The 72,089-nt window shown below is 40.9% G+C and overlaps 1 protein-coding gene and 1 non-coding gene across 2 annotated transcripts; one reads left to right on the forward strand and one right to left on the reverse strand.

Moving 5' to 3' along the window:
• Positions 1-10,447: 10,447 nt before the first annotated feature.
• On the reverse strand, positions 10,448-53,425 carry LOC145402248 (uncharacterized). Its single transcript, XM_080274374.1, has 10 exons — positions 53,357-53,425; positions 49,954-50,073; positions 44,541-44,861; positions 41,290-41,472; positions 37,518-37,806; positions 36,136-36,236; positions 29,155-29,289; positions 18,967-19,122; positions 16,706-16,840; positions 10,448-10,654 (listed from the first exon to the last, which is right to left on the reverse strand). The coding sequence occupies exons 1-10, from the start codon at positions 53,414-53,416 to the stop codon at positions 10,448-10,450; spliced, it is 1,707 nt and encodes a 568-aa protein (XP_080130500.1). The 5' UTR covers positions 53,417-53,425.
• Positions 35,376-35,494, forward strand: LOC145403288 (5S ribosomal RNA). The gene has a single exon (XR_013897968.1). It is a non-coding gene; the product is annotated as a 5S ribosomal RNA (ribosomal RNA).
• Positions 53,426-72,089: the final 18,664 nt, after the last annotated feature.

Raw genomic sequence — 72,089 nt, forward strand, 5'->3', positions numbered from 1 at the left:
ACTCTAGGATTATTTCACACAAAATACAACTTTCCCCAAAACTAAAAAAAAGCATCAGATAACAGAGACAATCACACCAATGATATGACTGATCTAGTATGGCACTGCTTGACATTTGCAAAACTTCACATTACAGTAAAGTATTACCACTGTATATTAACCCATCACATCCGGGGGTTGTTTTCACCAGCCAAACCACCAGCAGATGTTTTTCTTAAAAATCACCATTATTTAAATCATAATTCTCAGCTAAACCTATAATATAAAATTATAGTATAATATACTATTATAATATGATCCAATAATCATAATAATAATACAATAACAATAATACTACAAAACACTAGATCATGTATACAGTATACTGTATACGTGCCACTCGGATGTCCCCAGGTCGTCATGTATACTGTAGTTGTATACATGCCACCCGGATGGGAGGGGTTAATGCAGATTACTGAAAGTATACATTACCACATACAACATTCTTTTATTGTGGGTTATAAGAATCATGCTTATACAGATATTACTGTATAGCCATCCATCCATCATCTAATCCTGTGTTGCCTCATGAGAAGCGTACGAGCCTGGGGCTTGGCAAGTTGGTCCTGACATCTAACCAGCCTCGCTCTTCTTTGAGTGGCATTAGGTAAGCAATAAACACCAACCACCCCTAGGATTACTGGTAAACCTGCACCAGCTCAGTCCAACTGAAGTGCCTTAATGGCCCACTAAACCACCAGGTGCTATAGTCTGGTTATACGTTTGCCATCCAGTGTAGTAAATGGCTTCCTGGTGTACAGGAAACCATTTGGCTTGTCACTCAGTGAAGAGTCAACCATAGACAGAAGGAAGTGAAAGAATGAAAGAAAGGAAGAAAGAAATGGAAGGAAGGAAGGAAGAATGAAAGAGATGAAAAGGCACGCACCCTAGAGCAGCATTACATTGAGTGAGTGTAGTGCTGTTCTTGAGTGACTGTCATTTTCTTTCATCCTTCCTTCTCTCCTTTCTTCCTCTTCTGTCTTTCTTTCCTTCATTCTTTCCTCTTATTGTACTAGCAATTCATATAAATATCATCTGGCATGACATGTCATATTCATCTTCAGTATTATTCAAAATCATGTGCTGCTTTGATTGTTAGTCTGGCTAGAAATTATGACCAACTCACCATACCTGTGGCAGAATTATTTACTGAAAGCATGTAAAAAACCTATATATATTTATAATAAAATACCCTCATGCACACACTGTATAATTTTTTCTCTGGGACATGAAAAGGTTACTCATTTCTTTTGATTATACTCATACAGCACTTGTACAAGGGTGAAAGAAACAAATGGGGAATACTCTAAATATTACTGCAGCATGCAGGTATGTGTGTGCTCTTGCAGAAAAAAATGGCATGCCAATATATAAATAAATACATAAATAAACTGAATAAATGCAAGAGTATACAGAGGCTGGGGGAGTGGACTTTCTGACCACCACTTGGTGGTAGTCAGAATCAGTGTACAAACGAAATGGAGAAATAGAAAGGGAGGACAGGAGGAAGTAGCTCATACAAGGAGGGTAGAAATGTTACAAGGGGATGGAAAAACCGCAGAATACAAGAGGGAAGTGGAGGAGCGATTAGGTAAATATGGATTGGAGCAGATGGGGGTCATGGACAATGTGTGCAAGATATTCATTGAAGAAATCTGTGCAGCATGTGGGGTGATGAAGACAAAAGGGGGTGCAGGGGACAGCATGGTGGAATGAAGAGGTGAGACTGGCTGTGGCACAAAAGAAGAAAGCATATAGTGATTGGATGAAGACAAGGGTGTGGAAGAAGTTCAGAGACGGAAGAAAGAGTTGTATGTAGACAGGAACAGAGAGGTGAAAGATTAGTGAGAGAGAGTAAGAAGATAGTGGATAAAGAATTTGGAAGGAATTTGAGTGTAAAGTGGAGAGAATGTAAGAAAATGTTCTAGAAAGAGGTAAAGAGAGTTAGACAGGGTGCCAAAGAAGTTAGTTGGGGAGTGAAAGATAAAAATGGTAGATTACTCGTGCAGAATGGAGAAAAAGTGAGTAAATGGAGAGAACACTTTAACGAATAGTTGACCATAGAAAATGAAAGTAATGTGAGTACAAGTGGCTGGGAGATGAGGGATGTGAGAAGAGAGGAAGAAATCAGTAGGATGGAAGTTATGGAAGCGATGAAGAAAATTCAAATGGGGAAAGCCCCAGGAATTGATGGAGTGTGTGGTGAAATGCTGATGCATGGGGGAGAGATAGTAGTAGAGGGATGTGGAAGATGTGCAGATTGGCCAGGGAGGATGGCAAAGTCCCAGAGGATTCGAAGTCAAGTATAGTTATTCCCCTGTACAAAGGAAATGGGGAAAAGAAGTATGTGGTAATCATAGGGGCATTTGTCTTCTTAGTGTAATAGGAAAAGTATATGGTAGGTTGCTTATTGACAGAGTTAGGGAAATAACAGAGGAATTAGTTGGAGAAGATCAGGAAGATTTTAGGAGGGGAAGAGGTTGTGTATATCAGATATTCATTCTTAGATCTTTAGTGGAGAAGTTTCTAGACAAGGGAAAGAAGTTGTATGCAGCCTTCATGGATTTGGAGAAAGCATATGACAGGGTGGATAGACAAGGACTGTGGAAAGTATTAAGAATATATGGAGTAGATGGGAAGTTGCTGAATGCCGTGAAGAGAATGTATGAGGGTGCTATGGCTGCAGTGTGTGTGAATAGTGAACTGAGTGAATTAATCTATTTGAAGGTTGGACTGAAACAGGGATGTCATGTCCCCATGGTTGTTCAATCTGTATATGGATGGGGTTATAAGAGAGATACAAGGTAGGGCAGTGGATGTTGTAGCGGCCCTAATGAGAGAGGGCAGTGTTTGGAAACTCCCTGTACTGTTGTTTGCAGATGAAACTGTGCTGTCAAATGAAGACGAAGGGGATGTGCAATGCTTGGTGGATACGTTTGGGAGAGTATGTAAGAAACGGAATCTAAAGGTAAATGTATGGAGGAGTAAAGTTATTGTTTACGAGAGAAGTGAAGACAGTGAATGTACAGTGAGCTTGGATGATGAAGAAATGGAAAATGTGAGTACGTTTAAGTACTTCAGTTGAGTGATAAGTAAAGATGGAAGTTTAGAGGGTGAAGTGCTTGAAAGGGTACAACATGAAAGAAAGGTTACTGGTTCCTTGAAAGCAGTGATAAGAAACAGGGAAGTGAGCATGGAAAAGTAAGTTACTACATGACAGTATTGTGATACCAATTCTAATGTACGGAAGTGAAGCTTGGATCTTGTTGGAGGGACAAATTCAAGAGTGAGAGCAGTGGAAATGAGTTATTTGAGAGGAGCATATGGAGTCGCATGGAGACATACTGACAAATGAGGAAGTGAAAGATCGTTGTGATGTGGATGTGATAGGAAGTGTTAGGAGAAACACACTGAGGTGGTCTGGCCATATGGAGAGGATGGAGAGTGACAGACTGATGAGGGGAGTGTATGTGAGTAAGGTGGAGGGGGAAGAGGGAGGGGGAGGCCAAAGATGAGATGGATGGATGGAGTGGAGAGGTATATGAGAGAAGGGGTGTGAGCTGGGAGCAGGGCAGTAAAATGGCGAGGGACAGGGCAACATGGAGGTGATTTGTTTGTGGCCATCCCTTATGGGAGTAAGGTATCTGGCAATAGATAGATTGATAAATAAATAAATAATTCATCGTCATTATCATTATCTGGACCTCCTTTCCCACCCTAGGGTAGGGTGAGGAGTATTAACATCCAGACAGCCCAAATTTCCCCAATCCAATGGGACATGCTTCCATTCACTCAACATTCAAGCTCCCTGAATCCTGGCTCTATTGGATACGCCAAAAACATTCACTACATTCTGCAGCTTCACAAAAATGTATCTGATAGAGTCAATCTGGACACTGTCACGTTAAAAAGGGGTGCAAAATCTCTGATCATGAGCTACTCCTCACACTATTCATCCAGCCATCTCGATCTCTTGTCAGTCCCCTACCCTCATCGACTTCCAAGCCTCTCTTCCTCACACACTCATCCACCATATCTCTCCACCTCCTCCTTGGCCTACCTCGCCTCCTCCCTTCTTCAAATTCGCTCAGCTATACCTTTGTCACCACTTTATTCTTGTCCATTCTCTCCACATGACCATACCATCTCGGTAAAATGGTGTCCACAGACTTCCTCACTCTACATCTTTAACGAATCTCATTATTTTGTATCCTATCCACTCTGTACTCCATATACTTTCCTCAGTAGCCCCATCTCAACTGCTCTTACTCTTGACTTTTCATTTTCATGCCACAACATAGTCTCGCATCCATACAGTATGTATATATACAATATTTATATATATATATATATATATATATATATATATATATATATATATATATGTATATATACAGTATATATATAAATATTTACATTACAGTTCTGGTAAGTTTATGTACAAGTACTATTAAATAACGTAAAAGCAAGAAATAAAGTCTTATAACCAGTTTACCTGATAGGTGTCGGAATATTGCCTCTTTTATTTGTTCGTTTAAGATTTGCTGCACTGATTTTCCACGGTACTGTATTTTTAAGTTAAATTTTTACTGTTTTGGTATGTAAGTTAAAGCACTTAAATAAAGTTAAAGCATTAAATACAGCCTTGCAACCAGTTAACCTGATTTATATGATTACCCATGATCGGCGAGCTCCGAGACAATTCTCTGTCACGTTAATTCGTCGTCAGACGATTCCCGGTCAAAACATGGACGATTTCCCGTCAGGACAATTCGCACCCTGAACGATTCCCCGTCATTCTATCAATGTACATATTTTGTCTTTGAATTATATTTTAGCATCACCCACAGCTGTCTTCATTAATGACGGTGAATTGTCTTGTTATTGCTGTGATGGCGAATTGACTTGCGACGAATTGTACCGAAACCAATCGGCATCAGAATGTTGCCTTGTGTTTACGTATTTGTGTGTGCAAGTTTTGCTGTGCAGTATTGTGTTTGTAGGTGGGGGCGCTCACCATCCACTCACTCAATGTAGTGCTGCTCTCGGGTGTCTGTCCTGTCCTCTCCTTCATCCTTCTTTCCTTCCATCTTCTACCTTTCTTTCCTTCATTCTTTCCTCGTCCTTCTGCCTATGGGTGACTTTACACTCCTTCTTCTGTCTTTCATTCCTTCATTCTTTCCTCTTCCTTCTGCCTGTGGGTGACTCTACACTGAGTGACAAGCCAAATGGTTTCCTGTACACCAGGAAACTATTTACTATGCTGGGTGGTAACCATATAACCAAATTTTGGCGCCTGGTGGTTTAGTGGGTAATTATTGTGCTCCAATCGGATTGAGCTGGTGAAGGTTTATATCCAAGGGGTGCTTGGGGTTTATTGCTCACGTAATGCCACTCGGGGATGAGTTAGGTTGTTCGCTCTCATCGTAAAAGTCAGGACCCACTGCGTAGCCCTGGGCTCCTACGCTCCTCATGGGGCAACAAAGGATTGGATGATGGATGGATGGATGAACTTTAAATAAACCTTCTATCCACTTAAAGTGCTTCATATTGATTACCAATGGCAGATAACAGCAAAACACCACATTTAGGTGGTCTAGGGAGCAAAATAAGGAGTAGTTAAAACTTACACGGTTTCGCGCCGAACGCACCACGGTTGGAACAAAACCCTCACGTTAGGGGCGAGCTTGCTGTATATATATGTATATATATATATATATATATATATATATATATATATATATATTTTACTGTAAATGTGTACACACACACACACAAACAATTTTACATACCAGGCTGGATACAGGAAATGTGAAATGAGGTGGGAAGTGTAAACGTTGGCAGTAGGGTTGCGAGAGGCATACCGAAAAAGACCTGGGCCAAGATGACACTGTGTGATCTCAGGGATAAGGGACTGAATAGGAAGGCTGCCAGAGACTGAACAGCATGGACAGCCGCCAACAGGTGACCAAGGCCAACTTAAATGAAATGAAATGAATACATGTGTTCCAAGAAGAAGTGCAACATAAGGATGTGAAATAAGCTCCAAAAGGGTGAAATTTTGGGCCAAGTTAGTGTAAAATGGGTATAGTTTTCATTTATTGCACTAGATTGTGACACTGTCTTCATTTATTTTCAAACATGTGCTTGAAATCCCACCTCGGGGGGGAGGAGGGGCACCGAATATAACAGATTTTTTACTTTATCAGATCAGGTTTCCACCCAATTAGTCCGTTCTTGGGAAGTTTTACTTTGTATACTTGTAGTTAAAGGGTTAATGTAAAAATTGATAAATTATGTTGGGCATCAAAAGCTCAGAACTTGCACTACAGTATACTGTATATACTTTGACCAAAATTGAACCCCTTCACTATGGTTTCTCTTTCACTTCATTCTTGCTACTTCTGAATGACTTTATTTAACTTTGTTGAAACTGTTCATGGTGAAGGGGTTACTGATCTCCATTAAACTCCTCAACTATGAAAAGTCTCTCCAGAGCTTAAAAAAAGAAAGAAAGAAAAAAAAAAAACTGGCATTAGCAAGATATTAAAAAGACATTTTCAAGGTTAAAAGGTTAATATGGTTGTGTCTTTTCTATGTACATTTTCAGTCTATGATTTTAAGACTGCCTTATTTTATACCACAGTACAAGAATTTGTATGTACTATACACATTATTACAGTACAGTACTGTATACATTATTACCCTACTACCACAAAATACCAGATATATCAAAATATGTATGATACCAGTACGCTAAGTTTGCAAGCTCTATATTACTCCATCTTCATCTCACTATACGAGTATAATGGTAACAACTAATCATATACTGTACTGTATTACCTCCCTCAAGATACAGGACTCCAAGGCTAGGCTATCATGGCCCAGAACATTAACCCCTTCTTTACCGGAAATGTGTTTTGATGTACCCCCGTACATCACTTATAAACACCCATGAGACACTGGAACCACAACTGTGGTACGCTGGTACACCCTCTAATGAATGGCAGCATATGGGCCTCAGGATAGCCCGGTAAGGATGTTTCTGAGGACCTCGTGATAGCAATAGCTCTGTGTTTTGACAACAAAGACTGTGACGTAGTTCTGATGAATTCTGACATCGTAAGATACGTCATGACTGAGTTGTGATGGCACCAATGGCTTGCTCACTCATCTGTCATGTAAACTCTTTTAGACCAATCATTATTTTGTTTATAATTTCTACTACAGATATCATACTATATTTTCCGCTAGCATACGGCAAAATTTACACCCCTTGGCCTGCCTGAGAGAGTCAGTTACCACGCACTTGACCACGAGAGAGGATGTACAGGATATTTTTCTCTCTTGGCGTTACTGGTGGATTCAGATAATGATGAGTTTATTCCTGATGATGCTTATTTGGATGTATCAGATGATAATGGAACAATGTCTGATGTGTCAGCAGATGACAGTGATGATGACTATGAACCTGAAAATGATAGCGAAGTTGATGTGAGGAGGAGGAGGAAATTAGCGAGCTTAGTGATGCCACACTCTTGGCAACAAGTGGGTCAATGTCGCCATCACCGTCACATGTGTCCACACACTTCATGCTTTCGTCTGATCCATTTGGAAATGCTAGACCTAATGTTCTGCCTACTGTGGAAGAGGATTTTGTGGATGTGCATCTAGGAATTGTTGCACATCATGCATCACATTCAATGACTGCACTTGACTGCTTCCAGCTGTTTATGAGTAAAGATGTAATGAACTTGCTATGTGTGTGCACAAATACTCGTGCAGCACATTTTTTCAGGGGCAATCCCACAAAGAATCCAAATAACTTTATGGGGAAAAAATGGACAGATGTGACAGCTGATGACCTGTATGTTTTTTGCCTTACAACTAACCATGGGATTGAACAAATTACATCGCTTGTCTCATTACTGAAGCTCATCTGTGTTGTGCCAAGATCCACCTGTTTTTACCGCAGCTGTGATGAGCCGCAACAGGTTTTTTCAGATCCTCAGATTTCTTAGGTTTTCACATCCTGACGATGCTGTTCCCAGAAAGCCCATGTCAAGGATTGGAATTTTCTTCCAGATGCTGCATGAGAAATGTATGGGATATTTTTCTGCTGGGGAAAATTTTGCAGCGGATGAGCCTCTCATTCTGTATAAAGGACGTCTGCATTTCCGCCAGTATATCAAAACCAAGAGGAAGTGTTTTGGCCTGAAACTGTTTGCACTCTGCCCAAGTTCTCCAAATGCCCGAGGTTATACGTGGAATTTTTGCCTCTACACAACTGGCCGCTGTGATGAAATGTTGCAGGATTCTGAGCTTGCAGTTCTCAGCAAGTCTGAAGGTGTCCCTGTTTATCTGATGAAGTCTCTGCTCAATAAAGGGAGAACGTAGTACTAGATAACTGGTACAGTTCTCTTCATCTTGCTGAATTTTTCTTGAGTAAGAAGACACTAACCACTGGGACAATTCGTCCAAACAGAGGGGTACCAAAGTACATCTCATCCCAGCGACTTCAAAAGCCTCAAGCTGCATTTGGGAGAAAGGAGGATATTCTTGTCATCAAGTACTGTGACTGTAATGTTGTGCATGTTATCACAACTAAGTATGAGGCTGGTTATGTGGAGCACACACGTCATCTGAGAGGTGGAAAAGTAGAGATGGTCAAGAAGTCCCTACCTATTCAGAAGTACAGTGAGAAGATGGGAGCTGTAGATTTTGTGGATCAAGTACCTGAACCCTACGATCCCATGAGAAAACCCTTCACGTGGTTAAAAAAAACTAGGATTACACATGGTAACTAGAATGGTACTGAATGATTGCATTGTATACCAAAACCTACATGCATGTACTACGAGCACTGAGTACCATGACTTCCTGAAAAGTGTTATTCATGAAATTTTGTATGAATACAGTCTGGGTTATGTTGCTTTGCTCACTGCAAATGAAGTGGTTAGTGTCTTCTTACTCAAGAAAAATTCAGCAAGATGAAGAGAACTGTACCAGTTATCTAGTACTACGTGCTCCCTTTACTGAGCAGAGACTTCATCAGATAAACTGCCTCCTAAGAAAAAACAAAAAAGAACAAGATACACCCCACCTACAGGTGCACAATCTAGCACCTCTGATGCTGCACTGCCACAGCTAACTCATGCCCATACCTGCTACTGCAACACATCGTCAGCCACAATGAAGATGCAGGGTATGTACTGCTGAAGGCCGAACAAAGTGGTCTAGGAAATACTGCCCTGCCTGCAATGAACAGCCTGGCTCAAGTTCTCCAGAACATTTCCAGGACTGGCACAGCCAGTAGCCAACATGCAATCCTTCCTACCTTCTTTCTCTTCATTCTCTCGTCTTTCACTTGCCTTTTTTTTTTTTACTTTCACAGTTTACTTTTCACTTCTTTTATTTTGTTTGCTATTATGGTTTTGCTTTTTGTTTATTTTGTTATACTTTACATCCTCTTCCTTCTCCATGTTCTCTTTTTTTATTGCTATCTTTCGCATATGGCCTGCCTTCTCCTTTTTGTGTCTGCCTCGGAGCGCACCACAAAACATCACTACTTTATTGACATCATCAGACCACTATTTATCGTCCAAAATCAACTCAACTTACAAGTTAAATAAATAAGCCATCCATCTGTGCATGACATTTTTTTCAAGCCAATTTGTACTGTAGTTACCGGGGTAACAGTACTTTAGCATAAGGTATGTAAACTTGTATAATGAGTTATTTTATAATCATTTTTTTACAATAGCAATATCATGTTGGGTTTATGAGATCATTAGTATACAAACAAATAACAAAGGGTAAATAGTTTGGGCGTGGCAATAAAACATACACTACACCTCACACTACGCAAGGGGGTGCCGTCAGGTCGGTATGGGGGATAAAAGTAGTGTTTACACTGGGGGGAGAGGTCGGTAAAGAAGGGGTTAAGAACAGATCAACCTATGCCCTGACAGCATGGAACAGCCTCTTACTGTTCAAATTTTCCAGACAATGGTTTCCAAACCATGGGTCCCTACACCTCAAAAGGGAAAATACAGGATATCATTTTATAATGACGTGAAGCATTATGCAACATGCAACTACCTAGGAACTTTATAATAAAACTGTAGCTACAAGTAATCCTCATTTCAAGTAAGAGATATGATTTAAAATACTGCAACTTTTTCCATACAACTAATACCGTAAATCTGGGAAAAAACGGCAAATCAGCTTCAAAGATTGGCTGTTAACAATAAAACTTCAATGGGCAATACTACCAAACTTACAATGAACTTTAATAGTAAATGGAATGACAAAAAAATTACTTAAAATGAGGACTAACTGTGTTACATATACTGTGTATATGTTTGTACAAAAATGTATTAATTTACTTGCCTACTGCACCACACTGTCAGGTATCAATGTTTGCATGCCCAGAGTGTATCTTCACCAAGTGCCTGGTTAGGTCTCGTTTTTCACTGTACTTCTTAGGACAGAGTCGGCAGGCATAGCGTTTGATCTGCCAGTGACGGATCATGTGGTCCTTCAGTTTGTCTCTCCGGACAAAGGACTTTTTGCAGATGTTGCAGCTGTGAAGGCGCTCCTCAGTGTTGTGGATCTGTGTAGGGGAGGAATGTACTTTATATCATTACCATCATCACTGTCAACATTAGTACCATCATCATCATCATCATCATCACCATCAATGTTTTACTTTCTATAAGCACGGTCCAGAAAATATATATATATATATATATATATATATATATTTTATATATAGATAGATAGATAGATAGATGTAATCTCTCCAATATCCGATGCAATACAGCCAAAGGCATGTCCAGGAAGTGGGACCACCCGGATACTGGGACCCTGCCTCCTGGACTGGTCCTTATGGGCTCTAACCCAGCCTAACTCAGAAAACCACCTACATAACTCCCTACTGGACATGCATAGCCCCTACTTAAGACCCTATTCACACAAATAAGAGATAGAAAGCATGAAATAAATGAAAAGTAACCATAGAATAAGGAATTAGAAGTGAGTATGGAAAACATTTAGCAGAGTATGGGGTACTTACAACAAGTCCATGGCCGTTACGAAGATTAACCCGCCTCCTCTAAGGCTCTGGCAGTGGGGAAAATGCTCTTGAAGCATGTACTGTAGAGTAATCCAGTGTTGTGCTGCACTTAATCCTTTGCACTATGAATTATAATTGTTTAACACTGCACATTCTGTTCTTACTTGTGCCATGCCAGTTGCCACTGCCAGTTTGCATTTTCCACTTAATCCATTGCATTCTGAATTCTAATATCTTAACACTGCACAACACTAAATTCTCACGTGGTCCAGTGGCGAGGTATTGCAGTTTATTCACTATTTATTCACAAAAACCGCCACGTGCAGCATCAACTGCGATGAGCATCTAGTGAGGATGGTAGTTAGGCGGTAACTGGGTAGGGGAGCCTAGGGAGGATGCATGGGGCCGCACATGAACATAGCTGTTGGTGCTGGGCGCCAAGTTCAAAGTACGGTATAAAAAAATTTTTTTTTTTTTTTTTTTTTTTTTTTTTTTTTTGGTGGTGGTGGTGGGGGGCAAAATGTCCGGACACTGGGGTGTCCGGTTACTGGGTGTCTGAATATTAAAGAGATTACTGTATATATATATATATATATATATATATATATATATATATATATATATATATATATGTTCATGTGGGGGAAATAGCAGTCAGATAGATTATTTTCTGGTTAGGAGGGCCGATAGGAGGTTAGTGAGGGATGTTAAAGTTATAGGAAGTGAGGAGTGTGTGCAGCAGCACAAACTATTGATTTGTGATATGGTGCTTAAAGAACAAGTGATGAAAAAGAGGACTTATGTACCTAGGAGGAAAATATGGAAGCTGAAAAACCAAGTAGTAAGGGATGCCTTCTACAGCGAGTTGAGGAGAGTGGTAGCTGAACAGGGAGCTGTAGAGGTCGTTAATGAACAGTACAGAGCCCTCAAGAACAATTTCTTGAGAGTTACTGATGTAACATGCGGTTGGACAAGAGGACCACCAAGACATAAAGTAATTTGGTGGTGGGATGAGGGTGTAGAAGCTGCAGTCAAGGAGAAAAGAAGGCTTTTCCGTGAATGGAAGAAGGGTGGTAGCAAAGAGGAATATTTGGCTGCCAAACGTAGGGCTAGAAGAGAGGTATACCGGGCAAAGTCTGAGTCACAGAGACTATTACTTGATAACCTAGATCATGGGGAAAGGAAAAATATGATACTTAGGGTGGCAGGTCAAGTGAAGAGGGATAATCGGGATATTATAGGTGAGCAGTGTGTGAAGAATGATGAAGGAAGGGTAGTGGTGAACAGTGAGGATATTAAAGATGCATGGAGAGAGCATTATAACCGGTTGTTGAATGAGGAGTTTGACTGGGACAGGGAAGGTTTGGAACCAGCAGATCCAGTGTCTGGCCCTTGGCCTTTGATTGATACTGCTACTGTGAGTGAGGCAATAGGCAGGGTGAGGGTGGGGAAGGCAGCAGGTGTGTCTGGGTTGACTGCCGAAATGTTGAAGGCCTCAGGCGATATAGGGGTGAGTTTAGTCACTGACCTGATAAATAGGATTATTTATGAGTGTGTTGTCCCAGATGATTGGCTGAAGAGTGTAATTGTAAATGTGTATAAAGGGAAGGGTGATGCCCTGGAAAGAGGAAATTATAGAGGTATAAAGCTTTTAGATCAGATAATGAAGGTAATGGAGAGAGTTTTAGAAGGTATGATTAGAGAAAGAGTGAATATTGATGAGATGCAGTTTGGGTTTATGCCAGGTAGGGGGACCACTGATGCCATATTCATTGTTCGACAGCTTCAGGAAAAATATATTGGTAGGAGAAGGGATCTTCATTTTGTTTTTGTTGATTTGGAAAAGGCCTTTGACAGAGTCCCTAGAGAGGTGGTGAAGTGGGCAATGAGGAAGCTTGGCTTGGAGGAGTGGCTGGTTAGGGTGGTTATGGCTATGTACAGTATGTGGGTGCTCACACCCAGGTAAGAGTGAATGGAGATTTGAGTGATGAGTTTTCCATGAATGTTGGTGTGCATCAGGGGTCAGTCTTGAGTCCCATGTTGTTTATCATGGTACTTGAAGCCCTTTCAAGTGACTTTAGAAACAGACTCCCGTGGGAGTTGTTGTATGCTGATGATTTGGTGTTGATTGCAGAGAACGAAATGGAGGTGGAGGAAATGTTTAGGAAGTGGAGAGATGGTATGGGCCACAAGGGTTTAAGGATAAATGCAGATAAAACAAAAGTGATGATATCTGGGGTTGGTGGCGGTACTGTCAAAGACGAGGGAGAGTGGCCATGTGCAGTTTGTCACAAGGGCATGGGAAGTAATTCCATCTTGTGTGGTGTGTGTGATAAATGGGTGCATAAGAGATGTAGTGGTATCAGAGGTAGACTGCGAGATAATGGTGATTTTATGTGTACGGCATGTCGGGGTGAGCAGGTGGAGATTGTCAGACGTGAAAGGATTGAACTTGCTGGTGAATCTCTTGAGTGTGTGGAAGAGTTTTGTTATTTGGGAGACATGTTGTGTGCTGGAGGTGGGGCTGGAGCTAGCTCTGTGACTAGGGTGAGAAGTGGTTGGAAGAAGTTCAGGGAGCTCTTGCCTCTCCTGACATTGAGAGGACTCTCCCTACGTGCTAAGGGGTCTTTGTATGCAGCATGTGTTAGGAGTGTAATGCTGTATGGTAGTGAGACCTGGACAGTGAAGGAGGAAGATATTCGCTGGCTTAGACGTACAGAAATGACAATGATTAGGTGGATGTGCAGTGCGTCCCTGCGTCCAAGGCCTGGAGGGGCTGGGTTTACGATGGAAGAGTTGAGAGGTAGGATGGGACTGGAGTGTATTGGTGTTGTGATGAGGAGGGGTAGATTGAGATGGTTTGGACATGTGGAGAGGATGGGGGATGATAATTGGGTGGGGAAGGTGAGAAGCGTTAATATTGGGGGTGGGGTCATGAGGGGTAGACCGAGAAAGACATGGGACGAGGTCATTAAGTGTGACCTCAGGGTTAAGGGACTGAACAGGGAGGTTGCAATGGATCGTGCAGCTTGGAGAGCCGCCATTAGGTGACCAAGGCCGACACATGCAAGCATGTTGGAGCCTTTAAAAACGAAAACGAATGAAAATGAAAAAACAGCAATAATAATAATAATAATAATACATGTGTATTGACTCTTAAAAGGAGGTCGATGTTCCAGAACACATTTTTATTCCACAGACCCAGGAGTGTGGTGTGGGTCTCTGTATCGAATGTTTCACAGAATACATTCATCCATCCAGCATCTAATACTATGTTGTCCCATGAGAAGCATAGAAGCCCAGGCCTAGGCAAGTGGGTCCTGACATTTAAGATAAGAGTGACACAGAATACCACATACTAAAATATATTAGTGTGAGCAGTTGTGGTAATATGAATAGTTGTACATAATACAGTATTTACACACTTCAAATTATAACTGTACGGGCGTTGGATAAGAAAAGTTTTACATACACAGTATATATGTGTGTGTGTATATATATATATATATATATATATATATATATATATACAGTATATATATATATATATATATATATATATATTATATATATATATATATATATTATATACTGTGGTAGGTGGGGGCGCTCACCATCCACTCACTTGATGTAGTGCTGCTTTCGGGTGTCTGCCCTTTCCTCTCCTCCATCCTTCTTTCCATTCATCCTCTTCTGTCTTTCTTTCCTTCATTCTTTCCTCTTTCTTCTGCCTGCTGGTGACTTTACACTACCTCTTGTGTCTTTCTTTCCTTCATTCTTTTCTGTTCCTTCTGCCTGTAGGTGACTCTACAGTATACTGACTGACAAGCCAAATGGTTTCCTGTACACCAGGAAACCATTTACTATGCTGGGTGGTAACCATACAACCAAATTTTGGCTCCTGGTGGTTTAGTGGGTAATAAAGGTGCTCCAAACGGATTGAGCCAGTGAAGGTTTATATCCAAGGGGTGGTTGGGGTTTATTGCTCACATAATGCCACTCAGGGATGAGTGAAGCTGGTCACTCTCATCTTAAATGCCAGGACCAACTTTCCTAGCCCCGGGCTCCTATGCTCCTCATGGGGCAATGTAGGATTAGATGATGGATGGATGGATGGATATAGATATATAGATATATATATATATATATATATATATATATATATATATATATATATATATATATATATACACTGTGTAGTGTTCAAAAACAATATATTTTAGTCCGCTGTTACAAATAAGAGCGGAAAACAAGACTCTGCCCACCTGCTCTCGGTCACCAGCAATTGAGAGTGACCTTGACGTGCCACCACTCCTCTCACTCACCTTTTACCACCACCCAGCCAGCACAAAATTTGAAGTGAGTGAATGTACACTGAGGATGGATGGTGAGGAAATGGAAAATGTGAGTACGTTTAAGTATTTGGGTAGTGTGATGAGTAAGGACAGAAGTTTGGAGGGTGAAGTGCTTGAAAGCGTACAACAAGGAAGAAAGGTTGCTGGTTCCTTGAAAGCAGTGATAAGAAACAGAGAAGTGAGCATGCAAGTGAAAAAGTTACTACATGACAGTATTGTGATACCAACTCTAACGCATGGAAGTGAAGCTTGGACGTTGTTGGAAGGACACAAGTCAAGTGTGAAGATGGAGGGATGGGGTGGAGATGTATATGAGAGACGGGGGTGTGAGTTGGGAGCAGGGCAGTGAAATGGCAAGGGACAGGGTGACTTGGAGGCGATTTGTTTGTGGCCACCCCATACGCGTCTGGGAATAGGCAGATAGACAGAACATCAAATTCTTTTATCTTTTAGCTATTCTGTTCCATTTATGAATGTTTTGCCTGATTTCATAACACTTTATTTTTTTTCCAAAATAACCCACCCCACACGGATGTAAAATTGGAAAGTAGCCCGCCATTTAATGGTTACCTGACCTTTTATTTATCAAAAAGTGCCAGGTCATCTGCAGTGTTTACCAGTGCTCCAAACCTCAAAATAACCACATGACTATTGATTCATACATAGCACTGTGTCAGAACTACAGCACCAAAACCCAGTAATCCCCTAATACAGTACCATCAACATGATCATAAGTGTTCTCAAAAGAAATGTCTTGAGTCGTTTTCTAAATGACTCCACAGAGGTAGATTGCTAAATAGATATGGGAAACTTATTTAAGAGTCTAGGCACTATACAAGACATGGATCAACAAGAACTCCCTCACCGCCTTAGGCTCATCAAGACATAGGGGATCATCACTTCTACGCAAAGTACAATACAACCAGCATGTGTAGTGAAAGTAGATGACATATCAGCAAGGTATTTTAGTTCACCAAACTTCAGAGCCTTGAAAGTCACTAAATATATTTTAAACTTGTTCCCAACTTTTACTGGAAGCCAAAACAACTCAATTTATTTACAATGGAGCAGCATGAGTCCTTGGAGGAGATGCATCCTGTTTCTAATGTGACATCTGACAGAAAGAATGTCCTGTTTAAAGATTTTAGGTCCTACAACCGAGAAAACTGAGAACTTACCATATCTATGAATCACTAGTCATTACACGAAAAAAGTCAAAGTAACTCAAACTTACCCTAATGTGAGTATTTAAGTTACTTGATCTACTGAAGCTTTTGTTGCAGGTGTCACACTTATAAGGCTTCTCCCCCGTATGAATCCTTTTGTGTTCTCGGTAGTATTCCGTGCGGGAGAATGTCTGACCACAGACCTGACAACAAAAAAAGGCAATATTCAGGCAATCCTCTTTTCCACCTTTCTTTCCTTCCATCCTCTTCTGTCTTTCTTTCCTTTATTCTTTCCTTGTCCTTCTACCTACGGGTGACTTTACGCTCCCTCTTCTGTCTTTCTTTCCTTCATTCTTTCCTCTTCCTTCTGCCTGTGGGTGACTCTACACTGAGTGACAGGCCAAATGGATTCCTGTACACCAGGAAACAATTTACTACGCTGGGTGGTAACCATACAACCAAATTTTGGCTCCTGGTGGTTTAGTGGGTTGTTACTGCGCTCCAATCGGATCCAAGGGATGGTTGGGGTTGATTGCTCATGTAATGCCACTCAGGGATGAGTGAGGCTGGTCACTCTCATCTTAAATGTCAGGACCAACTGCCTAGCCCAGGGCTCCTATGCTCCTCATGGGGCAATGTAGGATTGGATGATGGATAGATGGATGGATGAATCCTTGCTGTAAGTATGCTTTCCTCATATCTCAGTGACAGAAAATTAAGAGTAAAAGTAGATGATGTATATTCCAATTTCCACTTAATTAATACCGGCATGCCACAGGGATCTGTTCTGGTGCCAACCCTGTTCCTGGTTCATATTAATGATCTCTTATCTGTCACCCACAATCCCATCCATGCATATGCAGATGACTCAACACTTCACAGTTCATTCACACTAAAACACCCATTTACAAAGTCTAATATCTCTAATTCTCAACTCAGCACAGCCATTTCCATAAATCAAGACATCTATGATCAGTGAACGGGGACAAAACAACCTTGTCTCATTTAATGCGAGTAAAACCAAATACAGTATATACAGTTTACTAATGAACAGATATTGCCAAATTAGTATATTACCTTCAATGCTATTAATATTCCAATCTCCAAAAGTATTGAAATTCTCAGTGTCTCACTCAACAATGCCCTCAGCTGGACCTCTAATGTCAGATCACTTGCTAAAGCTCCCTCAAAGAAACTTGGATTGTTGTACTGCGCCCATAACTTTCTCACTGACGAACAATTAGCTAAAATTTATGAGAGTCATGTGTGGTCTCTGCTTGAATATTGCTCACCCTTGTGGAAAGGATGTGGAGAGGTTGCATTAAAATAACTAGACATAATTCAGAACAAAGCTGTTGGAATTATTAATAACCCAGCTATTCTGTTACAAATAAACTACAGATATATTACAAACAAACTACAGATATTTTTATGGCAAATGTTCAGATGAAGTTGCATCCATTGTGCCACCTCTCCATGCCTTCCCTCGTGCTACACGGGCATCTGGTAGCGCTCATGACTAGAATGTCACTCACCCATATTGCAAAACTTCTGCCTATCAGAATTCTTTCAGTCCCCGAACTGCATCTCTCTGGAACCCGCTTCCCCAGAGATGTTTTCCCCTAAACGTCAACCTACAGCTGTTCAAGTCCAACTGTTACAGATATTTTATGAATGGAGGATGCCAGTAATCTGGTGTATGGATTATTATTATTTTTTTATTCATTTACATTTCCATCCTCTGTTCTGTTATTAAAAAAAAAAAAAAAAAAAATGTACACTGGGGGAATTGGTAAATCAGCTTTATAAGCTGCAATGGAACTTCTGACACTGTATACCGGTGAAAATTGGCAAATCAGCCAATTCATGGGTAATACAATATATATTTCCTTAGACATACTAAAAAAAAAAAAAAAAAAAAAAAAAAAAAAGCAACATAAGTACTTACTGTACTGAATACAGTTAACAAGCATCCACCTCCATGGATGTCAGTGAAAACAGCCACATGGTATAGTCCATGTTAGAGAAACTAGAAAGGCTTCATTATGAAGAATAAGGGGACCTGATGAATCATCACCATCATCATCATCATCCAGACCTCCTTTCTCAATCTAGGGTAGGGTGAGAAGTAGCAACGTCCATATGGCCAAAATCTACCCAATGGGCCATGCTTCCATTCACTCATCATTCAAGCCCACAGAATCCTGGCTATATCTAATATGCCAAAAACTTTCACTACATTCTGTAGCTTCACATAAACATATCTGTTAAAGTCAATCTTGATGAAAGTAATAAAAATTTACACCTAACAAGAATAATTATTCCTCACCTCACAAGCACTGCCCCTGAGGCCTCTATGTATGTCCATGTGTCTCTGAAAGGCTGCATTGGTGCGGAGACTCTGGCCACACGTGGAACAGATGAAGGGCACGTCACTGTGGCATTCTCGCACATGATCACACATCTCATCCTCAGAACCAATGGTCTGAAATTTAATAGCCTTTTTAATATGTTTCCCCCCCCCCCAGTTAATTTTTACTACTTCCAGACACCTTCATTCACTGTAGTAGGTTTCTGTACGCTGAATACAATCATCCATCATTAGTTGAAATAAGACAAGAAATTATCTCGTCTTGGCCAATATACTTATCATCAAAGTTTTTTTAAATTCTGGTAACCCTTGAACTTCTTATAATTGTCTGTCAGTACCTGAAATAAATGCAAAGTAGGCACAAAGATACCTTGAATGACGCCTCTGTTTATAATTTTACAAAGAAGAGGTGCCAGGCACAACAAACCTCACCCGACAACAGATATTTAATCTTCAACCAGTTTCGAGTTATAGCCTCCTGAACATCCGTGACCTTGAGTTTGACTTTTCAAGGTCACTTAAGGTCAAAGGTCATGGTACCAATTAAAAACCAATATGGGACTTCCTGTATGTCTATAACAGAAAATATCTATCTTCAACCAGTTTCAAGTTGTAGCTCTTTGAATAACTGTGACCTTGAGTATGACCTTTCAACATCTTGAGGTACCAATGGTACCAATTAAAAGTCCGTATGGGACTTCCTATATGTAAAAAATGGTAAATATCTATCTAATAACAGTTCCAAGTTTTAGCCTCCTGATTATCCATGACCTTCAATTTGACCTTTCAAGGTCACTCAAGGTCAAAGGTCTTGGTGCCAAATGAAATCCCATATGGGAGTTGCTGTTTGATGATAATTGTAAATATCTCTCCAACTGGTTTCAAATTATAGCCCTCTGAAAATCTGTGACCTTGATTTTGACCATTAAGTGTCACTTGATTACCTTCAAAAATTAATCACTTGCTTTTGGGACCAGTGTCAACATATCCTGAAAGTTTCATGCAATTTAATTCAGCTGTTTTCTGTAATGTTGCTTACAAACAAAGAAACAAACAAATTCAACCAAAAACAATACCTCGCCGGACTCCGTATGGGTGAGTTACCAAGGACTGCTGCATGTTTGTACACATCTGGCAACTGTGATGCATTAAATGAATCATCATCATCATCATCCGGACCTTCATTCCCACCCTAGAGCAGGGTAAGAACTAGAAACGTCCTGACAGCCCATGTTTGCCCAATCCAATGGGCCAAACTTCTGTTCATTCATCATTCAAGCTCATGGAATCCTGGTTCTATCTGATATGCCAAGAACATTCACCACATTCTGTAGCTTCAGATAATCATACTGTATACAAGAGTCAATCCAAACATCATCACGTTAAAAAGGGGTGCCAAATCCCTGATCATGCACTTCCCCTCACAATTCATCCAGCCAGCTCGATCTCTTGTCAGTAACCTAGCCTCACCGACATCCATACCTCTCTTCCTCACACACTTGTCCACCACATCCCTCCACCTTCTCCTTGGCCTACCTCGCCTCTTCCCTCCTTCAAATTTGCTCAGATATACCATTTCACCACTCTACTGTTATCCATTCTCTCCACATGACCATACGATCTCAGTACACTCTCTTCGATTCTGGTGTCCATAGACTTCCTCACTCCACATCTTTCATGAATCACACTACTTTGTATCCTATCCACTCTCTGTACTCCACATATATTCCTCAGCAGTCCCATCTCCACTGCTCTCACTCGTGAGTTTTCATTTTCATGCTATGCCATAGTTTCACATTCACACGTTAAAGCTGGCACTAACACTCCTTCATGTAAGCCTCGTGCAGCTGCAACACTCAAGCCTCTGTTTCTTATCAAGGCCTCCATAGCACCAGCTACCTTCCTTCCTTGTGTCACTCTGCTTTCCACTTCTTTTGCACATTTTCCTCTCTTTTCTATCACTGTACCCAGGTATTTGAACTCTCTCACCAATTCCAGTCTCTCTCCATGCACAGTAACATCACAATGGGAGTCACCTTCTCTCTCGATTACCATCACCTTACTCTTTTCTACATTAACTCTCAAGGCACGATGCTCACAGACATCAGCAAAACTCAGCACTAGTCTACCAAGATCTTGTCCAGTAATACAGTAGCACAGCATTATCAGCATACAACAAATTTGAGATATTCCATCCATCACCATTCATTACCAATGCCATCCCTCTCTCCATTACTCTTGTTATTTCAATTAACTCCCCATCCATATGTATACTGAACAACCATATCTTTCATTTTACAGGTATTTTTATTGCAAATGCTCAGACGAAGTTGCATCCATTTTGCCACCTCTCCATGCTTTCCATTGTGCTACATGGGCATCTGGCAGCGCTCATGACCAGAACAGCACCCAGCCATATTGCAGAACTTCTGCCTATCAGAATTCTTTCAGCCCTGAATTGCATCACTCTGAACCTTGCTTCCCCAGAGTTGTTTCCCTCCAAATTTCAACCAACAGCAGTTCAACTCCAACAGTTACAGATATTTTATGAATGGAGGACACCAGTAATCTGTGTATGGATTATTTGTTTTACTCATTTGTTTTTCCTTCCTCTGTTCTGTTATTTACATAAAAATAATAATAATAATAATGTAAGAACTAACAGTTGCAAGCCATTTGCACATGGTGACTGTGTGCGTGTGCAATCATCAACTTTTTATCCTCCTGGAAGAGAGCTGAGAGCTCATATAGTTCGACCTAAGGGCAAAGCCTTGACCTTCACACACACACACACACCCATCCTCATGCTCAAGGGGGACAGTACTCACCCACTTCGTCTGTGAAACTTTTTCGCATCCCAAGCAAGGCGTGAACCCCTGTCTAAGCAGATGCTAAGCAGGAGCATTACCACTGAGCCGGCGAGTGTGTGTGTGTCTTTGCATCCGTACATCCGTCTGTCCTTGTGTGTGTGTGTGTGTGTGTGTGTGTGTGTGTGTGTGTGTGTGTGTGTGTGTGTGTGTGTGTGTGTGTGTGTGTGTGTGTGTGTGTGTGTGTGTGTGTGTGTGTGTGTGTGTGTGCGCGTGCGTGCGTGCGTGTATTTACCTATTTGTAGTATACAGGAATTGAGCAATGCTCGTGTTGTCCTGTCTCCATATCCACATTTATCACGTCTACCTTTACACACATGAATGTTTTTCTCATGCACCACCTCTTTGTCTAAGTCATTCCAAATATTTAAGTATTTACCTAATATACCTAATTGTGATATACACGGAATGTACTAAGCTCGTGGATTTCCATCACTGTTTCTCAATAAGTCGAATTTAACTTTAAACTCGTTTAAGTTTTTAGACTGGACGATCTCTTTGTCCAGGCTATTCCATAAGTCTATACTTCTGTAAGGAAAGCTATATTTCTTGATATCCTTCAAGCAGCTTGACTTTTTCAATTTCATTCCATGTCCTCTTGTTGCTCTCTTATCCCATACAAACAGATCTTCTTTGTCAATTTTATCTACTCCCACCATGGTTCTGAACACCGCAATCATGTCTCCCCTCTTTCTCCTTTCCTCTAACGAAGGCAAATCCAGTTTTTCCAGCCTTTCTCTGTATGACAGGTCTGTCAGACTGGGGACCATCTTGGTTGCTGTTCTTTGTATTCTCTCAATCTTGTTTGTATCTTTCTTTTTGTGTGGGGACCACACTACCGCTGCATATTCTAACCTGGGGCGGATCATGGCCACTATCAATTTTTTCATCATTTCCTCATCCATATAATGAAATGCTACTCTTATGTTAGTCAAGAGTTTATAAGTCTCTCCAACTATCTTGTTAATGTGCTTTTCTGGTGACAAACTATCTTGGACCAGCACTCCCAAATCTTTCTCTTCTCTTCTTTTTGTGATTAATTCATTACCCAAAAAATAATTCAGTGATGGTCTCCTGGTACTTTTACCCATTTCCAATATTTTACATTTCTTTACATTAAATTTCATTTCCCACGTCCGGCTCCAATTGTGTATCCTATCCAAATCCTCCTGCAGTATTTTACAATCCTCCTCAACCTCTATCTTCCTCAAGATCTTTACATCATCAGCAAACAGACTTGCATAACTGTTCACTCCATCTACCATATCATTTACGTAAATCAGGAACATTACTGGCGCCAACACTGAGCCTTGAGGGACTCCACTTGTTACTTCCCTCCATCCAGACATCTTTTCCTTTATTACTGTCCTCATTTGTCTGTCTCTCAAAAAGTCTCTCATTCATTCCAGAAGTTTCCCTTTTAGTCCTCCTATATATTCTAGTTTCCACATTAGTCTCTTATGAGGTACCTTGTGTGTGTGTGTGTGTGTGTGTGTGTGTGTGTGTGTGTGTGAATGCATGCATGCGTGCGTGCATGTGTGTGTGTGTGTGTGCATCCGTCCATCCATCTGTCCTTATGTGTGTGTGTGTGTGCATCCGTCCATCCATCTGTCCTTGTGTGTGTGTGTGTGTGTGTGTGTGTGTGTGTGTGTGTGTGTGTGTGTGTGTGTGTGTGTGTGTGTGTGTGTGTGTGTGTGTGTGTGTGTGTGTGCATCTGTCCATCCATCTATCCTTATGTGTGTGTGTGTGTGTGTGTGTGTGTGTGTGTGTATTTACCTATTTGTATTTACCTATTTGTAGTATACAGGAATTGAGCAATGCTCGTGTTGTCCTGTCTCCATGTCCACATTTATCAAGTCTACCTTTACACACATGAATGTTTTTCTCATGCACCACCTCTTTGTCTAAGTCGTTCCAAATATTTAAGAATATACCTAATTGTGATATACACGGAATGTACTATGCTCGTGGGTTTCCGTCGCTGTTTCTCAATAAGTCGAATTTAACTTTAAACTCGTTTAAGTTTTTAGACTGGACGATCTCTTTGTCCAGGCTATTCCATAAGTCTATACTTCTGTAAGGAAAGCTATATTTCTTGATATCCTTCAAGCAGCTTAACTTTTTCAATTTCATTCCATGTCCTCTTGTTGCTCTCTTATCCCATACAAACAGATCTTCTTTGTCAATTTTATCTACTCCCACCATGGTCCTGAACACCGCAATCATGTCTCCCCTCTTTCTCCTTTCCTCTAACGAAGGCAAATCCAGTTTTTCCAGCCTTTCTCTGTATGACAGGTCTGTCAGACTGGGGACCATCTTGGTTGCTGTTCTTTGTATTCTCTCAATCTTGTTTATATCTTTCTTTTTGTGTGGGCACCACACTACCGCTGCATATTCTAACCTGGGGCGGATCATGGCCACTATCAATTTTTTCATCATTTCCTCATCCATATAATGAAATGCTACTCTTATGTTAGTCAAGAGTTTATAAGTCTCTCCAACTATCTTGTTAATGTGCTTTTCTGGTGACAAACTATCTTGGACCAGCACTCCCAAATCTTTCTCTTCTCTCCTTTTTGTGATTAATTCATTACCCAAAAAATAATTCAGTGATGGTCTCCTGGTACTTTTACCCATTTCCAATATTTTACATTTCTTTACATTAAATTTCATTTCCCACGTCCGGCTCCAATTGTGTATCCTATCCAAATCCTCCTGCAGTATTTTACAATCCTCCTCAACCTCTATCTTCCTCAAGATCTTTACATCATCAGCAAACAGACTCGCATAACTGTTCACTCCATCTACCATATCATTTACGTAAATCAGGAACATTACTGGCGCCAACACTGAGCCTTGAGGGACTCCACTTGTTACTTCCCTCCATCCAGACATCTTTTCCTTTATTACTGTCCTCATTTGTCTGTTTCTCAAAAAGTCTCTCATCCATTCCAGAAGTTTCCCCTTTAGTCCTCCTATATATTCTAGTTTCCACATTAGTCTCTTATGAGGTACCTTGTCAAAGGCCTTCTCTAAGTCTACGTACACACAATCCACCCAACCATCTCTCTCCTGTACCACATCAATCGCTCTTGAGTAAAAGCTCAACAAGTTTGAAACACATGACCTTCCACTTCTGAATCCAAACTGACATTCAGCCAAAATATTCATCTCTTCCAGATATTTTATCCATCTGTCTTTCAGGATTCTCTCACACAATTTTGCGACCATGCTGGTTAGAGACACTGGTCTATAATTCAGGGGTTCTTCCCTGTTTCCTCCCTTGTAAATTGGTACCACATTTGCCCTCTTCCATTCTTTTGGCACTTTCCCCTCTTCCAGTGAGCATACAATTAAGCTATGAATTTTATCTGCCAGTTGTTCTCTGCATTCCTTCAGTACCCAATTAGAAATTCCATCAGGTCCTGGGGCTTTCCTTACATCTTGAGTTTCCAGTAACTTATACACTTCCTGCACCTCCACTTTTATATCTTTCATCACCGGAACTTTTCTAATCACTCCCTCCCCTTCCACAAGCTCCTTTTCTTTAGTGAAAACTGACTGGAAACGTTTGTTCATTATTTCTGCTTGCATTGCTGCATCCTTAAAGACCTCTCCATCTACTTTCAGCTTGGTGATTCCTTCCTTTTGTTTCAGTTTACCATTAACAAATCTATAAAACAATTTGGGTTCATCCTTGCATTTGTCAATTATACCTTTTTCAAAATTCCTTTCTTCTTCCCTACGTATTCTTGTGTATTCGTTTCTTGTTCTTTTATATTCTTCCTTTGTTCTGTCGTTACCTCTCTTTCTCCAATTGTTCCACGCCTTATCTCTCTCTTTTTTGGCTATCATACACCTTCTATTAAACCACTCCTTTTTCCTGTTTTCTTTCCCTCTTACTCTTGGTACAAATTTTTCCACTCCCAAATTATAGAGGTCTAGAAAGATATCCCACTTCCTCTGTATCTCTCTTGTTTCTCTGAATTTTCTCCAATCCGCATTTTCAAAAAAGTTTCTCAAGCCTGTAAAATTTGCTTTGCCAAAGTTGTATCTTCCCTGTCTATGAAGCTCGTCTCTTGGCTCGACGTTTCCTATTAACATCTGGAACTCAATGACCATGTGATCACTTTTTCCCAAAGGACAGAGATATTCCAATGATTCTATTACATCGGGTTCTTTGGTGAACAGTAAATCTAACCTTGCTGGTGTGTCCTCACCTCGAAACCGTGTCTCTTCTTTGACCCATTGCGTCATCACATTATTCATTATTATATTTAATAACATAGTGCCCCACGAATCCTCGCCGCCTCCCGAGTACCATTCCTCCCAGTTCACCTCTTTACAATTAAAGTCACCCACCAAAATTATATTATTGCTTTTCTCAATTATTTTTTGCAAGTAGCTAGCCATATCTGACAACATCTCATGGTATTCATTATCCTTCCATGCTCTCGTCTTTGGGGGAACATACACTACCGCCATATCTCTCTTAACATTCTCTCCAGTTTCTAATTTCATATATATCACTTCAGCCCTGCCTTCTCCCATTTCCACAGTATCTACATTTATGTTGTTCTTCACTGCTATCATCACTCCTCCTCCCTTTTTTTCTTTTCTGTCTTTTCTCCACAGTTTGTATTTACCATCTCCCAAATGAACATCAATATCTTCTCTTAATTTGGTCTCTACAAAGCACATGACATCAGGTTCATGTTCTCTCAAGAAATCATTAATTTCGATCCTTGTCGATATGAAACCATCAACATTAGTATATATCACCTTCAAATTATTTTTGACATTATTAGTACCCTCTTCTCTCCTACTCTCTGTCCGTACCACTTCCTCAACTTCTGATCTTTCACAACCATCCCCCCTAGTTTCCTTCACTTCTATTTCCTTAAATACCATTTCCTTACTTTCATATCCAATACTCTCCAAAAAAAAGTATTACGTTCTTCCTCTGTCCTCTTATCATTTTTTTTCCTTTACTTCTTCCTTTAATGATTTTAAAACTTCTCTTTCTTCTTCATTCAGATCTTTTCTTATTATAATATTTTCCATCCCCGCCTCTTTGCTTAATTTCCAGGTCACTTTAAGTATCTCATTTATTACACTTTCTGATGTAAACTTGACTCTCATTGGTCTTGTTTCCCCTTTCTTATAAGGCCCTATCCTCCTTACTTCCTCAATTTCTTTTACCCACTTGTCTCCTTCGGGGTCAATCTTGCCTAATATTCCTCTCACCATGTTCGTGTCTCTCTCGAGTCTTGCGAACCTAACCTTTTCTTCCTCTTCCCTGTTTCCAAATACTACCACACATCTGTTCCTTTCTACAGTTTCTCTCACTATTTTCTCTTTTTTCTTCAGTATTTTCACTACATTTTCTTCCATTTCTTTCTTGTTCATTTCCCTTTCTTCCTGGATGATCTCTCTTAAGCTGACCACTTCTTTCTGTTCTTCTTCTACGTGTGCCCACTTTGCCTTATGTTCTTCTAATACATTACTCACCTTCTCCGTTTTATTAGTACTCTCTTCAAGTTTCCTCCTCAGTTCAACATTTTCCCTCTTCAAATTCCTAATCTCTTCATTGGCTGTTTCGTTGGACTGGATTAGACTCTGTATGGTGGTTTCCGTATTTCCTGATACATCCTTTATCACTAGATTCTCTACTTTTTTTTCGAGTTCACTAATCCTCATAATTAATGTTTTCACCAGGTCCATGACATTAGTATTAACATCAAAACTTTGAAATTCCATTCCCTCATTGTTTACGTTTTCGGCCATGTTTAATGTAAAGTACCTAAACAGCTGTTACCGAATAAGCCACAAACATTCATGTATATTATTGCCAACAAATCTTTACAATTTTGGTAGTCTACTAACTTTCAATATTTTATATTTAAAGAAAGACCCTAGGAGACAGGACAGACAAAATTCCTGAAACTACCCAAGGTTAGGAGCGATGCCTTGGACGTCCGCTCTCTCCGGCTGTGTGTGTGTGTGTGTGTGTGTGTGTACACACCAGTTACTTGTAAAAACCCACACAGTTACCATACTTACATTTCACCAGTACAGTAGGCCCAGCATACGGTATCTCACTCTCAACTCACTGCTTTTGGCCATGAGGGTTATGTTTCATTTATGTAGTAATTTTTTTTTTTTAAATCTCCTTTCCTACTCACCCACTAATTATCTTGGGACCTTTATGGCTTTTCATTAATATTTTTTTATTAGGCTGCAAAACAGTGTCAAAGCAACATCACTCCTCCACAAAGAATTAGGATAAACAATGATCGAAATCATGAATAAAAGGCATACAGTATTCAAGTTTCTTCTGTCCATATCGATATGCCAATCCTGACAGTAAAAATTGGTATCAGTTTAATATAGAAAAAAATGCAAAATCAACAATATATTGGCTCAGCAGATCATATTGGTTACAGCACTAGAATAGTGAAAACATTCTAAGGCTGCAGGAGTTCATTCTCTAGTATGACTATGCATGATGGTGTAGTGGTTGGAAAGTGCAAAGGTTTGATCACAGATGAGAAGAGGCTTTCCAGATCATGTAATATTACTGGGGCATATGTCAAACTCCTATTCTATATCCTCTTCAATCCAATGAGCATTCATGCACGCTCAGTAAAAAAGTAGCTTGTTCATCATCTGTTCCCCAGCTGCTCCAAGCCTAGACTTTGAAATCTAGGTTGTGGCAGATCATTAAAGTGAGTTCCGGTAGTATATCCTTTTCTTTCCTTGCATATGACTGCACTCTACCACTTAACACCAATGCCATATATACACATACTACTGCATAAAAACACCCATTACACTTCAACTTTCACATGCAATACTCTCGCAAGACACCCTTTCCCCAGTCACATTTCACAAGAATAACATAGTTAACTCTGGCTACCACTCTCCCTCCAAGAAGGCTCAGTCTGGCAGTGGGCTTCAGATGAACTGTTAATACCATTCACAAGTGGTTTCATTTGCTAAAGCTGATCATTTATGCGGCAGAGTTACCAGTATACCAATTGCCGGTATATGAAAAACTATGTATCCAGATAAAAAAAGGGCAATCTCTTACACAAAACAGCATCTGACAACAAAAAGAAATCTCATCTGTATCTCTATGCTTAAGAAATTGGTAGCTATATAAGATTAGATTTAGATGATAATTCCAACAGCATGGATGATAACAGGGGAGGTGACAATGCAGACAAAAGTGATGATAAGTGATGATGATGACAATGATGATATCCCAAGTTCTGACCTTGGTACATGTGAGGCACCACTTAACCTGACTGTGGGCACGTGAGAGGTGGACCTTCAGGCTTCCAGCTGAGGGGAACTCTTTTTCACATAGCCCACACCAATAGTTCTTCACCTCCAGGTCTTCAGGTCCAAGCTGTCAATGGTAGATAAATACATTAAGTTCCCAGGTACCAGCACGGATACAGTGCTCCAAGGCAAATCCAGTGAGTACAAAAAAGTTTTATACAGAGTGTAATGTACTTTGATCGATAAACATTATGCAAGAAAAATATATATCACCATGGAATTAACTGCACATAACACTGATAGTGTACCTTAAAGTTTTTGTACAGGAAGGAAAATAGAAAAGTCAAAGAAGTCAAGGATTTTTTCAGAAACCTGAGGGCACAAACTTTTTATAAATTTCCCATCAATTACGGTACTCTCTCTCTCTCTCCCTCTCTCTCTAATACAGATTTATTGTGCATGGCATGAACTATCACTGTGCATGGTTGGAACTGGTCCTGCCCTTCTGACAAGGAGAGGAGGGGGTGTAGCTCATCTGGCTGACCCTTGGGTCCAAAATCATAGAAGTTTGCCACCACATGCACCATTCCAGGGTGTGCATACAATGCCACAAACCATGGTGGTCACCAGTACTAACCCAGTGAGTAGAGAGCTATCAAGAGGACTAGAGAGAAGTAGGCTCACTCCTGCTGTGGACTCTCTCATTCAAACCAGCAATACAGATACGTGTGTGTGTGTGTGTGTGTGTGTGTGTGTGTGTGTGTGTGTGTGTGTGTGTGTGTGTGTGTGTGTGTGTGTGTGTGTGTGTGTGTGTGTGTGTGTGTGTGTGTGTGTGTGTGTGTGTGTGTGTGTGTGTGTGTGTGTGTGTGTGTGTGTGTGTGTGTGTGTGTGTGTGTGTGTGTGTGTGTGTGTGTGTGTGTGTGTGTGTGTGTGTGTGTGTGTGTGTGTGTGTGTGTGTGTGTGTGTGTGTGTGTGTGTGTGTGTGTGTGTGTGTGTGTGTGTGTGTGTGTGTGTGTGTGTGTGTGTGTGTGTGTGTGTGTGTGTGTGTGTGTGTGTGTGTGTGTGTGTGTGTGTGTGTGTGTGTGTGTGTGTGTGTGTGTGTGTGTGTGTGTGTGTGTGTGTGTGTGTGTGTGTGTGTGTGTGTGTGTGTGTGTGTGTGTGTGTGTGTGTGTGTGTGTGTGTGTGTGTGTGTGTGTGTGTGTGTGTGTGTGTGTGTGCATATTCATTCATCATCCAATCCTGTGCTGCCCCATGAAGAGCAAAGGAGCCCAGGGATAGGCAAGTTGGTCGTGAGTCCGTGACATTTAAGATGAGAGTGACCAGCCTCACTCATCCCTGAGTGGCATTATGTGAGCAATATACCCCAACCACCCCTTGGGTATAAACCTGCTCAGGCTTAATCCGACTGGCACGCCTTAATTACCCACCAAACCCCCAAGCGCCATAATGTGGTTATATGGTTACCACCTAGTGTAGTAAATGGATCCTGGTGTACAGGAAAACATTTGGCTTGTCACCCAATGTAGAATCACCCATAGACAGAAGGAAGAGGAAAGAATGAAGGAAAGAAAGGTAGAAAGGGAAGGAAAGGAAGAGAGGAAAGGGCAGTCACCCGAGAGCAGCACTACATCGAATGAGTGAATGACGAGTGCATCTACCTGCTATATATATATGGAAACCATTTACTACACTGGATGGTAACCATATAACCAAATTATGGTGCCTAGCGGTATAGTGGGTAATTAAGGCACTCCAATCGGACTAAGCCTGGGCAGGGTTATATCTAAGGGGGAGTTGGGGTTTACTGCTCACGTAATGCGACACAGGAATGAGTGAGGCTGTCAACTTGCCTAGCCCTGGGCTCCTATGCTCCTCATGGGGTAACACAGGATTAGATGACGATGTTGATGATGATGATGATGATGATATACTGTGTGTGTGTGTGTGTGTGTATGTGTGTGTGTGTGTGTGTATATATACCTGTATATGTATACCATCAGACGGGACTATTTCTGACATTTTCGGCCTTTTCAGAACACTTTTTGCCACAAAGAACACGTTGTAATTGACATAGGAGCCTCATTTATTCCATGGATATAGAACAATGCTTTGAGAATAAAATGGTGCAAAGAAAAATGTTCTATGATAAAAAATAAATTTTTGGCAAATCTTTAAAGCAACACTTCTGAAAATCACCTGTGGAGTCACATGGAGAGACAGGCTGACGAATGAGGATATAAAGAAGCATTGTGGTGTGGATGTGGATGTGATAGGAAGTGTTATGAGGAACACACTGAGGTGGTTTGGCCATGTGGAGAGGATGGAGGGTGAAAGACTGACGAAGAGAGTGTATGTGAGTGAGGTGGAGGGGGGGGTAGAGGGTGGGGGAGGCCGAGGATGAGATGGAGGGATGGGGTGGAGAGGTATATGACAGAGGGGGTGTGTGAGTTGGGAGCAGGGCTGTGAAATGGCGGGGGACAGGGCAACGTGGAGCCGATTTGTTTGTGACCACCCCAAACGGGATTGAGGCGTCTGGCAATAGATAGAGACTTCTGAAAATCTTGGCTCTGGGGCTATTTCAGACAATACATTAATATTCATTTGAAATGCCCTTCAGCCAAACAATAACTACTTCTACAAACACTAATGTTATAAAATATTTAAATTAACTATAAATACTGTATACTGAAAAAATTTTAAGATGGAATTTATGGAAATTTTTATGAATTAAATTTTTTTCTGAAAATAAAATATTCTATAAAGCCTACTGTTAGTTTTTTTTTTTTTAAATTCACAAAGCAAGTTTACTTATAAAATGCAGTTATAGTGACAGTTGCTTGGACCTCCTGTAGTCCATGTATCCACGAGATGCTCAGCCTTGTAGACAACGTAAGGGGCAAGCATTTGCCCGGCCGCAATGACAGCAAATACGATGGAGGTATTAGTCTTGCTTGTGTTCATAACCCTCTCTGCATACTTGATTTCCGTCATGAAGAACTGCATTTTTTAATTGGGATCATCCTGTAGGTTTGTTTGTAATTTATGATGTTTGATGGAGAAATGCCAAACAAGGAATCTTCTTGGTGGAAAAAGTAGTCTTGAATTTGCTCTTGGGTGATGGCAGCATGATTTCAACAGATATTCTGACAGTGTCTTCTGGTATGAACATGGCAATTCCTCTTACAAAACCCAGCAACCCAATCCTCCTCCGCAGGTTGTTATTGAAAGGCACAACCATCCTGGCTGTTTTGTCCAGATGTACACTGATGAAATTCCTTAGGTCCTTGGAGTCAAATGCTAGGCCATAGTCCCCAAGAGTTCCTACATTTTGGGCTAATGCTTCTTCCTCTTTCCTTGTTAGTGAGGTGGGATGTGCTGGATGACAAATGTGCAACCCTTCAGTTGTGGCCTTCTTTCTGTCTAAGATCGTGCTGAGAGGCACATTAAACTCGAGGGAAGCTTTGCGAACAGTCATCCGTCCATCCAGAACGGCTTGAACAGCTGCATTAAGACTCTCTTGAGAGTAATTCTTAAACTTGGCAACCTTCTCTGTGGCTCACTTCTTGTAATTTCTTACCATGAGTAGTCAGATAAATAAGAAAAAAAGGCTCTTGTAAGTTCCAAGGAGGTGCAAGGTTGAAAAGCAGAAACTGCTTCTGCAATTTTTGTCACTGTCCGACATAGCCCAAGACATTTATGCATTTTTTTTCGGAGGGTAATTATTGGTCAAATTTAATAAAATACTGGGTACACAAACCTTAATAGTCTATAAACCTCCCAAAAAAATATGGTTGTTGTCGGATGCCTTTAAGTCTGGTATCTTCACCTTAATATTTTTTCACCAATTCTGCAGGAAAAATAATGCTGTAAGAACAAAGTGATAACAACAAAAGAAAATGGGACAAAAAGTAAAAAATAACAACTCCACAGAATTAAAGTAGAAAACATACAGCACCTCTGAAAAAAAAAAAAAAAAAAATGAACACGTAAGCTGAGTGAATATTTTCCATTACTATCTACCTATTCCCAGACGCCTCAATCCCGTTTGGGGTGGCCACAAACAAATCGCCTCCAAGTCGCCCTGTCCCCCGCCATTTCACTCCCCTGCTCCCAACTCACACCCCCCTCTCTCATATACCTCTCCACCCCATCCCTCCATCTCATCCTCGGCCTCCCCCTCCCTCTTCCCCCCTCCACCTCACTCACATACACTCTCTTCGTCAGTCTTTCACCCTCCATCCTCTCCACATGGCCAAACCACATCAGTGTGTTCCTCATAACGCTTCCTATCACATCCACATCCACACCACAACGCTCCTTTATATCCTCATTCGTCAGCCTGTCTCTCCACGTGACTCCACAGGCTCCTCTTAAATAACTCATTTCCACTGCTCTCACTCTTGACTTGTGTCCTTCCAACAGTGTCCAAGCTTCACTTCCGTACGTTAGAGTTGGTATCACAATACTGTCATGTAGTATATATATATATATATATATTTTTTGTGGTAGGTGGGGGCACTCACCATCCACTCACTTGAAGTAGTGCTGCTCTCGGGTGTCTGCCCTTTCCTCTCCTCCATCCTTCTTTCCATCCATCCTCTTCTGTCTTTCTTTCCTTCATTCTCTCCTCTTTCTTCTGCCTGCGGGTGACTTTACACTCCCTCTTGTGTCTTTCTTTCCTTCATTCTTTCCTCTTCCTTCTGCCTGTGGATGACTCTATACTAAGTGACAAGCCAAATAGTTTCCTGTACACCAGGAAACCATTTACTATGCTGGGTGGTAACCATATAACCAAATTTTGGCTCCTGGTGGTTTAGTGGTGCTCCAATCGGATTGAGCCGGTGAAGGTTTATATCCAAGGGGTGGTTGGGGTTTATTGCTCATGTAATGCCACTCAGGGATGAGTGAGACTGGTCACTCTCATCTTAAATGCCAGGACCAACTTTCCTAGCCCCAGGCTCCTACGCTCCTCATGGGGTAAAGTAGGATTGGATGATGGATGGATGGATATATATACAGCATATATAATTTTTTTTTTTTCCCCACAGGCCAGTGTATAATATTGAAGACAGCATGCTGGAGCATGGGCATACAAATTTTTTGGTCAAAATCTACTGCAGTTTGGCCATAATGAGCTTGGATATTTACTTTATTATGAGGGGTGAGGCCTTGGTAAAACTGCAGCTACCAGGAATATCAATCATAAACAAATTCTATGAGTACAATAAGAAAGAGTTCAAGCATAAATATTACTAAACACAAAACCAGCTCAGTATCTACTTTGGTGTAGCAAAGGTTAATTTTTGAAGTTTAGGGTCTGACTTCGATCTTCTGTTATACCAAACAATGACTACCAAGGCACACAGGTATGCTATGAGTAGGCGAAGGCTCCAAATGCCTCTGTATGACATTTTTTTTTTTTTTTTTTTTTTTTTTTTGTGAAGAAGAAGGAACCAAAGGCAACGAGCCTGCAAAACTATTCCTTCCAAGAGAAAAACAAAATATAAGAGAGAGCCAAATTCAAGATCCGATCATTTCCAGATGCCTGGACACACTGCGTTTGAAAAACTGGAGATCACAGGAAGTAGGAAATACAGACAGAGGGAGACAGTTCCAGAGCTGACCTGTTGCATAAATGAAGGACAGGGAGTAACGGTTAACTCTTGCATTAGAGAGTTGGACAGAAAAGGGATGAGAGTTTGCTGCTAGACGGATGCTATGCGCCCGTCGTAGGGGTGGATGAATGCATGCAGACAGTTCAGAGGAGCAGTGACCATTGAAGTAGCGATAGAAAAGAGATAAAGATGCAACAGTGCGGCGAAGAGACAAAGGTTGAAGGGAGTCAGTAAGAGGAGGAGAGTTAATGAGGCGAAAAGCCTTTGACTCCACCCTATTGAGAAGAGCTGTATGTGGGGAGCCTCCCCACACATGAGAGTTGTACTCTACACAGGGGCGGATAAAACCCCTGTATAGAGTCAACAATTGTGCAGGGGTAAAGAAGGAACGGAGTCGGCTTAGCACACCCAATCTCTTGGAAGCAGATTTCACAAGAGATGTAATATGATCTTTCCAAGACAAGTCCCAAGTAAATGAAACCCCAAGCATGTTCAAGGATGATGCAGGATTAAGCTGAATATTATCAAACATTAGTGGGTATACCTGTGGAAGATTTTGTCGGGTTGATAGGTGCAAAAACTGAGTCTTTGATGCATTAAAAACGGCCATACCACGTTGAGTACACCGCTTCCCGTCCGATCAGCGAAGTTAAGCAACGTTGGGTCTGGTTAGTACTTGGATGGGTGACCGCCTGGGAACACCAGATGCTGTTGGCATCCCCACGTGTCAAGTGGGGTTGGTGGAGGATTAGTGCCCCTCCCTGTAAAACAATTAACTCTAAGCCCTTGGCCACCCCGTTTGGGATACATGGCGTCTGGCAATGAATGAATGAAAAATTTTTACCCCAGTCAGAGATACGAGCCAAGTCAGACATTAGGTGTGCCATAGCTTCATCCCTTGTTTGTTGAAGTAACTGCTGAGATGGACGTTGCGGGAATCGAATGGAAAGGTGAAGGGTGGAGTCATCGGCGTATGAGTGGATAGGGTTAGATGTACAGCTTAGAAGGTCATTGATGAATAAAAAGAGGGAGAGTTGGTGACAGGACAGAGCCCTGAGGAACACCACTGTTAACAGATCTAGGAGAAGAACGATGGCCGTCTACAACAGCGGCTATAGAACGACCAGAAAGGAAGCTAGAGATGAAGGTCAAATGTCAGCAATCTGCCCCAGGGTGCTCAGAAAATTAAATTTTCAACTCAGTGTTGGAACTGCACATAAAAAGGCATCTTGAAATGGCTGTGGCTGCATCTGCAGTTCACAGGTTAATGGGGAATTTTTCTTTAATTTACCAGACTTAATGACAAAAAATGATGTCAAAAAAGGATACTTATAATGAGAACTGCCTGTGCAACTTACCTTAACTATATCTGTGGTGATTATAGTGCCTGCAGGACTCTCCTCACAAGCTGCCATCTTCTTGGGTAATGATTTTTTATTTGTTTTTATCATATGTTTTTCTGAAAAAAAAAAAAAGAAAAAAAAAAATCATCACCATCCATCCATCATCCAATCCAATGTTGCCCCATGAGCATAGGAGCCCAGGGCTAGGCAAGTTGGTCATGAGATATGAGATGAGACATGACCAGCCTCACTCATCCCCAAGTGGCATTACATGGGCAACAAACCCCAACCACCCTTGGATATAAACCTACATGGGGTCAATCCAATTGGAGCACCTTAATTACCCACTAAACCACCAGGCGCCATAATCTGGTTATAAGATTACCACCAGTGCAGTAAATGGTTTCCTGGTGTACAGGAAACCATTTGGCTTGTCACGCACTGTAGAGTCACCTACAGGCAGATGGAAGAGGAAAGAATGAAGGAAAGATAGAAGGGGGAGTGTAAAGTCACCCATAGGTAAAAGGAAGAGGAAAGAATGAAGAAAACAAAGACAGAAGAGGAAGGAGGGAAGACAGGATAGGGCAGACACCCAAAGCAGCACTCTATCGGGTAAGTGGATGGTTTCGCCATAAATATCATTGTCACCATCATCATCATCATCATCATCCGTCAGGAATTTTCAATATAAGGCAGTGAGATTCAGTGAACTGCTATTTGATCTCACCGAGGAAATGAATCATAAGAAAGGAAGCCCCTAATACAATCTCCCCCACGCTCTCCTGTGCTTTAGGAGGTACTATCAGGTACATTAACCTGACAGCATGCTTTCTTGTCTCCCTTACTCCTCATTCCTCCTCAAGGTCAAATTATCTTTCTTCCTCAAAATCTTCATTGCTGTACTTGATATTATTAATGCATAAAAATATTTCATTGCCTATTACCAATATCACAACCAGCAGGGAAGTGTTGGCAAACATATGAACATGGCTGTACTTGACACAAATCCCTACATCAATACAGTAAGTGTAGATTTAAAGCCTCTCACTCTAATTCCTCCTCTTAGTCTGTTTTACAACAAACTGGGATTTATGTCGGTAGTATTCCATTCCAATACTCCCTGAGGCAAGTTAAAGACAGAAAATAAAGCACAGTAACCTTAACCCATTCAATATAGGAGTCATCTTTTCATTTTAATCAGGCTGCCAACAATTTAATATAATGTGGGATGATTTCAATAACTGAAGGGATTAGTTATGGTTATATGTACCCCTTCCATTTCTGAAAGCCTCTCCTTAACTAAAGAGATCATCTAGAGATAAAAATAAAATGAAAACTACAACACATAACTGGAGAACTTGAAGAAAATGAAATAAACAGTACTTCCTGTTTCCTACCTTCCAAACTTGTGATGTCAGAAGGCACTTCAATCTCCTCCTGTCTCACTTCTGATCCTGAGACAGGACTACTTTCCCTTAAAGTGAGCGTTTCAATTTCAGGCTCCACCTTCTGGCCCTCCTCTTTTAGTGTGTTGATCTTGATGGTGGCTCGTTCAACTGGCTCCTCTGACTCACGGAATGCAGATGTTTTGGTTAGGACGCGGCTGACAAGCTGCAGTGAGCCACAAGGGTTCATGGTGTAGACGGAGTACATTAACTTATCTGGAGCAGCACCCTCTGACTCATCCTGAAAAATATTAAGAATATGATAAAAAAGTATATACTAAACAGTAATATACCCCAAGATTCTCCATCAGGATTAACAGGGCCTGATAACTGTCCATCTTAAATGTCGGGACCAAATGCTTAGCCCCGGGCTCCTACGCTCCTCACGGGGCAATGTAGGATTGGATGATGGATGGATGGAATCTGTAAAACGTACATTACACAGCAGACTCTCCATTCTGCAGATTCTGTTTGCATGAAACACATTTTACATGGCACTAACAACATCTACCCAAACCTGTTTTGCACAGCAACCAACAAGCTTCACATGGAAAAATAGCTAAATTATATTCAATTCTTTCCTACCACCATTCAAAACACCCACCTCTCAAATCTGGGAAGCAACTTCAAGGGTTTTAAGCCCTACCCTCAGCTCTCATGGGGTTAGAGGTGCATTAAATTTCCACTTTTTGGTCACTTATTACCACTGTATTCATGTTCATTCACTATTTCTTGTCCTTACTGATGATCAGTGTCTTTTTATGCATGAGTCTGATGGGGAGTATTGTACATTATTCAAGAAGGTCATAAGGGGATGTTTGGTAAAAATCTGGGATTTTCTTAAATGCACTGGCAAAAAAACAATGGTTCATCTCGAACAATTTGTGTGATTAAATGTCCACAGTAATATTTCATGATATACTGACCACAGAAAATGAGGGTCTACTGTACCTTTATATATATATCTTGTGCAAGCAGAATGAGAGAAGAGTTCTGGACATATGTGGAAGTGTGCATGGAAAAGTCTGGAAGGAATGAGAGAGTGTTTTTGATTGGTGATATGAATGATAAAAGTAGGGAATGTGAAGGTGGATGGAATAGTTGGCGACTGGGGTGTGCCTGCTGAGATAGATGAGAATGGCAGTGCGTTAGTGGACATTTGTGCCGGAAGGGGGTTGGTGACAGCCAATACCCTCTTCAGGCACAAAAAGATCCACAGGTATACTTGGCGAGCGAGGAGAAGGGTGGGTGGTGAACTGAATGAAAGGAAGGCAATGACTGATTGTGTGTGTGTGGATGAAAGGATGCGAAGATATGTAATGGATCCAAGAGCTAATAGAGGTTGGAGTGGACTTTCTGACCACTACTTGGTGGTGGCCAGAATCAAGATCCAAGTAAGATGGAGAAATAGAAGAAGGGAAGGATGGGAGGAACTAGTAGCTGCAAGGAGAGTGGAATGGTTACAAGAGGATGAGAAAAAGGCAGAATATAAGTCAGAAGTGGAGGAACGATTGCGTAAATATGAATTGGAGCTGATGGGGGACGCGGAAGGTGTGTGCAAGATATTCACAGAAGAAATATGTGCAGCATGTGATGTGGTGTGTGGGGTGAAGAGAAGACGGAAGGGGGTGCAAGGAACAGCATGGTGGAATGAAGAGGTGAGACAGGCTGTGGCACAAAAGAAGAAAGCATACAATGAATGGATGAGAAATAGGGGCGTTGAAGAAGTTGAGAGGCAGAAGAGAGAGTTATATGTAGAAAGGAAGAGAGAGGTGAAAAGATTAGTAAGAGAGTAAGAAGAGAGCGGATGAGGAATTTGGAAGGAATTTGAGTGTAAAGTGGAGGGACTGTAAGAAAATGTTCTGGAATGAGGTAAAGAGAGAAGGACAGGGTGGCAGTGAAGTTAGTAGGGGAGTGAAAGATAAAAATGGTAGATTACTATAGTCACGGCGCACGACTCTGAGGTTGTCATTATCGTACTCTGGCAACCTATCATTCAAAAGTGAGTCTGATTTTGTATCACGTAAAAAACTATCGTTAGGCGGGGTATCGTATCTCAGGGTAGATTTGACATGTAAAGTATAGGGATGTGTTTTTGTGCCATGGGTTTCCCCCTAACCAAGTCCTAAACCCACCCAAATGAGTCCAAAACTAGTTTAAAGCCAATGTAAATGGTCTAACAGCTGTAAAAGAAGCTCACCTAAGCCTAACAACTGTAAATAACTCACTAAAACCAACAAATAAAATCTGAAAATCATCAAATATAAGTCTGGAAAAAATCAGGCTTAGAAAACTGTACCACAGAATGACAATGTTCACCCCACCTATGGCTAAAACACGTAAGTCCAAGTTTAAAAACAGTTTATTAATCAACATACACACACGATTTTAGTCTAAAATATCAAAATCGGTAAAAAAAAAATAAAAAAACATTGTTAAACCAGGGTTTGGCCATCATTAGGCGGGGTATGGTGGTATTTCTACCCCAATCGTTAAGCCAGGGTATCACATCTAAGGGTATCGTATATCTAGGTATACTTTATATATATTCACACACGCACACATGCAGTGATCCCTTGGTTATCATGCACAACTGATAATGCACCGAATTTGTGATGACAAAACTGCGCGATAATGAAAGCACAGAATCTCTGGGATTTACCCTAACTGGTACAGGGCACCCCACTCATAAACCCAATTTTTTCCCTTTTACATCCCGTTACATACTTACACACATACTATTATGGTTAAGTATCAGAAACACACACAAGCATTGTTAGGTTAACAGAAAATTATGAAAAGAGCACAATAAGGAAAAACATGCATCATATAGAGACCTGAGATAGGCTTGAGGTAAGGGGCTCTGAGTTTAGAGGTAGAGAGTTGGTGGTCTACATCACCTAGAATTAATTCCTTGAGTAGGGAATCAACTTTTAATCCCTCAAAACCCTCAGAAACTACAGATTTTGCACCATCATCATCAGCAGAAACCAGCTCATGCATGCAATAATGAAGTTTTTTTAATGAAAATATGCACGACAACGACAGGGGTGCAGATTTTCAACGAGCAGGAATAGTGAAGACTGCTATAAACAAATGTGCAAGAACAAAGGGATCAGTACTGTACAGTATACCATACTTCAATCTTTTTTAGCAATGTATCAAAATGCAAGACCAGTACAAAAACATAAAATGATATATTAATTAATGACTCTAGTCTCCAATACAACATATTGTCCTGTTACTTAAAAAAGCATTGTAAGTTTCACTGATAAATTTAATATACAGCACTGCACTGAGCTCCCTAAAAGTTCTAAAGAGAAGACACACATGCTCAAAACAAAACAAAGAATAGGGTTCATGTTGCTGCACCCTAAGTCTGAACACTGGATGAAAATATGTGCCTTGTTCCCTCTTGCTGAGTACATGTTTTAAATACGTGTGTTCACGTCCTCTTGAGTTATCAAAAGAAGTTGGATGACTCGGTTGCTGGTGCCTGTCCAAGGTTGCAACACAGCACCCCATACAATTAAGCACATTATGGAAGACTGCACTGCACACAATCGCCTGCACCAACAACACAACATACACTCCTTGAGAGCTCTGTGGGAAAGACTGGTCTCGGTCGTGGCCTTCCTTAGGGACTTGAGGCAGTTCGGCCAGATAGCCTAGGGAACAACTACTACTACTACTACTACCTGTACTACTATTACTACACCCTTACCAAGTCATCCAGTAGTATCTCAGCCTGTGCATCATCTCCAAGGTCAGGTGCAGCAACATAATCAAGATCAATGTTGTCCTCCAGTGCTGAGGGGAGAGCTGGTTCCAAGATACACTTCTCAATCCTGCCCTCACTGCACACACCCTCATACTGCTCCTTCCCTTCATCCTTCTGCTTCATATCCTGAAAATATTTATATACTGTATAATAATAATAATAATAATAATAATAATAATAATAATACAGTAATAATAATAATAATGATGCAGTAATCTTCCCATTATCTGATGTAATACGGCCAAAGGCATATCCGGAAAGTGGGTCCGTCCAGACAGTGGGCCCCTGCCTCCTGAACTGCTACTTATGGACCCTAACCCAGGCCAAAGGCATATCCGGAAAGTGGGTCCGTCCAGACAGTGGGCCCCTGCCTCCTGAACTGCTACTTATGGACCCTAACCCAGCCTAACTCAGAAAACCACCTACATAACTCCCTACTGGACATGCAAAGCACCTATTTAAGGCCCTAATCACAAAAATAAGGATGGAAAGCATGAAATAAAAAATGAAAAGGAACCAGAAAATGAGGATTTAGAGGTGTGTGGAAAATATTTAGCAGTATCCAGGGTACTTCCAACAAGTCCATGGCCGTTGCGCTGAATAACCCGCCCCCTCTCAGACTCTGACAGTAATAAGGTGCACCTGAAGCACCTACAGTAATCCAGTACTGCACTGCACTTAATCATTTGCACTTTGAACTCGAAAGTCTTAACACTGCGCATTCTTTTCTCACTTGCGCACTAATGTACTTGATTCTCAACAGTGTTGCACTCTGCACTAAAGTCTTTGCACTCTGAATTCTAATTTCTTAACACTGTGCATTATGTTCTTTACACTGCTCAACACTGTAAATTCCTGGATGGTCTAGAGGCGAGTTTTTGTGTTTACAGTATTCACTGTCAAAGTCCGAGAGTAGGTGGTGCAGGTGGCCAAGGGGTGAGTTGCTGGGATGTGGTGATGGACTACCCACTGCAGATGACTCCGAAGACAGGCGCAAACTCACGTCCAGTGGCGACTCCACCGTGGCTGGGCTCTGGCTCGGAGGTGGAAGGACTGTCTTGGGGAGGCAGCGGTGTGGAGCCAGGGCTGGGCACAGTGGGTTTCACGGGCCTGAAGAAACTGTCAATGGTTGATTGACATAAGGAACGGCAATTCTAGCGATTGATGATGCGCTGCCTGAAAGCGAGCACTTCCTCCACAAATCCCAAGGGCCCCATCTCCCTGTCGCAGTCCGGGTATTCCAGGTAGTTGAGAACAAACTTGACGTGCTCCCGGTGTGCGCTTAGCTTGGGGATGGTTGGAGCAGTGACGCGCTGAGAGGAGTCCGCATCATTGTCACTGTCCTCACCGTTATCTTCAAGCTGGGTACTTGTACCCACAACTGAAGATGCTATCTCGATATCAGACGTGATCTGATACCTCATCCTCGTCAAAACCTAGAAAGTTGTGCACCACATCGGCTTTGAGAAGCAGACGAGACCAAACACTTTCCAAAATCTAGACAGAGACTTCCCTCCATTCACTGGCCCAGTTGTAGATGGCTGACTTGATGTAGTAGCAGCGAATGTTTTCCACAGCCCGCTGGCCTCGCGTGTCCCGTCCCTCCCTGTGCTTGTCCTTGTCCTCGAGAACAACCATCACCTCGTCCAGGAACTTCCTTCGGTACAGCCTCTTCGTTGCCACGATCACTCCTTAGTCCATTGGTTGGATGAGAGCAGTTGTATTAGGTGGCAAAAACGTGCACCTAATGCAACCATTCTCAGCCACCAACTCCTTGTCGGACAGATGCGCAGGTGCATTGTCCAGACAAAGGAGGGCCTTTACCTGGTCACGCGGGATTCCCAGTGTCTTCGTCTGGTAATGGTTGACCTCCTTCACGAAGTGCTGGTGGAACTAGTCTTTGAAGATCTTGGCTGTGAACCAAGCCTTCACAGAATGGTACCACATGACAGGAAGGACATCCATCACCCCACGAAGATACCAAGGCTGCTTTGCACGGCCAACAATAACAGGCTTGAGCCGGTGCATATTGTTAGCATTGGCACAACACAATGCAGATATCCATTGCTTGCAAAGCTTGTGGCCAGGTACACGCTTCTCCATCTTCACTGCTAGAGTGTTCGTTGGCATTGAGCGACAGAATAGACTAGTTTCATCAGCGGTGTTGTAGACTTGACAGAGAGTGAGATCCTCCCTGTCCATCAAGCCCTTCACCTTCTACCGAAACTCCTCTACTCCCTCCTCATTGGAGTCCAGAGCTTCACCATGGGCCTCACGGTTGGCAAAGCCATGCCGTAACTTGAAAGCAAGAAGCCACCCCTCGGATGCTTTGAAGTCTGAGGTGTCGTGCAACCTTGCGAATCTCTCAGCAGCAGCCTTCAATTCTGTACCATGCACCATCACACCAGCAGCACGTTGTTGTCGGTACCAAATCAGCGTGGAGTGGTCAATTCCTGCAAACTGGGGAGTGAACATAACCTTCCTCTCCACGTTGCGTTTGGTCTTTGATGCGAAGTCAGCTATGTACTGGGTGAGCTTGTCCCGGGATCTCTCGATATCAAACAACGTAGAGTGGGCCAGGCTAAATTCACGGAGGATGCGTGACGTCAACCATCCTGCGTCCACCTTGTTCAATATCTCTCTCCTCTTCTCCAGAGTCAGAACCACTCATTTCCTCTTCTTGGGCGGCGGGGCCATCATCACAAACACACGGAAAAGGCAGCCAAGGAACAGCAGGGCCTGCAGCAGGCAGGGCACCACCACAAAAGCGAGCACATGGGCGGCCTTGGTGATGAGCGTGCACTCACAACGATGGATGAGTGGGAAATGGGGAGGAGGCAGCGTCAAGTTCAAATTGCAGTAAAAAAAAAAAATTGCAGTTTTTTTGGATTTTTTACATTTTTTGGCCATTTTGGGGTTCCCAAGGCCCAGGCCTAAAATGTCCGGGTAGTGGGGTGTCCGGATAGTGGGCATCCAGATATTGGGCAGATTACTGTAATAATGTTTTCATCATCATCATCATCATCATTACCATTCTGACCCTTATTCATATTACTGTAAAGTTCCATAATGCCATATAGTTCAGTTTATGCTAACATTTGGAAAAAGTTCTGTGACATTATGGAAAATGCCACAGACTTATAATGAGGTCTGTCTATCTGCATCATCAAACTAAAGGGGTTAACAAACACAACCCTCACCAATTCCACATCGGTGACAGCAATCTCAACCCCGTGGTACTGTGAGGTCCCAGGGGCTACTGTATCAGGTACACAGGTAGTCTCTTGCTTCAGCTCGATCAGTGGTGTTGATGTTAGCAACTGAACAAGCTCTGGTGGGTCAAACGTCTTCTCCTGGGGTGGCATTTCTAATCTGTGTTTGGGGGTGTCCAAGGATAAGGACTTGAGTGGCAGGGACTTATGACAGCTGCACACGGGACATACTTGATCAACATCGGTCTGGACCCCCACGTGATGTAGAGGAACCAGAGAGCTATCTAGTTTAAGCAAGAGACCCTGAAACAAAACGCAATCCAGTCAGTTGTTGCTATAAATCATCTTTTCTTATTTTACTTTTTTTTTTTATTTACTAAAGGACATGTCTAAATTCAAAACTTCCCTATTACAGCTCCACTGCAAACTACTGTATACAGCTGATCTGTCAGTTCCTGTAATTTATAGTATCATTTTTTTTTTTTTTTATAATTCTGAAACACATCCCTGACTAATAACATGGTCTGTAAGTACAAGGGGTCCAGTGTTTTTTGAGGCTCAATTTACTAATAACCCATTCTGCACTGGGATGTCTTTCATTTCATTCTGGCTACTGTACCTCCACTTAAATTTAGACTGGAAGAGATCATTTCAAATGAAGGGGTTAGATGCACCCACCATATAACCCTTCAACATGAGAACCCTTTAATAACCTGAATGAAACTGTCAGATAGCAACAAGAAACAACAACAGAAGTACAATATACAGTAGGTACTAGACAGATGTGAGACCATATGGCACTTCATTATGAGAAGCATTATGTGAAGCTTTGTTAAAGTGAAATAACTTTCCTGTGAAAATCCTTTGGGAGTAACAGAAAAGCACCACAGACTTCAGTAGAGTGAAGTACTGTACCTTGTGGCTGAAAATTCTTAACCCCTTTGATTATTATTATTAATTTTTTTTATTGTTTCTACCTTCAGGCAAATTTATTCAGCTTTGGAGAGATTTTTAAACTTCATTAACTCATTCAGTACAAGACATCTTCCCCAGGCAGAATGAAATCATCTGTGGGTATCAAGAATATAATGAAATACATCACTGGACTAAAAAAGATATGGAGCTTAAGTGATGCAAGAGAGGCTATATGGCTTCACTTGAGTGTGCCACCTTGCATGTGAAAATCCTTAGTCCTGACTAACTGATCAAGCCATTCCAAGGGATGCTCATGCATCTAAAAAGTAAAATGGATGTCAATTGCATTCAAGTGGTATATAATATAGGAAACTTTCACACCAAAGTTCCATTACTACCTATTAAACACATGTGTCAGTTCCCCCAATTTAAAGTAAATCTGTAAGAAAAAAATATTCGGTATATACACCCATACCCTGATATCCAGCAGTGTTGTGTACCAATGGGAGTGTTTGGTCAGCGAGTATGTCGAGTATGTCGCATATCAATCTTCCCCATAAGATACTGAAGAAAAGCCAGAGATACATTCCAGACGCAAACCCTATCTCTCATATACCTTACTCAATCAACAGAGACTGACACAGAAACACCTGACGTAATGTTATTTTCCTCATAAATAATACTATTGCTAAAAAATGGCACATCAAACATCACCTGCAGGAGGGTAGGGTGGTGGGACAGGCAGTGTTCACCATCACTTCAGGGCAACTGTCTGACAGTGACAACCAGACAGGCAACTGGCAGCCCGCCAAGTGGGGGTGGGGGAGGGAGGTGGGGATGGTGAGGGAGACAAGCAGGGGTGGGGGAGGGAATGAAGGTGGGGGGACAGGGAAGGAGACAAGAAAGAAAAACTGCTCTACTACCCCCCGTCCCCCCCACTCTTACTCACCACTCTCACTCACACACACACACACACACACACACACATACACACAGGAGACAAGCAGGGGTGGGGGAAGATAGGGAAATGGAGAGGAAGACAATCAAGGGTGGCGGAGGGATGGGGGACAAAGAGGGAGACATGTCTGGCAGTGCACCAAGTAGGGGTGGGGGAGGGATACAAGTTGGGGTGGGAGAGGGTGGGGGGACAGAGAAGGAGACAAGATAGCCAAACTGCACGACTATCCCAAACCTAGTCTCACTCACTCACTCACTTACCACTCTCATTCACCACTCACTCCCACTCACCATTTTCACTCACCCACTCACCACTCTCCTTCACTCACTCACCCCCCCACACACACACACGAGAGGCGCCAGGCATGAATGACGCACGTCACATCACTCTGCATTTGGCCAACTGGCCATACCTAAATTAGTATCTTTATATGAGCCAAGCTCTGTACCAGGTTAAACTAAATAGTGTCCTAATACAAAAGAGGAAGTTTTAAGTAAGACTGTTGTTCTAATAGCAAAATAAACGAAGTAGTGCAGGAATGCGCCCAGCAAGCGTCAACTGATTGTTTTGTCTGCGCCAGGAAATGTAAGTAGAATCTGTGCTCTTAGTACCACATGATGTCCACTTACTTTAGTAAAGTAAGTCTGGATGGAGCTAAGAAAGGAGTTAAAGATAGAAAGCGGGATGATGACTTCTACCAGGAACTGGTTGAAATGGACACGTACAGTAAGCTGGTAGAATGGGTAAACAGATTGGAGATGGCATTTCAGAATAAAATGGATTGCACATACAGAAGGAGGAAATAGAAAAATTAGGAAAGGAAGTCAACAAGAAAGACACAACAATAGATAAGCTGACAGTTGAAGTGGGTTCACTTAGAAGGAAAATTAGTGAAATGGCAAGTACAGCAGTGAACCATGAGAATATCATGGAAGAGTTCAAAAATTATATAGAGACAATTAGGCAAGTAAGCAATCTGATAGATCAGAGCAGTGATATTGAGGAGAAGATAACACAGGTGAATGAAGCAAAGCAAAGCTACAAAAATGATGTGGAAACCACTTATGCTGAAATGGTGAAAGTAAAGAAAGACTTAGAAACAAGAGTTGAAGAAAAAAAGCATTAAAAAGGAAGTGAAAAGAATAATCCAAAATAATCCTAAATTGGTTAGAGATTCAGCAGATATCAACAAATCTATAGTAATCACTGGTATAAAAGAGGAAGAAATAAAAAATAAGATCTCGAGTGACAAAACGGAGATGGCAAAATGTAATGAGCATATTGAAGGAAGTATCAGGGGAAATCTGTAATAATGACATAGAGGAGCACAAAAGGCTAGGGAAATATGAGTGAAATAAGTCAAGGCCCCTAAAAGTAACCTTCCAGAGTGTAAACACTGTGGAGGAGATACTAAAAAATGCAAAGAAACTTATGGAAAAAGAGGAATTCAAAAATGTATGGATAAAAAGATGCCTAACTCAAGAGGAACTGGAATTATGAACTAAACGAAGAACTGGGAGTAACAATTAACTCTTGCATTAGAAAGCTGGCCAGAAGAGGGATGAGAGTTTGTTGCTAGACGGGTGTTACGCGCCCGTCGTTGAGGTGGAGGGATACAAGCAGACAGCTCAGAAAAGCAGTGACCTTGGAAGTAGCGATAGAAAAGAGATAAAGAGGCAACAGTTGGCAAAGAGACAGAGGTTGAAGGAAGCCAGTAAGAGGAGGAGAGTTGATGAGACGAATAGCCTTTGACTCCACCCTATTGAGAAGAGCTGTATGTGGGGAGCCTCCCCACACATTAGAGTTGTACTCTAAACAGGGGCGAATAAAACTTCTGTATAAAGTCAACAACTGTGCAGGGGTAAAGAAGGCACGGAGTCAGCTTAGCACACCTAATCTCTTGGAAGCAGATTTCACAAGAGATGCAATTTGATCTTTCCAAGATAAGTCCCATGTGAATGAAACCCCAAGCATGTTCAAGGATGACACAGGATTGAGTTGGACATTATTAAACATTAGTGGGTACTCCTGTGGAAGATTTTGACAGGTTGATAGGTGTAAAAACTGAGTTTTTGATGCATTAAAAACAAGAAGATTATTTTTACCCCAGTCAGAAATACGAGCCACGTCAGACATTAGGTGTGTCATAGCCTCATCCCTCGTTTGTTGAAGTAACTGATGAGATGGACGTTGTGGAAACCGAATGGAAAGGTGAAGGGTGGAATCATCAGCAAATGAGTGGATAGGATTAGATGTACAGCTCAGATCAATGATGAATAAATGGAAGAGAATTGGTGATAGGACACAGCCTTGAGGAACACCACTGTTGAAAGATCTAGGAGAAGAATGATGGCCGTCTACAACAGCAGCTATTGAATGACCAGAAAGGAAGCTATAGATGAAGGCACAAATAGAAGGATAGAAACCATAAGAGGGTAGTTTGGAAATTAAAGATTTATGCCAGACTCAATTGAAAGCCTTTGAGATGTCAAGTGCAATGGCAAAACTTTCGCCAAAGTCCCGAAAGGAGGATGACCAAGAATCTGAAAGGTAGGTGAGAAGATCACCAGTGGAGCGTCCCCGACGGAACCCATACTGACGATCAGAAAGAAGGTTGTGATAGGAAAGATGCTTTAAATTTTTTTGTTAAGGATAGACTCAAAACTTTTGAGACACAGGATGTTAAAGCAATTGGACGATAGTTAGAGGGTTGGGAGTGGTCACCCTTGTTTGGGACTGGCTGAATGAGAGAAAACTTTCAGCAAGAAGGAAAGGTACAAGTTGAAAGACAAAGGCAAAAGAGTTTACCTAGGCAGGGTGTAAGCACAGAAGAACAGTTCTTGAAAACAATAGGAGGGACTCCATCAGGCCCATATGCCTTGTTAGGATTGAGGCCAGTGATGGCAGAAAATACATCAGATGAAGAAATTTTAATGTCAAAGTCAGAGGGGGGAAGTGATGGAGGAACAGCACTGGAATCATCAAAGGTGGAATTGGGGGAGAAAGTCTGACTGAAGAGATATGCTTTATCAGTAGAAGAAATAGCTACAGAGCCACCAGAGTAGAAAAGAGGAGGAAAGGATGATGAGGTAAAGTTGTCAGAAAGTGTTTCTGGCAAGGTGCTAGACAATGCAGGAAGAGTTCGAGTTGGAGAGTTGGAAGCATTTAGTATGGATGAAATTATTTTTAGCAGGGTAAAGAACAGACTTTGCATGATTCCGGGCAGAAACATAAAAAAGATGTGATTCAGGGGTGAGTTGGCTCCGGTACCTTTTATAGGCCCTCTCCTTGTTGCGGACAGCATTAGAACAAGCGTAATTAAACCAAGGTTTTCTTGTAATTTAGGGCAAAGTACCCATTAAAATCTATATCTTATGGCTACTGTACTGTATAGTTTTAACACTTCTACTGTAAGTATCATTAAAAAATATATATTAACCTTTGCTCAATATTCCATGCAAATTAACAAAGCTGCAGAAGGGGTCATGCAAGCAACCTATGCCTTCTAGCCTATATACTTACCTTCATATTTGCAATCAGCTGAATTAGATGATTTGCTAAAGAAGCTTGAAGACACACACTGAAACTTCGCATCTCTAGGAACTGAACAGTATAGCTCCCGATGATACTGCACTCAGACATCTACAAGCAAAGTAGAAAATATTAAAGCCAGTCACCATGATCATCATCATCATCATCATCATCAACCATAATTTCCACCAAAAACTGAGATTATGGATGCAGAATTGGGAAACAGAAATACAGCATTGATTCAGTACTGTCTATCTATCTATCTATCTATTGCCTGATGCCATAATCCCGTTAGGGGTGGCCATTTGACTCTGAGTTATTTGTTATACTGTACTGTAAATAATTTATGAAGCCTACACTAAAGTGCCTTCTGTAATCCTAAAAACCAGCATGTAAGAAACTCATATACTGTGGCAAAATAAGATCAAACAACATTCTGCCAAATTAGAAAGCTCCCAAGCACCTCTTTCTAACAAGTTTATTTCTACATACCGTACCGAACATGTTACTACAGCATTCTCTCATACATTATTTACACAACCTAAGTCATTATAAAAAAGATATATATGGCACACAAGAGAATAATAAGTGTGTAAAATGTAGCTATATATCAGGGGAGGTGTTCCACCTAAGCTTGTGAGAATATAGGCTGAAAACTTAGTGGCACTGGAAAATGAGAGAACAGTACTGATACATCACATAGGTAAGAAAATCTCATGATGGAAAATTAACAAATTTTAACAAGTAAACTCAATTAACAGACACGGAAACTAATATGCTCACTACTAACCTTACGTAATTCTGAACATTTTCATTTCTTTAAGCATTCATTGTTTCTTATTTATTTATTTATTTATTTTTTTTTTTTGTACTTGGTAAAAAAAGGAGGCAGGGGAAGAGTCTCTATGGTAGTTCCTATCCCCATCACTTATTGAATCTACAGTACACTACAAAGAATGAATCTAATGTAATATACTGGTAAACTAACCTAACCTAATCTTAATGCTGATGCATTAGTGGATGGAGTTACAAGATAGACAACCCCACCCACTCCCACTACTTACTAAGAACTATAAAGTGCATTTGTGTATACAGTAGAGAAATTGCTGAAAGTCCATAAACTATGTGGTAAACATATTACAGATATAACCTAGTTTAGCGATGTAATTGGTTAGGTAAAACCCCATCATTAAGTGGGGTATTGTATATCGGGGTACTTTTAACATGTAAAGTAATGGGAAGCGTTTATCAGCCTTGGCTTTCCCCCCGAACCAAGTCTAAAACCCACCCAGATGAGCCTAAAAGCAAGTTTAAAGCCATGCTAAATGTCCTAGCAGCTGTAAAAGAAGATAACCTACCTAACACCTGTAAATAACTCACTGAAACCAACAAATAAAATCTGAAAATCGTCAAATATGTCTGGAAAAAATCAAGCTTAGTAAACTGTACCCCAAAATATCTTCACCCCACCTATGGATAAAAGACATTCATCTAGGCCTAAAAACAGTTTATAAATCAACCTAAACACAATTTTAGTCTACAATATCATCTCTATCTATCTATCTATCTATCTATTGCCAGATGCCATAGTCCCATAAGGGGTGGCCATTTGACTTTGAGTTATATGTTTTACAGGGAGGGGCATTAACCCTCCACCAACCCACTTGTTGACACGTAGGGAGCACGTATGGTTTGGTTATATGGTTACCACTCAGCGTTGCAAATGGTTTCTTGGCTTCCAGGAAACCATATGACTTGTCACTCAATGTAAAGCCACCTGTAAAGGAAAGAAAAGCGATAAGAAGTGACAGGAAAGATGGGGGAAACAGGAAGAGAGGAGGGCAGGCACAGAAAAAGAATGACAAAGGCTAAGGAAGAAGTAGGCAGCACATCAAGTGAGTGGATGATGGTCGCCACCACCTACCACAAATTGTAGGATCACATTTCAATAAAAACTGCACAAGTACCGTTTCTCACTTTTTCAGTAACGTGTCTCACAGTCACATTTTCCTTAACAGAACAACAGTTGTTACGAATAATCAAATTTCCTGGGTATGGTTATGATTCTTATCTATTCACATATGAAGCACTACTTGATTGACCCGGTCAACTCACAGACTTATTGAAATTATTTTTGCCAACTACAAGAGGGAGTAGCATCACGGTCACGTTCCTCACGCAACTTTAGGAAATCTATATAACATCTAAATGAAAACATACACAATCCAACTGTGATATGAGGTAGGGTGAAGCATTGGTTATATAGCTTGCAAAACCCACTTGTTTCTATTGCATACTTTTGCAGATAAAACTACGTACTTCAATAACTTGTCTCTCAATGTAACATTTCTCACTATGGCATGACCCAAAATTACAGTTTTGTTCAACCACAGAATTGTGAATTTCTAATTTTTTGGTATTTTATACAGTTCTTAGACACTTTTCTTCTATGGCATTATTTATGCAAATTACTTTTATTTTACTCTTACCTAACCTAACCTAACTTAACCTTATCTTCACGAGTAAAATAAAAGTAAATTGCGACAAAAATGCCACAGCAAAAAGTCTTACAATTGTCTAAAATATTGAAAAAGCAGATCTAAATCTCGTGATTCTCTGGGTGGCTGAAACTATAATAATAAACTTCAAAAGTATGCATTTCTACTGATTTATAAAGCAATCAATAATAATAAGTTACCGGTATTGATAAAAAATAACAATAGTAAATTCTAACCCTGGAAGCTCTCGTGCAATTTCACCAGTAAAGGCTTACCTAGTATTGGTTAGTGGGGCAATGAGAATATTTTCTTGTCGGGTCCCCACCTCTAATATATTGTGCCAGCCTTCCATTGCTCATAACTTTTTGTGTTTGTCATACCTAGATTTGAAGACGGCTATAGATGGTGCTATTACTACTTATTCTGGTAACTGGTTCCACTCATGTAGTGTACGTATTATCCAAATACACGTAGTCAGATATTTAGGGGGAAGTTATGGGCTGAACCCTAATAGCTATGCTGTGTACCAAACTCTGTTGTTGTATATAAGTAAAAATTTAGCTCAAAAGCAGTAATACACTCAAAATATGGTGCAGTACAATAAACCAGACACAGTATCCAGACTTGTGGTGTGAACCCTTTTGTAATATTTGTCCCAAATTCACATTTTTCCTAAAGCTTTAATGTTCCTGAACTGAAAATGGTAATGGTCTAAAGTTACAAAATCTGAGGTGGCACTACGCCCATTCTGACCTCTATTTCATCGTGCATTTGTCTACACCTCACCATTTGATCTGAAACAATGAGCAACTGCTAAGTGTTGTCAGATTGATGGAAGCATCGATTGTAGTTTCCACAGGATATATTCCTACTTCCAAGCACCCTTAGTTACTTACCCCATTCAGGAAATACTCTAAATACAATGCTGCTTCACGTATTACTTCTGTTGATGCCATTCTTGACCCTCCTTGACTATAATTTGTGGAAAATTCATGTCACCACAGAAGCTTGTTTACAGTATACCTACTAAACACCACCCGGCCGCTATCATCTTACTCAAAGTTTAATATTTATTCCCCGGAATGTTAAATGACAATTTAATACCGTAAAAAAAAAAAGTTTTCTAAAAACTTTTGCTCTACTTCAGTTAAAGATGTTACCAGAGCTGAACATAGTTTTTGTAAGAAACATACACATAATAATACTGACTCCCCAGATTTAAAAAAAAAAAAAAAAATCAAACTAACTTTGTACCTCAGCGAGATGGACAGGATCTAGATACAGAAAAAAAAAAAAAAAAAAAAAAGCTAGTGTATGATAGGCTGCCTGCTCAAAGGGATACAGACATCGTCCCCTTTCCTTCAAATTTCGATGAATCGGTTGTCAGAATCACACAGATTCATGCCTGTGGGGATTGAACTATTGCATCAATCATGAAGAAATAAACATGGAGTTATTATCCTGCTCACCTCCTTAACCTTCTAAAAACTAAGCTGCACAAGACCATCTATGTACAGTACATCATACTTTAACATTTCCATCCTTCATTTATTGCCAGGATCACTATTGTTCATCACTTGTTACCACCTTTTCTCTTGAATATTGGTACATGAAGCATGGGTTACTCTACTTCAGAGATGGCTATGGTATAATCAGAAGCACACACAGTCTGCAAGATGTGGTCCCAGATCTTGCTGGAATGATCACCACACCCATTGACATGGTCTATTTACCTCAACCTGTTCATGCTTAGAACTGAAACAGGACCTAAATTATAATGGCTGCACATTGTAATCTAGAGGAATGGCCGTTGGGAGCTCTCCTTGTCGAGGGTCACACATGTCTCAGTCCAACACTTACACTGAATTAACCACTCAAACATGTTTTTTATAATTATAAAAACACTTCACTGCAGTTAAGCTTTTCAACACTACTTGGTCAAGTATTTGCCTATTCTACAATATCAATCACACTTGTTCTGTGATTTTTGCACTCATCTGCAATTTAGGACAAAGATACCACATCCTTTTTCCACTCCACAGGTACAACTTCATCTGTCCAGGCTATCATAGGCCCATATTCTCATCAGCTTTTGAGATTCCCTATCAAGTCTTCCTTGGTATTGTAGTTCATTTTTGTATGACAAACACTATGCTAATACTCTCTTGTACAGTATTATATTACATATGCTGTAATTCCAGTACATGCTTACTAAAATGCCGGGAATAGCGACTGAGGGCAACACGACACCCACGGGAGGAGCCTACGGAGGGGCAGACAGAGAGCGACTTGACCCCAGGCGACAGGGACATAGGTACACCTGGGCCGCACGCCCCTATGACCCAGAACTCGCCCACCGGCATCATAGCAGGAAAAGGAGACTACCTTGCAGGCGAGCTGACCCTTGACAGGATCGGGGTGGAGCAATTCCCCTAGCTCCCTGCAGCACCTCTGCGAAAGCCTGTAGCCACGCCCTTTTCTAGACGGCCTGCAGCTGCTCACCCCTTCTTCAGGAGACAGCCAGTAGCTGCTCCCGCCTTCGTCAGGAGATGGCTGGTAGCCGCTATGAAGGTGCCCTTGAGATGGTCAGTAGCCTCTTCCGCCTTCGTCAGGAGACGGCCAGTAGCCGCTCACCCCTCCCTCAGGAGACAGCTCGTAGCCACTCCCACCTTCGTCAAGAGATGGCAGGTAGCCGCTCAAAAGGTGCCCCTGAGACGGCCAGTAGCCGCTCACCCCTCCCTCAGGAGATGGCTGGTAGCTGCTCCCGCCTTCATCAGGAGATGGCCAGTAGCCGCTCTGAAGGTGCCCTTGAGATGGCCGGTAGCCACTTACCCCTCATTCAGGAGACGGCCAGTAGCCGCTCCAGCCTTTGTCAGGAGACCCCATTAAAGTTAAAACTGCCACAAATCAGCATGTGGGAAGCTCTAACATATTCTCCACTAAACTTAATCAGGTTACACAGTAAATTGTTCATTTCTCAAATGGTTGATGGTGGTCTGTACATGGCAACTATTAGTATTCTTTTTTCCTCTAAAATAATCTCACACTACACTGCTTCATTATACTGTATATATATGACCATTTAGCTGATCAATTTTAGAATCAGATGATATTACATTATGACCACTCCCCCCACCTGGCACAGTCTGATTTACTTTGTCTTTTCGATAAACTTGGTGTTTGTTTATGTTGTAAATTTCTGCAGAGTTTATACTCTCATTCAACTTGATTTCTGTTACGCAAACAATGGTAGGGTCTATGCTATTCAATTTCTTATTAAATTCATCAACCTTATTTGGGTTTACCATCTACGCTTGCACACACACATTTTAGGCCGAGTGGCCTGTGTGTGGGGGATGTCCTAAAAAATGTCTTTGTTGTCTATTTGGCTGTGCATTTACTTTGACAGTTACAGTTTTATCTCCTCGTATTATCCACTTCTTATCAGTCACATTCTCTCCTGTCAGGTCTTCGTTTTTCTGCTTCATTTCATCTATCAGCTGTTTTCTTTTATCCCTGTCAGTCCTGCTCAAGTCAATGAAAATTTTGACATTCTTGACCATGGCATCATCAGATGGGTCTAGTTTGGAGGCAGCATGGAGAACTACACCTGGAATATAGTCTTGATGAAACACTGCATTCACAAGTCTTGGCCAATTATCCATCCATCCATCCATCATCCAATTCTATGTTGCCCCGTGAGAACCGTAAGAGTCCGGGGCTAGGCAAGTTGGTCCTGCCATTAAAGATGAGTGACCAACCTCTCTCATCCTAGTGGCATTACATGAACAATAAGCCCCAACCATCCCTTGGATATCAAACTGCATCAGCACAATCCAATTGAAGCGTCGTAATTACTCACTAAACCACCAAGCGCCATAATTTGGTTATATGGTTACTACCCACTGTAGTACATGGTTTCCTGGTGTACAGGAAACCATTTGGCTTGTTACTCTGTAGAGTCACCCATTGGCAGATGGAAGAGGAAACAATGAAGGAAAGAAAGATGGAAAGGGGAGTGTAAAGTCACCCATGGGCAGAAGGAAGATGAAAGAATGAAGGAAAGAAAGAAGGGAAAGGATGGAAGACAGGAAAGGGTAGACACCCAAAGCAGCACTACATCAAGTGAGTGGATGGTGTGCCCCCACCTATCATGCCTATTATCTCTTCTCTAGTCTAATTACAGTCTGTAGGCTATTTTCTAATCCCATTTCTTTACACAGGATATTCTTGACAAACTCAGCATCCTTCTCCTTCCTTATGTCCACCTGCATGTGTTGACTGGGACATTTATTATTATCGCATTTCTAGTTGCTTTAGTTGCTCTCTTCTTCTCTAGTTCCCATGCATGCCTGACTTTTCGTTTATTGCATCAGTAACTTTACTCTCAATCTTCTCTTTGGCTACAGTCTCCATGGTGCTCCTTTGGGCACTTACGTCTCTTCTAGGGTTGTAATCCTCTGTGTGTTCTCCTCCTCTTTTTGCCTAATAGGGCCTGTTTCAAAATTTCCCCTGCTACTGTTTTGCAATTGTTTAAGTTACAATAGTATGACATGTTGGGTATGTCCTTAGCTAGTTTGCAAAACATCTTGAAGGAATCCATAAGTCATACCATCACATGCAGCATGAACCCTGTAACCACAATAATCACACAGGATACCATCACTGCCTTTCCCATGACATGCATTTTTCATAGCAATAGCCACAAGTATCCTCTTCTCTATGTTGAGTACCAGTACCCTGTTTTGTACCTCTGGTCAGGACCACTTACACCTGCCATTTCTTACACTTTAAGGCCTTACCTTAACTCTTTAACTCATGGACATTAGGCATCTTCACTCTCAACCTCCTTGTTCTGATATCAGGTAAGCAGTTACTGTCCTGTAAATACTGTATGAGAAAGTGAAATTATATAAATAGCATAAAAGAAAATGTGAAATTGAAGAAATCTAAGATGTGTACAAAAAAAATGGAACTTTAACTGTAACAGCTCTCAGGAAGACTTGCTTTTGGTTCATGGTTGATGGATTAAAAGCACAAATGTACACTACTTTTTTACTTCAAAGCAATTTAATACATGTAATGAATCACATGCAACTTTAGATAAAGAGGGTGTTAATTCATCAAAAAATTAATACTAAAGCAACTTTAAATGAGGATTAACTGCATTGGTGAGCAAAAGGTGCTAGAAAGCCTCCAAAATCACAAGAATATGGTCCATATTCTCCAGAACAGTTTACAATACAAATTCCTTAAGGTGGTCTAGTGAAGGGAATAAAAGGCAGATACACTTGCTGTCGATAATGTATTGAATTATCTGTAAGAAAAAGATAATTGCTCTTTTTGTTTAACATAAATAAAGCCACATGAATAACAATCACCTATTTCCATGTACTGCACAGCAACAGCCAGAGTAACTCAATGAGGCTCTTGACACAGCATAAAGATATATCAGTGGCTTAACTGCAGTGTACATACTAAGTACAGCATATAACAAGAACAGACAACATAAAACCTATAGTGTATTATAAAATGAGCTAACAAATTCTGGTATCCAAAGATCAAACCTTATACAGTATACATATGGAACTTTAAAATATTCTACAATCAATACTGAACCACACCACACATCTGGCATAATGCAACAACCAGCACAATTTCTATATCGTGATCAACTTCATCTTCACAGCATAACCACATTCCCTTCCTCACAGTCTCTTCTGTTTAGTTATTACTGTCTTTCATCCATGCAAGAACTTCATCTGTTCATCCATCATCCAGTCCTTTTTGCTCCATCAGAAGAATGGGGGCCCCAGACTAAGCCCAAACATTTAGGGCAGCATTGACTAGTTGCTCACCCCTAAGTGGCATTCTATGAGCAATAAACCCCAACCACCACTCAAATTTAGATCCTTATGAATCATATTAAGTTGGAACACCTCAACTTGTCAGACCACCAGGCTGACTATATGGCTGTCACCCAACATATGATGTCCCGGATTATAGGAAACTATTTGGCAGTCACTCAGCATACAGCAACTTGAAGGTAAGACAGTAATACCCCGATATACGTTACCCTGGCTTAATGATGGGAGTAGAAATACCACCATACACAGCCTAATGATGGGCAAACCCTGGTTTGACAATGGGTTTAGATTTTTAAAAATGATCTTGATGATATTTTAGACTAAAATTGTGTTTAGTTTGATTTATAAACTGTTTTTAGACTAGATTAACGTGTTTTAGCCATAGGTTGGGTGAACATTGTCACATGGGTGTACAGTTTACTAAGTTTGATTTTTTCCAGACATATTTGATGATTTTCAGATTTTATTTGTTGGTTTTAGTGGAATATTTACAGGTGTTAGGCTTAGGTTAACTTCTTTTACAGTTGGCAGGCCATTTAGATTGGCTTTAAACTTGTTTTTGGGCTCATCTGGGTGGGTTTTGGACTTGGTTGGGGGGGAAACTTAAGGCTGAAAAATGTATCCCATTACTGTACTTTACATATTTTTTCCCCAATATACAATACCCCTCCCAACAATGGGTTTTTACCTAACAAATTGCATCATTAAACCAAGGTATACCTGCACAACATCAGGGTAGTGGGTGGTGGACTCCCCACCTTATTCTCATTATTTTATAAATTCTTCTTGTTCTACTCACTTGTTCAATTATACTCTGAAATAATGTAACAAAGTAAGGAAGTGAAAACTTGCGCAGTTAATGCTTTTATTTTCACTTTAGCTCTTTTCTATCTTCTCCACCTGATCACCAACCAATCACATTCATTCATTCATGCCCAGAGGACACCAATATGAATTGAATCCAGTGTAATTCCTAATAAACTGCATGTGGCAAGAAACAATCTGACGGAACAAAATAATCCTCGTAATAAATATGATAAATAATTTTCGTATCACACTTCACTCTCACTCCCCAGTAGTATTACATTCTGACCTTAAAAGAGACAAACAACAAGCAACCCCACATTCATTCATTCACTGCAAAACATATGCTCAAGTTCCCCCCACCCCCCGCCAATTCCTGGGTGTGAATAGTACAGTATAAGCACGGCTTCAAAATCTGACTTCCATGCCAACTTGCACCAATAAGTCTTCTTTCTCCTATACATTCTCACTGGTTATAATAAGTCAATCCCAAATTACGGTACCTACTCTGTGGCGTAGAACCCCCAGGTCTTATTGTAGTCCCAAACATTTTAGGCTAAGAGACTGACTGCTGCCCCCAGTAGCAATATATTCTCAAATACAAACAAATGCTAAAAAATCACAGCCTCATGAACAACTGAAATGTATACTGGCAGGTTACACCACTTAGAAAAACTAACATATATACATGCATCACTTTCATGAGTACATAGAAAGTTAGTTGTTTACTTAGCCCCTTGTTTTTATTTTAATCTTTATACTGTCCAACTTTATTTTTTTTCATTTTGGCGACGCTGACCATACTTGACCTTATGTACTAAAAAACCTACTTTTCAACTCTGATACCATCTGCCTAGTTTGTTCAGCTTAGAAAATGTTGCTTGCAGTGAAAGGGTTCACAATGTCATGTAACATGTAAACAAACTCTGCACATCACTCATCATGACAGCATCATTCCCAGATCTCCCTTATCCTAATTATCCTCTTCTTCTTTCACAACATCTCATTGCTTTATTCCACTCCCTTCTTGCTTTCTCTCTCAAACCCTTTTCTCCAAGTGCTTGTATCTTACATATAACACCACCTGACAAGCATTTAAAATCTTTTCATACCCTCTACTAACTCTTAAATCACAAACTTTCTTGTATGCAATCCGTGCTACACAATGTAAAGGTATCCCTCATGTTACAACTGACTGGGAGTTATAAATTCAGATATTACCATACCAAATTTGATTCATACTATTCCTATGTGATGGCTATCATTCAAATTTATTACTGTACTTTTACAGAACTGTCCAATTATTTGCCAACCAAGCAGTTTGCCTTACTTTCTTTGGTGGTAAAGGTTACAGGCAATCCCACACCAGCCCCTCTAAGGTGTAGGAACCCCAGGCTAGGCCACTGCAATCCAAGGGTAAATGAACAACCTATTCCACTGGTGGCATTACATGAAAAAAAAAAAAAAAAGAGATCTAATCTATGCAAGCCCATCATTCCCACTGGGGTATTCCAACTTGCAGACCACCAGCCCTCTCTACTCTATTCACACTGTCTGAAGGCAGTCACTCGAAGCCTGTCTCCCCTGCTTCAAAGAGCATCAGCTGCTCTCAATTCATGTTATTTTACACCAGTTTACATGAATGACACTGTAGTGCTGCAGGAAGTGATTATCTAGTGATTGACAATCTTGTGAAGAATAACAAGTCTCTTGTGGTGCAATTCTTGAATTTTAATGATATACTAAGCCTGGTATTTATGTTAATCATTATGACCACACTCTCACTGCTTGCTCTTTGTCTGATCTCTGATCATAGGTAGTTATATTTGCTTACGAAGCCCATCACAGTGCTGTATCAATTAAAATGTATTTTTTCACTAAAATTTTTGTTCTTGTGAAAACAGTGGATATGATTTAGTACCAATACAGTAAACTCTCATAACAGGCGTAAAGCTGTCAAGGGGGTGCCATTGGTTAACATACTGATAGACAGTGATGTAATACCCTCTCCAACCCCCAAGAGGGATCTAACCCCATATAAAATCCTATAACTATACTGAATAACTGTTCAAACACAGAGATACACCACTGAATACTGTAATAAGCTTGATAAAATGTCTACCATATTTCACTTAAGTCCTGAAATAAGAGATGATGTTACACAAATATGTGCTTAGCAATCAGTGCAGCAGTGTACTGGGTGGCTGTGTACATGTGAGGATGCAAGAAGCACCAGCCCAGCAATGCTTGTTTACAGCCATAAGCAAAAGTTAACCAACAATTTTCTCTGGCACTCAATACAGTACTGTCTTCCATATTTCTTATTCCTCCCAGAACAAGTTAATACTTCGCATTCTTATACTGTACTGTCTTGTGTAAATCATATTCCTAAGACAAAAACAGTTTGTGTAACCCCAGCCATAGACCCAACTGGCTGTGACATCAAAATTTTGCTCATGGCTGTACACATGTACAGTATATGGCCCCAAGGAGCTCAGCTGAGTAAATGTTGCAATACAGTATGTTGATGTTTTTCCCAGTAGCAAAGCTTTTAGGCTATTGTCACAATCATCTACATACTTCATTAATACTTTGGTGACAGTACAGTAAAAAACATGCAAATTCATTTTAGCAGAAGACAAATATTAAAAATGTAAGCTTATGAGCTGTTAGGTCTGCCACAGTATTAACCCCCTGACGCCAGTTCACGTCTGAGGACATGAGGTCAACAGGTGCCGGTTCACATCTAAGGACATGTAGTCAACAGGCACCAGTTCACGTCTGAGGACGTGTGGTTAACAGGTGCCGGTTCACGACTGAGGACGTGTGGTCAACAGGTGTCGGTTCACATTTGAGGAAATGTGGTCAACAGGCGCCAATTCACGTCTAAGGATGTGTGGTCAACAAGTGCCTGTTCACGTCTGTGGACATTTTAATATTTCTCGGGCATCTTTAAACTTAAAAGTGCAGCAAACTCACTGAGAGTGGTGTGGCGGACTCCCTCATGTGCCTGAGGGTGCAGGGAGAGGCTAGCTAGGAAAGAGGTGGAAAGAGGGGAGGGGGGTGGCGGTTGGAAGGCCCACCCGCAGTGACTGAGGAGAGAGGGGGAGAGGCAGGCAGGGCCAGAGCAGGGTGGAGGAGAGGCAGGCAGGGACAGAGTAGGGTGGGGAAGAGGCACCTGGAGGGGCAAAGTACATGTCAAGACAGCTGTCAGTCACCCACGCACCAGTAGAGATATACACCAGCCAGTTGATGTAGTACGTATGTATGTATATATGTATGCATACATACATACACACATATACAGTATATATATATATATATATATATATATATATATACACATACAGTAATCCCTGTAATAATAGGACGTCCAATAACCGGATACCCCAATTCCTGGATAATATGAGCCTAGGCCTTCAAAAAAAAAAAAAAAAAAAAAAAAAAAAAAAAAAAAATCTGACATTTTTTCAACCGTGCTTTGAACTTTTTGTGTGACGTTGAACAGCTGTATTTTTGCACATAGTACAGCGGCCCTCTGCTTCCTCCCCTCCCCAGTTACCGCTTAACTACTGTCTTGACTAGACACTTGCCGCAATGGCTGCCGCTGGTGCTCATTTTTGTGAATAAACAGTGAATAAACTGCAATACCTTGCCACTAGACCACATGGGAATTTAGAGTGCTGTGCAGTGTTAAGAAAGTAGAATTCAGAGTGCAAAGGATTAAGTGCAGAGTGCAAACTGGTGGTTGCAACTGGTATGGTGCAAGTAAGAACAGAATGTGCAGAGTTAAACAATTATAATTCACAGTGCAAAGGATTAAGTGCTGCACAACAATGGATTACTGTACATGCTTCAAGAGCATTTTCACCACTGCCACAGCCATAGAGGAGGCAGGTTAATCTTCGTAACGGCCACTGACGTGTTGTATGTACCCTGTACACTGCTAAATATTTTCCATACTCACTTCTAATTCCTCATTCTTTGGCTCCTTTTCATTTATTTCAGAGTTTCTGTCCCTTATTTGTGTGAATAGGGTCTTAAACAGGTGCTATGCATATCCAGTAGGGAGTTATGTATGTGGTTCTCTGAGTTAGACTGGGTTAGGGTCCATAAGTACCAGTCCAGGAGGCATCTTCCCGGTCAAAACCAATTTTCGGACATGCCTTTGGCTCTATTACATCGCTTATTGGAGGGATTACTGTATGTATATTTGTATATGTGTATGTGTGTGTGTGTATATATATATATATATATATATATATATATGTATGTGTATATTTATATATATATATATATATATATATATATATATATATATATATAGATATATATATAAGGAGCCTCTGTGGTACAGTGGTAAAGTGTGCGCTTTCATACACTGAAGAACGAGGGTTCGCCCCCCACCAGGGTAATAAATTTTGGGAGCGTTCTTCTGGCCATACACTGCTTGGTGGACATAAGGGGTGCTGTGGTTGAACCAGTGTCGCATACTATAAAGTATGCTTGCACCCAGTCGGCTTGCGCAGGCCGATTACACTTGGTTCACAGACTACACACACATCCAAAGCCACTCCAACACTACAATGACACTTAAAAGCATTTCTCACCCTACATACAATCTCTACCAGACAGCCTATGCCACTTGGTAGAGATACATTGGCTGCATCATCCCCACTTCAGTCGAATAGGCCGGACCTGCAGTGGACACTCAAACGGCTGATGAGATATATATATATATATATATATACACAGTATATATATATATACAGTATATATATATATATATATATATATATATATATATATATATATATATATATATATATATATATACAGTAATCCCCCCAACATCCGATGTAATAGAGCCAAAGGCACGTCCGGAAAGTGGTCCTGTCTGGATAGTGGGCCCCAGCCTCCTGGACTTGTACTTATGGATCCTAACTCAGAAAAACACCTATACAACTCCCTCTGGACATGCATAGCACCTATTTAAGACCCAAATCACACCAATAAGGGACATAAAAGACTGAAATAAATGCAAAAGAACCAGAGAATGAGGTTTTAGAGGTGACGTTATACAATATTAAACATTCTGGGTACGGTACTTACAACAAGTCCCCTGGGTCCTGGACTAGTTTCAACCACCAGTTTGCACTCCACAGTTAATCCTTTGCACTTTAAATTCTAATTTCTTAACACTGCACAATACTGTAAATTCCCGTGTGTTCTAGTGGCGAGGTATTGCAGTTTATTCACTGTTTATTCACAAAAAACGAGCACATGTGGCTTGCATTGCGATAAATATCTGCTCTCGATCGGAGTTAGGCTATGACTGTTGATGATGGGGTAACAGAGTTGCCAGATCACAATGGCCACATTACCAAACTCATCAATTTTCATTACCAAATTTAACTTTTCATTACCAAATTCGTAAAGCTAGCATCTATTCTTCACTAATTACCGTATATATACAAGTGGAAATACATGTAATCACTCTTCTTATAATTAACAGCATGTTGATTATTATCATGCTATATAGGCCACAAAATTAATCAAAGAGAGCAAACAATCCTCCATCTCCATCCTGTGTATCCTCATACATGTGAAAAATCTGTTTGGTATTGTATTATTCTGATTCATTACCAAACGAATTTTTCTTTACCAAATTGGCCCATATTTGGTAATGAAAAATACCAAATGGCAACCCTGACAGGGGAGGGGGAGGGGGGAGGAAGGAAGGGGTGAAGGGTCCATGGTGTAACAGCTGTTCGGCACCGCGCAGCAATTTCAAATTACAGGTGCGAAAAAAGTAGGATTTTTTTCGAATTTTTTGCAATTTTTGGCTGATTTTGGGAGTAGTGGATCCCAGGATGAAAATGTCCAGTAAATGAGGATGTCTGGAAATTGGGCTTCCGGATATTATGGAGATTACAGTGTATATGTACACAGGCAAGTCCCAGTTAACAAGCCACCACTTTATGAGAATTCACAAATACAAGGTATTGAAATTTACACCACTGCTTGTTTAAGGAGCAGGTAAAATCCCCCCAAATCCCAACTTACGAGAATTTATTCGAGGGTATTTTTATTTCATGTTTATTAACCCTTTATTCAAGCTTAAAACTGTCTGTCACAGGTGTTGGTGGTCAGTGGAGGTTACTTGGCTGATTGTTCACCCCAACCCTATTTTACCTAAAATTTATGTTATTCTGCTTACATTAATGCTGTTTTTATATTTCAGGTGTATTTCCTTCTTGTATTAACCCCTTATTCCAGCTTAAAATGATCAGAAAGTAAGATATGGTGGTTTGGGGGGAGGTTGCTCAGAGGCAACCCTATTTTTCCCATGAGTTCTTCACTTTGTTCAACGAGAATTCGGCTAACAAGCAAAAACCTTGCTCCCAATTAGCTCTTAAGTTCTGGACCAGCCTGTACTCGACAAAACTCAGTTTCTGCCATGGAAATCTGCAGACTAAGCAGAATGAGTCAATGATTTCTGAATACAATATAAACCCTGCACACAATGGAAAAACAAGATATATGAAAAATAGTACATAATACTTTACATCTCACCTCAATTCTCTTTTGCTTTAACAAGCAACAGCAGTTCTTAAAATCCTTATTAATGATGAAAAAGTCTATTTCCTGAGTGATGATTGGGATTGAAAAATAAGCTCAAAACAGTGACTTATTACTCCAGATTTGTTTTTAAAACATTCATGATCAGAATATAGTGAAGCTAAACTCAATATGCAAACATACAAGTTTCATACTTAAAACAGTGACTTATTACTCCAGATTTGGTTTTAAAACAGTCATGATCAGTAAACAGTGATGCTAAATTCAATAAGCAAACATACAAGTTTCATACTTAAAACAGTGACTTATTACTCCAGATTTGGTTTTAAAACAGTCATGATCAGTAAATAGTGATGCTAAATTCAATAAGCAAACATACAAGTTTCATACTTAGTACTAGTAAAACGCCATTGTCAGCGAGGTCATTTAAATCCTGTCTACCTATAGCCTGACACCCTAGTCCCACAAAGGGTGGCCGCAGACAAAATGCCTCCAAGTCGCTCTGTCACCCACCATTTGACTGCCCTCCCCCCAATTCACTCCCCCCTCCTTCATATACTGTACCTCACAACTCCATCCCTCCACCTCATCCTCAGTCTCCCCTTCCCTCTCCCTCCCTCCACTTCACCTACATACACCCTCTTAGTCAGACTCCATACTCTCCACATCACCAAACCACTGCAGTGTACTTCTCCTAATTTTCTCAATCACATCCACATCCACCCCACAACATTCTTTCACTTATTCATTCATCAGCCTGTCTCTCCATGTCACTCCACATGCTCCTCTCAGCTAATTCATTTCCACTGGTCTCATTCTTGAATTGTTCACCTCCAGCAAGGTCCACACCTCACTTCCATATGTCAGGGTAGGGATCACAATACTATCATGCAGAGACTTCTTAACTTCCATACTCACCTCCCTATTTCTTATCACTGCTTTCAGTGAACCAACAACCTTCCTTCCCTGCTTTACCCTTTCAAGCACTTCATCACCAGAACTTCCATCCTTATTCATCACATTACATAAGTACTACAATGCACTCACATTCTCCATATCCTTACTATTCAACCTCACTGCATTCTGTGACTTCATTCCTCTCAAACACCATAACTTTACTCTTGATTACATTAACTTTCAGATTCCTCTTCTTACACACTGTCCCAAATTCATTCACAAAATCTTGCAACTCCCACTCATCTTCAATCAACAATACTGTATCATCAGCAAACAGCAACACCAAAATCTTCTACACCTCACCCTCATTCATTACAGCCAACCCCACATCCACTGCCCTACCTTGCACCTCCATTATAACCCCATCCATGAATATATTAAACAGCCAAGGAGACATCACACATCCCTGTTTCAGTCCCACAATTAGATCAAAGAACTCACTCAGCTCACCACCCACTCACACTGTAGCCCTAGCTCCCTCGTACATACTCTTCATCTGCAGGACTGGCCTATCCCGACCGAAATGGGGAAAATACAGCGTATGGATCTCTACCGAGTGGTTTAGGCTGTCTGGTAGAGATTGTATGTAGGGTGAGAAGTGCTTGCAGGTGTGACTGTTGTGTTGGAGTGGCTTTGGACGTGTGTGTAGTCTGTGAACCAAGTGTAATTGGCCCATGTAAGACAACTGGGTGCAAGCATACTTTATAGTCCTTGACATTGGTTCAGCTACGGCACCCCTCATGTCTGCCAAAGCAGTACGTGGCCAGAAGAACGCTCCCAAAGTTTATTACCCTGGCAGGGTTCAGACCCTCATTCTCCCATGCACAAAAACACACACTCCACCACTGTGCCACAGGGGCTCCACATACTCTTTGTAGCACTCAACAATTAAATCCGAAAACGTTTAAAATGTCGCCTGTCACCCCAAGGATGCCTAGAATATATTGATGGCTATCTACCTACCATGTTTCATGCCTTTAAGACAAACTGTCTGGCCTGTGGCCCTCTTTTGAAGATTTTTGATATGCTGCACTTGGCGCGTCACATGCCACATGCACTGCCGGAGTGTGATGAAACCTGTCAAAAACAAATGTTAAAGAATTGGGCTATCATATGGTGCAAACCACGCAGTGATTGGCCCTGTGGTTGCTGAGATATAAACTTCTCAAAAACATTACAGCGGGCTGGGACGGGCCAGGCAGGGTTGGGCCACTCATATGTGAGAAAATGCCACTACTTGACAAGAGACTCACAAGGGCTTCGTCCTCACTCGTAATCATAAGTACAAGGGCTCTGCTGTATTTTTAACAGGTCCAAGTGTAAGTCATTAACATTTTGAAGGTCAAAATAAGCAATCAGAAATAGACTTTGAAAATCTGGCACATAATCATATACAGGTATACAAAGGTTTAACAATGCAATTGGTTAAGTAAAAACCCATCGCTAGGTGGGGTATCATATATCGGGGTATATTTAGCATGTAGAGGTGTCCGGTACGTAGGAGGACTACTGGGCCTTGAAAGCAGGCTGTGAAGCCTATGCCCAGAGTCGGTCACATTAAAAAAAAAAAAAAAAAAAAAGTAAAGTATGCATTTTGAGCCTTGTGTTCCCCCCTCCCCAAGTCCTGAACCAAGCCAAATGACTCAAAAAACAAGTTTCTTGCTCACCTAAACCCCTAAAGAGCTATAAAACAAGCTAAAGTAAGCCCAAAAGCAATTTATAACTCACCTAAACCCAAAAACAAAATCTAAAAATTGTCAAATATTAGTCTGGAAAAAATCGAATTTAGTAAACTGTACCCCAAAATGACACTGTTCACCCCACCTATGACTAAAACACATTAATATAAGTCTGAAAACAGTTTATAAATCAACCTAAACACAAATTTGTCTAAAATATCAAAGTCGGTAAAAATAAACTAAATCCATCATTAAACCGGGGTTTGGCCATTGTTAGGCAGGGTATGGTGGTATTTCTACCCCCATCACTATGCTTAGGTATCGCATCTAGGGGTATCATATTTCAGGGTATACCTGTAGAGCAAACTTTCACTTATCCGTCATTGCAATATCTGGCCCAACGCAACATCTGGTACTGCTGGCTCGACTTCATTAAAGCAATATCCGGCAAAATTATGTAAATCCGGTGCTGAAATGGGACATAACTGGCAGTTCTATACAATATTCGGTGTTGAGGTGTATCCGTTGGTTCGTAAGCAGCAGCCAACTGGCACCCGGGAAAACCCCAAAATGTGCCAGCTAATGAGAACATCCACTACATGCCAGCCAATCAAAATCCGTAGTGGGAGGGCTCACCCGGTGTGCTGAGCATACCATCGCATTCCCATTCTTGCCTATGGATCTTGTGTAGTAAACATGCATCTGTGCACTCCACTCTTCTGACCATGTGGTCACAAATCCTTAGTGCTGTGACTAACTCTGTGGCATCCTATGCTTGTTGTTGTTGCAAAGCCTAAGGCCTGTCAGTGTTCATGTTCTAGTGCTCTACTGCGATCCCGATATTACAAATGCATGTGGTGCACTGTGTAGAACTCTGCCCTCGACTGATGCCAACAATTGGTGAGTACATACAGTACAGTAGTACACTATGTACTGTAATACTGTACTGTATCATTACTGTATTCTATTTATTGCATTGTTTTCATCTTTTATTCATGGGAAAGTTTTTAGGACAGAGGGTCGAGACAGACAGTAACACAATATCCGGCTTGATACAAAATATTGAGCCGATGGGGGGGGACTAAGCAACATCCGGCTTTTCACTTTATTCGGCATAGGGCTTGATTGAATTACACAGGATAACGGCGAGCTTCCTGTGCTGAGAGTGTATAATCAATGATCAAGTCCTGTTCTTAACCTTCTCACTTCAATAAAATCTTTTTGCTGCTGCCAGTCACTTTTATTTAGCTCAGGAAAGACTACTGGTGTATGCAAATAAACAAAGGATACTGTATAATCAATCCCTCCTTAAAAAAATAAAAAAATAAAAATCTATCCTAAGCTGAATAAAACTGTCAGGAGATAACATGAATAAAATATAAATGACATTCTCAAACTGAAAGGATACACACATAATGTATGTTACAATTTTTGATAACCACTACAATGCAAGACGGACTCTAATACAAAATAGGTTTGTTCATTCACTGATAACAAGTACAACGAAAACATGCCATGTGCTGCTGCTGAAAAGCACAGCAGTCCTCTTGATGTAGTGACACCTGTACATCCCTGATGGTACCAAAGGTTTATTCATATAATTTACATAATGGGCCTTAAATAGATCAAGAATCTTATATACAGAAAAGTTTCAGCTGAACTGCTGATTCTGTAAACTTTGCTATACCTGTACAGTTCCTACCAATTACATTTTACACCAGTAAGTTCCAATAACAAACATATGAATTTACCCAGATGGTAAAAGAAAAACAATTGTAAACAATGTGGTCATACCTATCAAAATGGATAATATGTCACCCATCTGCTTAGTGTTGACTGTTTTGCCATTAGACTTGGAGCTGTCTTTCTGATGTCATAGGGGACTTTGTGGCAACTCTTCCTCTGTAATTTATTTTGTATGGTGTACAGCCAAGAACAAAAGTTCACCTGTTATTCAACTGACTCTACTTCACACTTAGGGTATGTCCATCACTTTCTTTCCTTATGCATCAAACCAAAGAGTATTTTCTAAAGTCAGAGAAACGAACCAAATCTCTCTCAGCTTAGAAATCGAGGCATTAGCCAATGAAGAAAAGGCAGAAGTAGCAAGGGTGAAATATTTGGTGAACTTTTGTCCAAACTGTACATTAACCTTCACTATAATGTCATTCATGATGTCTTTCTGATATCAATGTAGGCTGCACAAGTGATATTTCAAATACTGTAATATCAATGTTACCAGCCAACTACCAAACCTCCTTAGATTATGCAAATGCAGCCCTTAGAAATAATTTGATCATTTTATCATCATCATCATCTAACCCAATGTTGCCCCTTGAGGAGCGTAGGAGCCCAGCACTAGGCAGGCTGGTCCTGACATTAAAGATAAGAGTGACCAGCCTCTCATCTCTGAGTGGCATTACATGGGCAATAATCCCCAACCACCCCTTGGATATAAATCTGCGCAGGCTGAATCTGGCTAGAGCGCTTTAATTACCCTCTAAACGACCAGGCGCCATAATCTGGTTATGTGGTTACCATCCAGCATAGTAAATGGTTTCCTGGTGTACAGGAAACCATTTAGCTTTTCACTCAGTGCAGAGTCACCCACAGACAGAAGAAAGGGGAAAGAATGAAGGAAAGAAAGACAGAAGAGGAGGGAAGGAGAGAAGGAAGAGAGGAACGGCAGTCACCTGAGGGCAGCAATACATTGAGTGAGTGGATGGTGAGTGCCCCCACCTACCACTAATTTTATTTTACACACACACACACACACACACACACACACACACACACACACACACACAAACACACACACATCCAGGAAGAAAGGAAAATGAACAAGATAAAATTGGAAGAAAATGTAGTGAAAATACTGAAGAAAAAAGAGAAAATAGTGAGAGAAACTGTAGAAAGGAACAGATGCGTGGTAATATTTGGAAACAGGGAGGAGGAAGAGAAGGTTAGATCCGTGAGACTCGAGAAAAACACGAACCTGGTGAGAGGAATATTAGGCAAGATTGATCCCGAAGGAGACAAGTGGGCAGAAGAAATTGAAGAAGTAAGGAGAATAGGGCCTTATAAGAAAGACCAATGAGAGTCAAGTTGTCAGCAGAAAGTGTAGATGATATATTTAAAGTGACCTGGAAATTAAGCAAAGAGGCAGGGATGAAAAATATTATAATAAGAAAAAAATTTGAATGAAGAAGAAAGAGAAATTTTAAAATCATTGAAGGAACAAGTAAAGTAAAAAAATGATAAGAGGACAGAGGAAGAATGTAATACATTTTTCTGGAGAGTAATGGATATGAAAGTAAGGAAGTGGTATTTAAGGAAATAGAAATGAAGGAAACTAAGGGGGATGGCTGTGAAAGATCAGAAGTTGAGGAAGTGGTACTGACGAAGAGAAGGCGAGAAGAGGGTATAAAAAACATCAAAAATAATTTGAAGGTGATATAAACTAATGTTGATTGTTTAATATCGGCAAGGCTTGAAATTAACGATTTCTTGAGAGAACATGAACCTCATGTCATGTTCTTTGTTGAGACCAAATTACGAGAAGATATTGATGTTCATTTGGGAGATTGTAAATACAAACTGTGGAGAAAAGACAGAAAAGAAAAAACGGGAGGAGGAGTGATGACAGCAGTGAAGAACAACATAAATATAGATACCGTGGAAATGGGAGAAGGCAGAGCTGAAGTGATATATATGAAGTTAGAAACTGGAGAGAATGTTAA

Source organism: Coenobita brevimanus, chromosome 6, assembly GCF_032717465.1.
Source record: "Coenobita brevimanus isolate Jiangsu-jjx chromosome 6, ASM3271746v2, whole genome shotgun sequence".
NCBI classification, from domain to species: domain Eukaryota; kingdom Metazoa; phylum Arthropoda; class Malacostraca; order Decapoda; family Coenobitidae; genus Coenobita; species Coenobita brevimanus.

Coding starts and splice junctions, on each gene's coding strand:
- LOC145402248 (XM_080274374.1), bottom strand. CDS start 53,416: ATGGCATCAACAGAAGTAATACGTGAAGCAGCATTGTATTTAGAGTAT. Junction 16,841..18,966: donor TCAGGGGCAGTGCTTGTGAG/GTGAGGAATAAT, acceptor TTTTGTTGTCAG/GTCTGTGGTCAGACATTCTC. Junction 10,655..16,705: donor ACTTAAATACTCACATTAGG/GTAAGTTTGAGT, acceptor TCCCCTACACAG/ATCCACAACACTGAGGAGCG.